Here is a 72,089-nt window from a genome sequence, read left to right as displayed (position 1 = left end):
GTGTCAGTGCAGTGCAGTGGTCCACTGTGACAATGCTGAAGCTGATGAATAATGCAGAGTCAGTGATCCAATGCGGTTTCAGTTTGCAGGAACAACACTGACTTTCAAAAGTGATGCTTTGAGAGAGTTTAGAAAGAAAATGACTGCTTTGTGTTTTCATTTTCATTCATTCATTATCTGTAACCCTTATCCAGTTCAGGGTCGCGGTGGGTCCAGAGTCTACCTGGAATCATTGGGCGCACGAAAGGAATACACCCTGGAGGGGGCGCCAGTCCTTCACAGGGCAACACACACTCACTCACACATTCACTCACACACTCACACCTACGGACACTTTTGAGTCGCCAATCCACCTACCAACGTGTGTTTTTGGACTGTGGGAGGAAACCGGAGCACCCGGAGGAAACCCAGGCAGACACAGGGAGAACACATCACACTCCTCACAGACAGTCACCCGGAGGAAACCCACGCAGACACAGGGAGAACACACCACACTCCTCACAGACAGTCACCCGGAAGAAACCCACGCAGACACAGAGAGAACACACCACACTCCTCACAGACAGTTACCCGGAAGAAACCCACGCAGACACAGGGAAAATACACCACACTCCTCACAGACAGTCACCCGGAGCAGGACTCGAACCTACAACCTCCACGTCCCTGGAGCTGTGTGACTGCGACACCTACCTGCTGCACCACTATGCCGCCCTTGCTCTGTGTTTTCATGTGGCACATTTAAATGGCAGTCCAGAGCCAATCTCAATAAATAATGTTATTGGGTGGTGCTTCGGTAGGTGGGACACATGCAAATGAGTGGCATGTTCTTTCAGCACAAAAGAACATAAAAGAAAAACCCCATTCTTCTATACAAATAACCATATAAACAACAACAACAACATCTCGTAGCAGAGGGAGCTGTGTTTCAGTGTCTATAATAATATTTATGTGTATGATGCTTGACATTAGACAGAAGACTTATATTTTTTAGCTTTTCTAAGGGGTTCTCTGAAGGATTTGAGGAATTCATACCTTACCTAAAGCTCTTTAGCTCTTACTCTATTTTAGATTATGTATTCTTACAACCCTACAATATATATTCTTCCTCTTTCACTAAAATTAGTAAGTGAACATTTGCAGTCTTCAGATTCAGTGCATGACTCAGTACTGTGAGATGCTAACGGCGCCCTCTTCTGGTTCAAACTGGAACACACTGAAGATGTCAGCTTGAGCAGTAGTCAAAATCCCATTAGCAGTGATGGGTATTTGTGACAGTATTATTAAATAGCAGCCAGGGCTGGAGGCAAAGAGAGCTTGTATTCCTCAGAGTTATACTATGTATATCTTAGATACAGCACATGCCCACATCCCTTAAAATGTGTAAATCCACTCTGGATGTTCAGCTGCGCACACAACTTGTATAATCTTTAAAAAAATGGAATTAAAAAGGCGCAGCTGCTCAATGCTCAGTGCCAATTAACCAACCATGATGTGATTAAAATTTATGCTAAAGCTCAGTAAAATAGAATGTGGTGCTACAAAGGTGCATCATAAACAAGCATGCAAATCATAAACCAAATATAGCAAGTTGTATTCAATATCACAGCGTCCTGTGTCACTGATGAAGGACTAGAGGACGACCGACACACACTGTGCAGCGACAGATGAGCTACTGTCTCTGACTCTACATCTACAAGGTGGACCCACGAGGGAGGAGTGTCTCACAGTGGACAGAGAGTGGACACAGGGTTTAAAAACTCCAGCAGCTGCTGCTGTGTCTGATCCACTCTACACCAGCACAACACACACTAACACACCACCACCACGTCAGTGTCACTGCAGCGCTGAGAATTATCTACCTGTTCTCTTGGGGTCCTGTGGGGGTCCTGGCCATTGAAGTACAGGGTGAAAGAGGGGAAACAAAGTATGCAGAGCAACTGATGGACTAGGGGCTGTAATTTTAGAACTACAAAGTGCTCCTGAATGGTCAGTGGAGCTGAGGGAATGGACAGTGAGTGTAGTAACAAGGAGGTGGTCTTGGTGATGCCGTGATCATCATCACAAAGGCAGTCATTTGGTGTTATACCATTAATTAGACAAAGTAAACATGTCCATGAGATCACACAGCTTCAATAGGTGACCCCTGACTGAGTAAGGCCATTAGAGTCTCCCTTGGAGGTCTGGGATTTCAATGCCGATCCTCTCCACTATCTCCTGTGTCAAGGGCACAGGTCTGTAATATATCTGACTCTGACGTTCAGGCAACAGGTCGGTGTTTTCAAGATTCTTGTCTGGTGTCCCTGTCGTGAGAAGAAACTGAGAAGGTGAGGTCTGGAATGCTCTTAGAGAAACCTTGAATGGGGCTCACGGCAGGGAAGGTTGTTCTACTCCTGTCTTGTGTCTTACCTACTTCATTAAACATATTTGACTTGGAAATAAGGAGGTGGACAAGGAATGGCAAAACAGTCAGTGTCAGCCATGATGGACTGAAATACAGGGCAGAAAGGTTGTGCCTGTAAAAGGAAAAGAGTACAGACAGTCAAAGTGGATGTAAATATAGGACTCTCAAAGAAAAAGAACACAAAGAAAACCTAGGACAAAATGAAAGGAGACGTTGGAAAAAATCTCCCTGTGTTCATGAAGGGAGTCTTACTGAGCTCGTGGGAAATCAGATGATGTACGTCTATACACAGTACCCCTTTGCCCAAGTGCCACATAAGCTGGACAAATGCTGGAAAAGAAGAGGAACTCCTCAGCCACTAAACAGTGGATAGTCAGAAAATGTGGGATAATCCACGCCAGACATTGCTGCATTGTAATCGCAAACACCTTACACAAGCTGAGAATCACTATAACGGCATAGGTACTATGCCAAACGAGAGTTTATTGGTAATATAAGATGTGCAGAATGGGATAAAGAAGGAGAGAAAGAGGCCAGAGAGTTGAAGAGGAGGGGTCAGAGCCTTAACCTGACGTCAGTGGCTTGCTGGATTGAGGCGCGGTGTCCTGCTGAGCTTAATCCGTGCTGATTAGGGAACAGAAAGCAGGCACCTGTGCAAGTGCAGTGGGAGCTACCGAACTGTAACACGGTGAAGAGAGGATCCAGTTCTCCAATGAATATCAGGACCATAAGGAGACGTTACAGAAGACAAGAGGAACCCAGTCAGAGAAAGAACAAAAAGGAGAATACTGGGAGCAAAAGGATTCTTCAAAGGGACAACAACTGAAGAGGGACTATAACCTAGATACAAAGGACATCATATAAAGTCCCCCCCTCCTCCCTTTCTTTCATCCTAACCTTCCTAACCTGCCAAACTTTCAAAATGCCAACTAATGGAATAAACAAAGCATTGAAGCTGCAATTTGGACTCATCAACTATGAGAACCGGTACTTGACGGCTGAGGCATTCGGTTTCAAGGTAAACGCATCCGGTTCCAGTATGAAGAAGAAGCAGATCTGGACCCTGGAGCAGGATGACCAGGATGGTCAAGTAGTCTTCCTGCGCAGCCATCTTGGCCGTTACTTGTCCACCGATAAAGATGGCAAGGTGAGCTGTGCAGCTGAAGAAGCAGACCCTGAATGCCGTTTCCTCATCGTTGCCCAATCCGATGGCCGTTGGGCCTTGCAGTCAGAGCCTTACCTGCGCTATTTTGGAGGCTCCGCAGACTACCTGTCTTGCTTCGCCCAGGCCATTGGCGAGGCCGAGCTCTGGGCCGTCCATTTGGCCCTCCACCCTCAGGCTAACCTTTTGAGCGTGGCCCGAAAGCGCTATGCTCATTTGTCCGCCCCAGATAGTGAAATCTCCGTGGACAGCAATATTCCATGGGGCGTGGACTCACTGGTCACCCTGGTCTATGTGGACGGGAAGTACTGCTTGAAGACGTGTGACAACCGCTTTCTCAGTAACGACGGCAAGTTGGTAAAGGAATACGGGCCTCACACAGGCTTCACGTTGGAGCTCAGGTCCGGCAAGCTGGCTTTTAAAGATAATGAGGGCAAGTACCTTGCCCCTGTGGGTCCAACAGGCACCTTGAAATCTGGGAGATGTACAAAGCCAGGCAAAGATGAGCTTTTTGATCTGGAGGAGAGTCATCCACAAGTGGTCTTCCAGGCAGCCAACAAAAGATACGTATCTGTTCGTCAAGGTAACCAGCATTCCTTTCCTTAAAAGACACGTCTAATTTAGGTGTGCGATGGCTAAATTGCTAGTTAGCTATGTGCAGTGAGTACGGGTGCAGCATGACCGTTTCGGATTTGAGATTGTTTTTGTTCCTTTCTAAAACGTAAACCACAAAGCAGAACACTTTGGTGTAACCATTATGAACAACGAGTGCTATCAGACAATATTGTGAGCTTTTATGTGGGACTAAAGTACCTCAGGGCGCACAAGAGCGCAGGCATTTGCAACAGACCAAGAGCTTTTTTTAGAAACATCACCTAAACACCTTTCTCACAGAGGCCTGTTTTGTTCTGCTTTGTAGACTTTCATCCACTAAAATAAATCCACAGACCCACAATGCTGATGTCATTATTTTATATAACAGTAATGGCCCATCAGGAAATTGAAGTAGAACCCTGTAGCGCAGACTGAGTTTTGATGGATAGTTCACGCTGAGATGTAGGGGTGGAACTGAAAGTACTTTTTAAGCACTTACACAACTTTAATATCTGGTCTAAACATCAAATGCATTAGTTTGATAAACACAGCAAAAGAATGTTGAAAAATCTAAGACCACAAAGAAACAGCAAACCAACAAACTGCAACGGAATCCCATCAGCCATCAACTCATAACCATCTGTCCAGACATTTACAGCTTTTGTGGGAAGCATTCAGAGTTAATGGGCTTTGTCGAGTGCAGATTAAAGGAGCTGCAGATGACTTCACTCAGACACGTCCTGGTGCCCTGGCGTAATTCCTATCAATGAGCCAAAGGACTGTTGCTATTGTTAGAATGAACCTTTGCCTTGCTAAATAACCCTACTATCACTCACTGAGTGAGTGTGAGGAGCATGGGGCTGAGGAGGAGCATCCTGGCTGGAGAGATAGCCTGATTGCTTCTGGTGGGGGTGGGTTTTTATTGACTTTGTGTGGCTGGAAGGGGAGGTTGATAGAACTGAAATGAATATGAAAACCATAGATTGCAGACTCTCAGAGAACATATAGCATAAAGCTTGTCAATGCTAACCTGTTTTCCTCTAAATATACATGTAGCAATGATACCATTATGTCTTTATCTACTGTAGGGTAAATATCACCCCAGCAGCAAAATATCATGAATTCTAAATGGGTATCACACTGGATATTACCATTCAATAGCGGTGATAACTAAAATCTCTTTAAAAAGAATGTACGATTTCCAACAACTTATATTAGAGCCTCTACTATACACATGGACTGTGGCAATACAGAGGAGAATCACAATAGCATATTTAATTAGCATTATTCTGCAGCAGTGAAAGTTCTGTTCAGCAGTGTAAGGTAGTATATGCCCCCCACAATATGCTGCTCAGAGAAAGGCACATAAAGCTTCTTAGTGGGCCCTTCATCACAGATTTGCATTGTACCACAGAGGGAATTACTGTAGCAGGCAAATTAACAAGCTGGGTGGAAGGGTGTGTGAGCAGGATTACGCTAGTAACAGGCTTATGAGGAAGGTTGACGGATATTTCAGAGGTATCTCGTTTGAACCTCATCCTTCACAATCTGGCCCGCGTTGAAAGGGAGCATGGGTTTAATTCTGCTGCTGGTGTTATTTAAACAACAAGCTCAGAGAGAGTGAAAGAAACACAGAGAGTGATTAGCCGTGTTGCGCAATGCTAGTTAGCCATATTGTGACCGGGTTAAGGGCATGGTGAAGCGAGGTTTAGAGCAGAGTTTTGTCAGTTTGGTCATAGTTTAAGTTCCACAGGGATGAAATAAACAAATCACCTGGTAGAATTTATCTCAGCTGGGCCAACAAAAATTAATCTGGGATCTGTATTTACATTAATTGAGTAATTTAGTTGAATAATGCAGTCGTTTTAAACAATGTTTTATTAGGTAAAAATGTCAGATGAAAGGGATTCAGAGATAGAGATTACCCCTTTGTGTGAGCTGACGTTAGAGAGCCATTTGTCGTCAATTTAGCTGCTGAGGAAGATACAATACATTGCCACAAGGTCTTTTATCCAATGTCCTTCATAGTGGAAAAAAGGACAGCATGCAGCCAGACAGGAGCTATTAGGCTTTGTACTCATACTGTTGAATGAAAATATGCTTTGTGGTGATGAAATTAAACACAGCTTTCTTTTTTATATCTGTCTTTGTGTCATAGAGTAAAGCAAAGCATGTGGGAAAAGGGAGGAAAGTCATTGCTTATTCTACAAGATAGATTCTCTACAAAGATCTGGACTGATTTGTTGTTAAAAATATAAATTAAATGGTTTTAGTAGAATTTTAAAACAAACTTTTATTATTAGAATTCTGATCCCGGAGGTCTGTGGGGGCTTCCTCCGGGTGACTGTCTGTGAGGAGTGTGGTGTGTTCTCCCTGTGTCTGCGTGGGTTTCCTCCGGGTGACTGTCTGTGAGGAGTGTGGTGTGTTCTCCCTGTGTCTGCGTGGGTTTCCTCCGGGTGACTGTCTGTGAGGAGTGTGGTGTGTTCTCCCTGTGTTTGCGTGGGTTTCCTCCGGGTGACTGTCTGTGAGGAGTTGGTGTGTTCTCCCTGTGTCTGCATGGGTTTCCTCTGGGTGACTGTCTGTGAGGAGTGTGGTGTGTTCTCTCTGTGTCTGCGTGGGTTTCCTCCAGGTGACTGTCTGTGAGGAGTGTGGTGTGTTCTCCCTGTGTCTGCATGGGTTTCCTCCAGGTGACTGTCTGTGAGGAGTGTGGTGTGTTCTCCCTGTGTCTGCGTGGGTTTCCTCCAGGTGACTGTCTGTGAGGAGTGTGGTGTGTTCTCCCTGTGTCTGCATGAGTTTCCTCCAGGTGCTCCGGTTTCCTCCCATGCTCCAAAAACACACATTGTTTTTGTTTACAAAGTGCCTGTAGGTGTGAATGTGTGTGTGTCAGTTTTGCCCTGTGAAGGACTGGTGCCCCCTCCAGGGTATGTTCCTGCCTTGCGGCCAGTGATTCTGGGTAGAATTCCAGAAAGTGAAACACCAGCCTTCAATTTGCTAAAATGCATAATGACAAGGCAAAATGCTTCTGGGAGAATGTTATTTGCACAGATGAGACAAAATTGAAGCTTGTTTGCAAGTCTCATCAGCTTTGTGTCCACAGATGACAAAAACAAAGCTTTCTAAACAAAAATACAGTAACTGTTGGAAAACATTGAGGATTCTTGGTTATGTTTGGGGCTGCTTTGCTGTATCTGGTATGGGGTCATTTGAATCTGTGCGGGGCACAATGAAATCCTAAGATTATTTTCAGTGAGTGCCTCTAAAGATTGTTCAACAAAGTATTGAATGGCTTGGGGTCTCATACGGACAATTTAGTTCCCAGACAATTTTTCTAAGGAGCCATGTTGTTGTAATTCATGCAGAATGGCTTTGTCTTACTTAAATAAATAAGGCCTTCCCAGAAAAAGACGTTGTCTCGATGGATGTTGCTCCATAACCTGTCTATATTGTTCAGCATTAACGGTGCCTTTACAGATGTGTACTAATGCACTTATGCCCCCTCATACCATCACAAATGCTGACTTATGAACTGTACACTTAAAACATACCGGATTTTCCTCTCCTCTTTATCCCAGAGAATTCCAAAAGGAATATTACATTTTAATTTGTCAGACCACAGGACTTTTTTCCACTTTGCCTCGGTCCATCTTAAATGAGCTTGGGTCCAGAGAAGGCGGTGGCATCTCTGGATCCTGTTTATATTGTTTCTTTGCAGGTTTTAGTTATAACTTGCATTTGTGGATGCATTAATGAGCGGTGTTCACAAGTGTTTGAGCTCATGCGGTGATTGACATTTTTAATTTAGTGCCATCCTAGTGCCCAAAGCTGGTTTTGGGCCTTTGTCCCATATATAGAGATTTCTCCAGGTTCTCTGAAACTTTAATTGATAGGTACCTTTACAATTTTAAGATAAGAAGTGGTCCTTGAGTTATACAAATTATTTCACTGTCTGCCAAAGCACCAGGGAATGGAAACTAAACAGAGACACAAAAACACGCAGTCTATTTTAAGGAGTAAATTGACTGGCTAGCATCTGTGCTAGTGTGCATCTAATGCTGTAATCAATTTCAATCCACTGCTCAACATAAACACTGCACAAATCAAGTCAAGCTTTACGGGCAGTCTGGATCACTTGACAGCCCCAGTAATCCGACAAATGTGTACTTCTTTCCAGGTGTCAGCATCTCAGCCAATCAGGATGTAGAAACAGACATGGAGACCTTTCAGATGGAAATTGACAAAGAGACAAAGAAATGCATGTTCAGAACTAATGCAGGGAATTACTGGACGCTGGTCACACATGGAGGCATCCAGTCCACTGCCACAGAAATGTAAGTCAAAGTCCTTCTAATATAATTCATTCATTCATTCATTCATTCATTGTCTGTAACCCTTATCCAGTTCAGGGTGGCGGTGGGTCCGGAGCCTACCCGGAATCACTGATCGCAAGGCAGGAACACACCCTGGAGGGGGCGCCAGTCCTTCACAGGGCGACACACACATTCACTCACCGGAGCACCTAGAGGAAACCAATGCGGACAAGGAAAGAACACACCGAACCCCTCACAGTCACCCGGAGTGGGACTCGAACCCACAACGTCCCGGTCCCTGGAGCTGTGTGACTGTGACACTACCTGTAGACACCTGCTCATGCAAAATTTCTTATGAAATTAAGTGCATTAACATGTAGTCCTCTTTCAAATTTCATTCATTGCCTCACTTTGGGAAAGCCCTCTTTATACTAACCATGGAAGCACCAAAGGCACTATGTCTAGGAGGCCACTGATAAACCAAACATGGAGGTGATCTGTATAAACTCAGGGCTGCAACACTGCCAGTCATTCCTCTGACCATTAACATTCCTGGCAAAATGGTCAAAAACCCACTAGCTCCATGTAACCATGCACAGACAAGAAGCACTTGCCACAAAATGTGGCCATTGCAGAGAGCAAACTGCCTTGAGCTAGCACAGCACAGGGAGCTAATTCCAGCTAGCCATTGTGTTGTGGGGAGCTACCTATTACTAGCTAACATGTTATTGTCAGCTACCCCCTTCTAGGTAAAGTGTTCGGGCAAGCTAACACATTCAGTTATAGCATTACACCAAACTAACACCCGCTCAGCTGTTAAATTATGGTGAGCTCTTCAAAGCTAATTTCCACCCCATTGTGGGTAATCAACAGATTCAAGCGTGAGCATAAAGCCTCCATCCTCTCATTCCGTTTACTTATGCAGACAGCATGATGGCATCTTTCCTCCTGAGCGAGTGTTCAGGCCTGCTGGCTTTCATAATGCTTCCTCGCCCAGTGACTTCAGCCTTCCTGAGGTATGCAAATGAGTGGCAGAGAGACTTCTTATTTGCTGGCCCAGCCATGGCGGTCATGTGCTCTCAGGACCTGTGCACCAGCCTTCAGTGAGACGGCACATTCAGGAATTAGATAGATAGATCTTTATTGTCACATACAAAGTTATACAAGTACAACATTGTAGCGAAATTAGCTTCCGTCTGTACACTCGTGTGTGCAACAGACGCGACCGCAGCAGGTTACCCGCGCCATCGTAAAGGCGACATTCACTATTTTATTATTTATAAAATGCATAAATATTATAAAAGGATGTTTCCTCACCATTTGCAAGCTCTCCACTGGGTGTGGGTCCTCAAACCAGGTCTAATGTGTTTGGCAAGTCCCAGTGTCAGTAAATAGTTAAAAGAAAATGGCGAATAGGCCTCCAATCGCTGAAAAGTACAAATTGATTGCTGACTTTTTTTTTTTTTTTGCTGTAGATGGAACTGACTCTAAATTCAGGAGAGTGCTAACTGCATGAAAGTGCTACAAAACTCAACATCTCGAGTTATAAATATGTTTCTGTGGGAATTCAAACAGTGAATAAAAATGTACACTTCAGCCGCGTAGAAACAACAGGTGTTTTTCCGTAAACATACCGTTTCACCTTAAAAGACGTGGCGCTTCTGGATGTAAACAAACCAGAGGACAGCTTTTCCCCACAATCACAGACATTGCCTTTAAGGGCTGGCTCCATCAGATGACTCAGCTCTCAAGCCCAAGGGCAGGATGACCTGTGGTTTCACAACTGCAAGTCACCGGTCACTTAACTCCCCAAACGCCAGGAAGAGACAAAGGAACCTAGAGGTCAGACGTCCTGTAACAATTTATTAGATCATAGCCATAATGAAATATGCCCCAGCACACAGTGTAAGCCCCATCCACATGGAACTTACCCCACTCTGCAGCTCTTGGAACCTGGCTAGAGGAAGGAAATTTGGGGACAATCCCCATACCAAGCCAAACACTTCATAGCAATTTAAATCAATTAAACGCTTGAGACAGAACACATTCAGAATGTTGACACTGCAGACTCCATTTCTCATACACAGTAAATTCACCAGGGTTAAATCAACACTATTAGTGTTAACTTAGACTGAGAGTTATCTAACTCTGAGAGTGTGACATTGTTACACTATCAGAGTTAATTTAACACTAATAGTGTTGATTTAGCACTGGTGAATTTACTGTGTAGGGATGGTTCACTACAGTCGATTCATTCATTCATTCATTCATTCATTATCTGTAACCCTTATCCAATTCAGGGTTGCGGTGGGTCCAGAGCCTACCTGGAATCATTGGGTGCAAGGCGGGAATACACCCTGGAGGGGGCCCCAGTCCTTCCACAGTCGATTTATAGGATGCATATTTTTACACAGGCATCCACTTATTTCACAGAAAGCAGCTGAACTAGTTACTAGTTAGTTGGGGAGTGGCTTGCATGTGGACTCAGCCTTGCCCTGTGGAGTTTCACCAAGTATCTGGCATGTCTGCAGGGAGTGGACATCAGAATTTAAGTCTATGGAAATAGATTAACTTCACCCAAATAATAGCTATAAACGTCCTTTCCCCTGTTCAGAGATACTAGACAGGGCTGCCCCCTTTCTCCATTGCTGTTTACTATTGCCATCAAACCACTTGCTCTTACCCTATGTTTTACTAATTTGTACATCTTGTATCTTCAGGGCCAGGGTGGAACATAAGGTCCTCTTATATGTGGATGATATATTACTTTGTATGTCCAGCCCGCTACTGTTTTTACCCCTGTCCTTGCCATCTTTAATAACTTCACAGGAATATCTGGTTACAGTCTGAACTTTATAAAAGTGTCTGTTTCCCATTGTATCGTCCACTATATTTCTATTAGCCTGAGTTGCCCTTTGTGGCTGGGAGTGGGGCTGATCTGGGAGTATGTGTTACAGCTAGGTTTAATGATCTATTTCAACAAAGTTTTCTCCGCTGACTGCTCTGCCACCCGTCTGTGAGGCCTTCGGAGCAGGAAGCAGGGATCCTGGTGTCTCCACAAATACAAGGATCTGTTTATTCCCCAGCCACAATGTAACTTCTTTGGGACTAAAGATGAACTTTTATTCTGTGCCATGATTATAGAGCACTGTAAACACTGGTTTTTGGGACACTGCCTGTCTGACGGTGGGCATCAAAACAAGATGGTGGCTTATATGTGCCAAGCCAAATGAATGTTGTGGCAGATCTCCTCTCCAGATCTGGGAGCGACACGGGCGATAGGACCTGGGCCTTTTCCTTCTTCTCGGTAATTCATAGCTGAACTGCGGCTGACTGTTCCCACGCATTCCAACTCAATAAAACTCATTACAGCTACTCTTGCCAGAGTAAGAGAAATTGGTTCGTCTCTCCTGCTGGTCGTTCCACGCTGGGCAAGTAGACTGTCGCAAAATCAGCTTCTGCCAGGGGAGCTTTAGCCATCCAGTGTTTCAGGGCCTCATTCATACGTGTGATATAATATGAAGTGAGCTGCATGTTAGAACATTTCTGTGATGATTTGATGGCATTCAGGTACAAGAACATTAGGTAGGTACAGATATATGATCATTTCTTCTGAATGGCAAATGCTACCACTAATTCTACTACTATCGTTACACTTATATAGCACCTTTCTAGACACCCAAGGACGTTTTACTCAATCCGCACTGCTCAGAACACTCAATCCACACACACACACACACACACACACACACACACACACACACACTGGCGAGACAGCGGCAGCCAAACGCACACAGCGTACTCTCGACCAGGAACAACCATCCACCTGGAGGACTGCATCGGGCAATAGGATTTCACCCAGGACAGAGCGCCAATCCATATCTGGGCACACACACATTCACGTCTTCATTTCAGCGGCCTGTGCATGAGCGACTAGTTAACGAACCTAGAATAAACGTAGGAAAATGATCAAAATTAACGTGATCAAAAAATATTTTTAAAAAATCCCACAAGTGAATAAAAACATAATAATAATCACATAATAATCACACTGTAATTACCGTGCAAAATCAGCACAAGAGAAAACAGCTAAATGATCAATAAGAAAGCAACAAACTCATTGTAAATATTGGAACTGTGTTTTAATGTGCTGCAGAAATGGCGGAGCCGTTGGGACCATCAGGCTGCCTCTCATATATGTGTGTGTGTGTGTGTGTGTGTGTGTGTGTGTGTGTTCGTATGCCTGCATCTCTGTGTAGCAATTACAAGGGAATGCTTTTTCCCCACTATGACTGGAGTGGGACGAACACATTTCCAATATTTTTAGGCTTTTTACACCTCAGGTCCACACTTATAAGGGACACATTAAATGACTTTACGCTGCTGCACAGCATCATATTTCATTTAATGCCTTTCTGTAGAAGCTACATAAGCTGAGTGTGTACAATGAAATGGTTGGGTCCTCCAGGGGTGCATTTTTAAGAAGCTGAATGCACAAATTTTTGGGGGCGTCTACAAATGTTTTTAAAAATATATAGGACAAAGTGTAACTCTTATCTCTTACGTAATAGAGATACCTCAGTGCTGATACCACATCTGTTCACTACCCAACAGAGAAGCTAACACTGTGTTTGAAATCGAATGGCTTGGGCGCAGAGTGGCTTTGAAGGCGAGTAATGGAAAGTATGTCTGCACCAAGAAAAATGGACAACTAGCTGCTGTCAGTGATACAGTGGGTGAGTGTGGCCTTGTTTTTACCCCATTTCTCATTCAAATGCTGCTCCTGCTTCCACAGCTGAAAAAGGGCTCCAGGCCAAAAGATGTTCTTTGTTTTTATTATGGCTTTGGTCTCCTTTAGGTGAAGATGAGCTGTTTTTGCTGAAACTGATCAATCGTCCGATTCTGATCCTGCGAGGGGAAAATGGCTTCGTTTGTCATCACAAGAGCTCCACCGCGCTGGACGCCAACCGCTCGGTTTACGACATCTTCTCATTGCTCTTCAGTGATGGTGCATACCACATAAAAAGTAAGCTGTGCCTGACGTTTGTGGTTTTACAGTTAGTTTACATTGTTAGCAGCTTCCTGTGGAAGTTCTTAAAATACTTTAAAGAGCACCTCATACTCGCATTTAATTTGCATTAATTGTTATCTCTGTGGCGGCATGGTTGTGCAGCAGGTAGTGTCACAGTCACACAGCTCCAGGGGCCTGGAGGTTGTGGGTTCAGGTTTCCGGATGACTGTCTGTGAGGAGTGTGGTGTGTTCTCCCTGTGTCTGCGTGGGTTTCCTCCGGGTGACTGTCTGTGAGGAGTTTGGTGTGTTCTGAATATTTTAATAACTGAGATGTAGAATGAGGATATATATATATATATATATATATATATCAATCCGTCCATTATCTGTAACCCTTATCCAGTTCAGGGTCGCGGTGGGTCTAGAGCCTACTTGGAATCATTGAGCGCAAGGTGGAAATACACCCTGGAGGGGGCGCCAGTCCTTCACAGGGCGACACAGACACACACACATTCACTCACACACTCACACCTACGGACACTTTTGAGCCACCAATCCACCTACCAACGTGTGTTTTTGGACTGTGGGAGGAAACCGGAGCACCTGGAGGAAACCCATGCGGACACAGGGAGAACACACCACACTCCTCACAGACAGTCACCCGGAGGAAACCCACGCAGACACAGGGAGAACACACCACACTCCTCACAGACAGTCACCCAGAGGAAACCCACGCAGACACAGGGAGAACACACCACACTCCTCACATACAGTCACCCGGAGAAACCCACGCAGACACAGGGAGAACACACCACACTCCTCACAGACAGTCACCCGGAGGAAACCCACGCAGACACAGGGAGAACACACCACACTCCTCACAGAGAGTCACCCGGAGGAACTCCACGCAGACACAGGGAGAACACACCACACTCCTCACAGACAGTCACCCGGAGGAAACACATGCAGACACAGAGAACACACCACACTCCTCACAGACAGTCACCCGGAGGAAACCCACACAGACACAGGGAGAACACACCACACTTCTCACAGACAGTCACCCGGAGGAAACCCACGCAGACACAGGGAGAACACACCACACTCCTCACAGACAGTCACCTGGAGGAAACCCACGCAGACCAGGGAGAACACACCACACTCCTCACAGACAGTCACCAGGAGGAAACTCACGCAGACACAGGGAGAACACACCACACTCCTCACAGACAGTCACCCGGAGGAAACCCACGCAGACACAGGGAGAACACACCACACTCCTCACAGACATTCACCCGGAGGAAACCCACGCAGACACAGGGAGAACACAACACACTCCTCACAGACATTCACCCGGAGGAAACCCACGCAGACACAGGGAGAACACACCACACTCCTCACAGACAGTCACTCGGAGCGGTCACAGGACCCTGGAGCTGTGACACAGTGCCGCCCTATATATATATATAAAGTAAAATTCCACTTTAGGAGAAGCACCAATGGCTACCATGCCATTGCATTTCTACAAGCTGTTTTGCTTCTTCATTATGTTGCTGGACAATGCTAGGATTAGGAGTGACACTCTGACTGGTTTTTCCACAGGCGGAAATGGAAAGTTCTGGTATATCTCTGGCAGCAGCCTGGTTTGCTCAGATGGGGACAAGCCTGAGGATTTCTTCCTAGAGTTCCCAGAGCATGGACGAGTAGGCATTAAGGGCATTGATGGCAAGTACCTACGTGGAGACCAGGGTGGCACCCTCAAGTGTGACGCTGCTAGTCTGGACATCTCCTCGCTCTGGGAATACTGATGCTCATAAGGTGCATCAGTGGAGCCTCAAGGAGCCTGACGGAAAAACGAAAGCCTTCAGTAGCTGCTCATGGCTGATTTTTATTATTAATATTATTATTATTATTATTGATACCTAATTGATGAACTATTAGAACCAATATATTTGTTCATGCACTGCTTTCATATTCAACAATTGTTTGGAAGTTCTATGTTGCTATTTGCATGACTCACATTTGTAGATTAGATAGGCTACTGATATCGTTAACATTAAATGTATGTTATTGCTGTCTGAATATATTATATTTGCAAAATTGTCAGTTTAAAAGAGAAGGGAAATGAAGATTTATGATTTTAAGTTTGCATCAACAGGCTTTTGACACATTGTTCATAAAATGATTAATAGTTTTATGAATATTAAGTAAGAAATAAACAGGAGACAAATGTATGAGGGATGTGTATTGGACCAAAAATGTTTGCCTGGGATCATTTGACCGTTAGATTTAGAATTAAAATCACTTTATTAGCCACTGCGCTTGCACAGTTCTCGGCATTTAACCCAATCCCTGCAGTGAAATGCATTTACACACACACTAGTGAACACTAGGGGGCAGTGAGCACACCTGCCGTGAGCAATGGGCAGCCCTAGCCGTGACGAAAACCCTCCCTCTAAATATGGATTAATAATTAATTATGTTATTTGTGATTGTAGAATTTTCAGTGACCTTTGCTTCCTGCTCCATTCCTCAAAGGTTCCTTTGCCTTGTCATGGAACATATGTGTGCTTCACTATGTATGCTTACACCCAACTTGTCGAAGGTTGTTTTATTTATTTATTTATTTTTTTAACATCAATTCAATAGGGTTACATCAACACAAGTTGGACTCATGGTGTATTTTTATCTTTCTTAATTCTCTTTGATTAAAAAGCTGATCACAGTGAAATATGAAATGTTTCTCATTTTTTTAACCATGGAAACGAACTGGGCGGGTTTAGGTTGTTTTCCTCGTTAAATGTCTGGCCACCAATTTACTGAATCACAAACAAACAATCAAGACTGGGTGAGTGTGTGATGGTCTGCAAAGGACTGGGACCCTGTGTGGGCTCCAGACCCACTGTGACCCTGGCCAGGATGAAGCAGTAACAAAATTATGAATTAAATAACCAATATTTATGATATGGGCGGCACGGTGGCGCAGCAGGTAGTGTCGCAGTCACACAGCTCCAGGGGCCTGGAGGTTGTGGGTTCGGGTTTTCGGGTGACTGTCTGTGAGGAGTGTGGTGTGTTCTCCTTGTGTCTGCGTGGGTTTCCTCCGGGTGACTGTCTGTGAGGAGTGTGGTGTGTTCTCCCTGTGTCTGCGTGGGTTCCCTCCGGGTGACTGTCTGTGAGGAGTGTGGTGTGTTCTCCCTGTGTCTGCGTGGGTTTCCTCCGGGTGACTGTCTGTGAGGAGTGTGGTGTGTTCTCCCAGTGTCTGCGTGGGTTTCCTCCGGGTGACTGTCTGTGAGGAGTGTGGTGTGTTCTCCCTGTGTCTGCGTGGGTTTCCTCCGGGTGACTGTCTGTGAGGAGTGTGGTGTGTTCTCCCTGTGTCTGCGTGGGTTTCCTCCGGGTGACTGTCTGTGAGGAGTGTGGTGTGTTCTCCCTGTGTCTGCGTGGGTTTCCTCCGGGTGACTGTCTGTGAGGAGTGTGGTGTGTTCTCCCTGTTTCTGCGTGGGTTTCCTCCGGGTGACTGTCTGTGAGGAGTGTGGTGTGTTCTCCCTGTGTCTGCGTGGGTTTCCTCCGGGTGACTGTCTGTGAGGAGTGTGGTGTGTTCTCTCTGTGTCTGCGTGGGCTTCCTCTGGGTGACTGTCTGTGAGGAGTGTGGTGTGTTCTCCCTGTGTCTGCGTGGGTTTCCTCCGGTTACGCCGGTTTCCTCCCACAATCCAAAGACATGCACGTTAGGTTGATTGGTCTCTCTAAATTGCCCGTAGCTGTGAGTGTGCGTCTGCTGAGGACAGATGGGGATGCTCAGTCAGTTTATTTTCTCCCATGCCTGACTCTTTCGCTGTATGTATGAATATAACGTACAACATCTGTCCAAAAGGTTGTATATATTTGCCATGTAGCATTTCTTATTAAACCAGGGGTAATAATAATATAAATAAGACGTACACCAGAACACTGTATTGATTTCACTTCTCTGAGCCACATGGACATTAGTGAAATCAGGTACAGATGTGGAATGTTCAGTTCAGGATCACAATGCTCAGTGCCAAGCATCATTTAGAGGAATTAAAGCCCCCTGGGCTGCAGAGCAGTGCAGCTGCATTCTCTGGACTGATCAAGTACCATTCAATACATTTGAGATGAGGTGGAGAGGCATTCGTGATCCAGAACTGATCTAACATTTGGCTGAATGCTGTAAACCCTTAAATAAATGTGTGTAAATCCTTACTTAATGTATTTACTGAATGTGGGATGAGCAGGTGTCTACCAACATTTGGCCATGTTTTCGATTTCCTGACACCTCCACCATTGTGGGATTCATCACCCATTGTGTACATACATCAACTCTCACCAATATTCTTGCCCTTACTGACCTTTAAATGCATAAATCAGTTGATGTTCACGCACATACATGAAAACAGAGGGAACACAATGTTCTTCCACCTCATACAAACATGCAGTGAATATTGAGCTGCAATAATAGTCTTGTATCAGCTGGCCACGGTGATTGAACTTCTTGAATCCTGCCTTATTTCGTTCCTTGTAGGACATAAGATGCAGTCATTGCTGTATGGTTCATCTTTGGGTTTCTCCATTGTATTCCTGTGAAAATGAATGTAATATTATAGGCAACAGTGATGTGATGCAGTACCACATGCAGTATGTCGTATTTCTGTATCCATTATTAGATCTACTTTATAAGATAGATTTTATGCAAAAATCAACTCTGTTTATGTCATGCCCTTGCCCTGTGCTGTCATGTCTCTTCCCCCACCATGTGCTTCTTTAGCCCATGGCTCTGTTTTTGTTATGTCTCCGTCCTAGCCCCACCTCTGTCTCATTAGTGTTTCCAGGTGTTCCTCATTTGTTTCTTTGTTTGCAGCACTCTTGTCTCGTCTTGTCTGTGGGGATGTGTTTGTTGTCTGTGTCTCTCAGTTTCCCCCATGTCTACCCTGGTTCATGACTGTTTCCCGTCTGTCCTACTTGTTTTGTTAAATACATTCTTCGCGTGACCGTCCGCCTCCTCGTCTTCCCTGCCCAGCCGTGACGTTTTAATACAACTGTCGATATCTGCACATGACTGTGGTCTTATGACAATAGATGAGGAGGGAATGCAGAAAAGTGACACAGGAATAAGGCTCAGAACTTCAAGGAAAAGACCAGCAAAGTTTAGTGTGAGTATTGATGCATACACACAATTAAATAAAGGAATAGTTCCATAACAAAATGATGAAATGGAAAAAAAGGAGGCTACTTTCGCCTTGTGCTCAATGCAGTTCTCTGAGAGTTTGGCTGCGGCTTCTCGCCAGTGTGTGTTGACTGAGAGCTAATTGTAAAGCAGTTTGGGTATCTAGAAAGGTGCTATATAAGTGTAAATATACATGTTCTCATAGCATGTCTTCGTGTGAGCTAGCATAGTAGCTAAATCAACTATGGCTAAAATGAATGTGCTTTGTTACATACCAAATGTTCAGTTATTTCATTCATTATCTGTAACCCTTATCCAGCTCAGGGTCGCGGTGGGTCCAGAGCCTACCTGGAATCATTGGGCGCAAGGCGAGAATACACCCTGGAGGGGGCGCCAGTCCTTCACAGGGCAACACAGACACACTTACACCTACGGACACTTTTGAGTCACCAATCCATCTACCAACGTGTGTTTTTGGACTGTGGGAGGAAACTGGAGCACCCGGAGGAAACCCACGCAGACACGGGGAGAACACACCAACTCCTCACAGACAGTCACCCGGAGGAAACCCACGCGGACACAGGGAGAACACACCACACTCCTCACAGACAGTCACCCGGAGGAAGCCCACGCAGACACAGGGAGAACACACCACACACCTCACAGACAGTCACCCGGAGGAAGCCCACGCGGACACAGGGAGAACACACCACACTCTTCACAGACAGTCACCCGGAGGAAGCCCACGCAGACACAGGGAGAACACACCACACTCCAAACAAAACAGTCACCCGGAAACCCGAACCCACAACCTCCAGGTCCCTGGAGCTGTGTGACTGCGACACTTCCTGCTGTGCCACCGTGCCGCCCTGTTCAGTTACTTTAGCTGACAAAATCAGATCTGAAACATTTTGCCTTAGCTAGCATACCTATTATCCAATCTATGTACTAGCCAATCACTGTTATACCTCTTTCTTTATATATCATTTTCAGTCTGAATGAAAAGGTTGGACCTATCATCCAGAGATTGACTATTAAACCCATGGCCCTCAGCGGCTGGTAGACCAAGTAAGCACAATTTGCCATGTCTCTGGGTGGTTATCGGGGGTGATGGTGCGCCATCATAAACAAGCACAGTGCTAGTCAATCCAGGTGTCTGCTAGCTTACATGACATATCTGCAGATAAACTGCTCAATGATTTTGCAGAAATGTGTTGGGTTCACATGTCATGGAGGAAGCATGTGCTTGCTCTCACCCTCCCAGGTTAGAGTCATTGTGTGTGAGATTGGAGATTTACTACTTTATTAAAGAATCAATCATTTTTAAAAAATGGTGTTTGAGAAACTTGTCCACACTTTGGCTGTTGCTTGTAACTGGAAACATGAAACGGAGTGAGAGATCAATACAGACCTTGATGTTGATGCCTGGGTGGGCTTTTAGCTCCTATAGCTAACGCTCTACAACTCCCTGGGTAAGAATTGCTCATTTACGTTTGAAATGTGTGAAACATACTGCTTAAATGCCCTGTATTTTTTGAATGCACGTTTGAAGAGGCTCCAACATAGTGCACATTAGACAGGGCCTAGTATATCCTCCATTTGCTTCACTCTCCTTTATCTACACTAATGCGACATAGAAGAGCTCTATTTTGGGAATTGGAGTGTAATGCATTAGATGGATGGAGAGATTCTACTGAAATTAAGAGGATTATTTGAGAAATGTTCCCCAGGTAAGATTCCATTGCGAGCCCAAAGCGGATAAAGCGATTACAGCAAATTAATAAATGAAGGAATTATAAAATTAAATGTTATTTAAACATGTTATTTAGTTCACATATTCTCATTAATCTTCCATAACTGCATCGTCCTGATCTGGGTCCCAGTGGGTCTGGGCTGAAATCATTGTGTGTAAGGCAGGAACACACCATGGAGAGACCATCAGTCCATCAGAGGGCACCACACTCACATCTGTGGGCAAGTTTGTACACTTGGGTTTTGCAAACTTGAGAGGGAACCGGATCACCCAGAATAAACCCACACAGACGCTGATAACACAGAGCGTGAACCGAGGGGGAGATTGAACCCAAGATCGCAGAACCTTCGAGCTGTGAGGCAAGGATATCACCTACAGCCCCTTGGCATTCTGCAAAGCCCTCAAGTGAAATGTAATGACTTGTAATGTAACTGTTACTTGCGATCATTGGTGGGTGCCCCATGATGGAAAAATGCCTATTGGCTGCCCTTCATACTGTAAATAAACGAGTGCCCTCTTTGGTGCCGTTTCTTGCTATAAATTATGGGCAAGAACATTTGATAATGTGCCTTAAAACATGCCCTTATCATTACATCATAGGTTGTGGTGCACTAGTGGGTGCCCCGTGTCATACACTAGGTGCTTCTTTTTTTTGTCCCTTCCCTTCAAACAGTCTGAGTCCGCCACTGCTTATGATTATGATTTCAGAAACACCCAAAAATAAAATCTTAAACATCATGAAATGTGAACATGGCATTTTGCCCAATGCATGCCAAACACCACTGCCCCTGAGGTCACCAACAACACACAGATACAAAGAGATGGTGGCAGGGCCACTTCACACAAAAAACATTTAATAAAAAATACTCTTACATAAACAAAAACAACTACAACAATGGGAGCCACTCCCCTCTTAGAAAGGAGACGGTGGACCACAGAATTTTAGGCAAAATGCTACATTTTAGCACTTTTCTATTCACAGTCCAATTTACTAATGTTTCATTCATTAGGTTCTTTTGTTATTCTTTAGAAATGATATTAGTAAATAATTTTATTCCAGCACAGTGTCAACATTTTTAACATTTAATTATTTTATATGAGGCTTTTACTCATTATTATGTCTCTCATAGTTGTTGGTAATATTTGTATTAGTTTGTTTTCCAGAATAAAAGTCTTTGTGAAATTAAAAATGAGTTATATCCGGTACAGGACAGTAATCTGAGTGGTTCGATGGTGGACAAGCAGTGGTCTACAGTCAGTGGTGTGACAGGTTTTTTACACAAGTGGGCCGATATATGCTCGCTGTCTGGGATTATTATTATTATTATTATTATTCCTTTATTCAAATACTTTTATTGAACTATAGTTTATTCACAAAAAAACAGACCTCTATGCGAAAGAGCGGTTGTGCGTGATGATGTCACGGGTCTCCACCAATGAGAGGACGTGTGGGCGGGGCTGGGTGAATTCAAACTGAAGGCAGTCTGTTGCTGAAAATAAGGCGAACGGTGAAGAGTTTTTTTTCCTTCGGTGTATTTACTTTCTTTCTCCAGTTACTGAGTGGCTACATTATTTTAAACACAAATTTTCCCCTCAATGGAGCTCTCAAAAGAAGATTGTTTAAGAATGTACTTTTACCAGAGCAGACTGGCCACTTTTTCAGGCTGGCCGTTTGATGAGGACTGCGCCTGTACATCTGAGAATGTGAGAAATATTAACGTTATATTTGAACTTCACTAACGTTAGAAGAGGGGCGGTAGACGGTTGGATGTGTAATTTTTGTTTTATTACTAGTTTAATGTCTTTGCGCAGTAATATATAAGGCAGTATGTGGCTTTTAGCCAGAGGGTTGCGTTCATATTTTTCCGTTAATACAGTTGTAACTGACGTCAACGCTAATAGGGATCATACTGAAACCCCTAGCGTCCTGTGTTCACCTCTCGTCAATAGGGCGTTCCCGCCCAAAGGTTCGCCAAACGATTCATTACCCGATTCCTCATTGAATCGTTCTCACTAGTGACACCTGCTGTGCATAGGGATATATGACAGAATAAATGAATCCTGAGCCACAGTATCCTGGAATGTCTATGTATAAAATAAACTATTTTTACCACTCTGTCTCAACGAATATAAAAGTGTGTGTTTGCATGGAAATATTATTAGTTGAATGTTGTTATGGTGAACATTCATTTGCTATGTCCCTCAGTTCTGTCCCATGTTCTGAGACCCCACCCCCCAAATTAATACACGTTAAATTAAAGTGTATGAAGCTTAATCAATGAAGTATGTCATTTATAAATCTGCTTACCATTGTATGTCCACTGCATACGATAAATGACTGAGTGTAGCCTCATGGTATGTCTTCCTAAAAATGGCCTGTCTATGATTGAAAGTGTGTGTGAGGAGTGGGGGATGTACACCGAGTCAAACTGCTGAATACCATATTCTTTGTTTGTTAATTGTAGATGGCCAAAGCTGGTTTTATCCACACTCCCAGTGACAACAGTCCAGATGTTGCCCAATGCTTCTTCTGCTTCAAAGAGCTGGAGGGCTGGGAACCTCAGGATGATCCAGAGTAAGTTAGTAAACAGGTTAAGCCTTCATAATGAGAAACGGTCATTCATGGATACTGAATGTGACGTTCTCTCCCGACAGGAAGGAACACCAGTCTCATTCTCCGACTTGCCACTTCATTATGCTCAAAAAGTCTGTGGAGGAGCTCACAACTGAAGAACTATTTAAACTGCAGAAAGAGAGGCAGAAGTTCCATATCGTGAGTAAACCTTTTTTTGGATAGTCACTGTTGTGTGCCTGTTTGGTTTGACTGTGCTGTGTATGTGTGCTATACTTGCTTAATCCATATCAAATTAATTACCATCTGTTAAGGGTAATTGATATTCTGTTGTCCTCATGGTTGTCATTCAGAATTACACAAGGTTGTCTCAAGAGGGACAGCTGTGCAGATGTTTGCTGGCAGTATGCAAATGGCCTATTAGTTTTGCTTGTAAGGGCTTATTGAGAACCCGTGAGTGTGGATTACAGTTCACACGATCCCTAAAAAGTGATAAACTGGTGAAGAGCTGTCACTGAAAAAACATTGGTGCACTTTTAAGTGAGAAACGCTAGAGCAAAGAATCAGAGCTGTTGAGCAGCTGAAATCCTCCGAAAAGCAAGAACAGGGGAACGTTTCATTTTCAAAATGACAGAAGTTGGTCTCCTTAGTTCACAATTATTTAGTTTTCCTCCGGGTGACTGTCTGTGAGGAGTGTGGTGTGTTCTCTCTGTGTCCGCATGGGTTTCCTCTGGGTGACTGTCTGTAAGGAGTGTGGTGTGTTCTCTCTGTGTCTGCGTGGGTTTCCTCCGGGTGACTGTCTGTGAGGAGTGTGGTGTGTTCTCTCTGTGTCTGCGTGGGTTTCCTCCGGGTGACTGTCTGTGAGGAGTGTGGTGTGTTCTCCCTGTGTCCGCATGGTTTTCCTCCGGGTGACTGTCTGTGAGGAGTGTGGTGTGTTCTCCCTGTGTCCGCATGGGTTTCCTCTGGGTGACTGTCTGTAAGGAGTGTGGTGTGTTCTCCCCATGTCTGCGTGGGTTTCCTCCGGGTGACTGTCTGTGAGGAGTGTGGTGTGTTCTCCCTGTGTCTGCGTGGTTTTCCTCCGGGTGACTGTCTGTGAGGAGTGTGGTGTGTTCTCTCTGTGTCTGCGTGGGTTTCCTCCAGGTGACTGTCTGTGAGGAGTGTGGTGTGTTCTCTCTGTGTCTGCGTGGGTTTCCTCCAGGTGACTGTCTGTGAGGAGTGTGGTGTGTTCTCCCTGTGTCAGCGTGTGTTTCCTCCAGGTGACTGTCTGTGAGGAGTGTGGTGTGTCCTCTCTGCGTGGGTTTCCTCCGGGTGCTCCTCCCACAGTCCAAAAACACACATTGGTAGGTGGATTGGTGACTCAAAAGTGTCCGTAGGTGTGAGTGAATGTGTCTGTGTTCCCCTGTGAAGGACTGGCGCCCCCTCCAGGGTGTGTTCCCGCCTTGCGCCCAGTGATTCCAGGTAGGCTCTGAACCCACTGCGACCCTGAGCTGGATAAGGGCTTACAGATAATGAATGAATGTTTGGTTCTGGGTCCACATCACTGTTACTGTTACATATTTCAAATATACACAGCCTTACAATTATTTCGTTTCTAACAGATCTATAATGTGCAATATAACAATTCTAAAGCATGATTGATCCAGCCCTGTAATGACAACATTTACTCTGATTAAACCTTTACAAAACTGTTTACTGTTAAAAAAAAAAGAAAGTAATGGGGTTATCTTTTAAAATAAGTTTATAATAAATAAATAAAATAAGTGGATATCAGTCACTCCAGGATTCTGCAGCAAAATTTGTGTTCGACTCCACACTCGAGACCGCGGGAACTGACCATCGCAGGCACATGCAGGGTGCAGTTTTTATGGGGAAAGTGACGACAAGTTAATCATCAGCGTCTATTGTTGCCTTCATTAAATTTTTACAGGAAGAACACCTGCGATTCCATCAGGTTTTAACTGGGATTTTCAGTTCACTCCTTCCGGATATTTTATCCCTCCTCTGGAAGTCAGAATGAGGCGAAATTAGGATTCGTAACATGTTTTGCAGCCATTTGAAATACGGCTCGTGAAAAATACACTGTGAGCTGAAATTGAATTTGAATGTCCACCTATCCTTATTTTTTTATAGAGTTTAACAGAATTCTCTGGCAGTTTTGTGATGTTTCCTTCTGATCTTGTTTTCTTTTACAGAAAAAGATCTGCAACCAAGGTATTGAGAAATTTAAGGAGGCTGCAAAATCAAGACGAGGTGACATTATCAAAAAGGCTATGGAAGGATAGAGGGTCTCTTTTTTTTCCCTGTTGTTTTACCATTTCTCCTGTCATTCAGGCTGGGATTTGTTGTCAAGGAAATATGATTTTACATATTTTATTAATTTCATTGCCACTCCTTCCAGAGTGATTGCTCTAAACGGTTTTCCTCTTTTGACAGTGTTTCTTTAGAGCTCTATATCCACATCTCTAATGTCTCTAATGGTGCTTTTCCACTGCAGGGTGCCTTCTCGACTCTGCTGTTACCTGGAACCGGTCGTTATTTCTTAGTACTTGCCTGCGTGTGGTTCCAAGCGTGCCAGGTAGGGACTAAATGTGATGTGTAAACCCTGCCGAGCGCTGATTGGCCAGAGAGGCTCGTGGTTTAAACGCTCCTTTGAACAGTGGCGGGGCAGGGGGGGATTACAACAAGTAAATACAGAGTATGAAGAGCTGGGTAGGTACCATGCATTGGAAAAGCGCTGTAATACCTGATGCTTCTATTCGTCACCATGGAGCTCCTTATGAATGAGGACTGAACCCTCTGTGATAAATTGTACCGAGGCTCTTGTCAGGCACCTAGAGAACTTTCTGCATCAACCAGTAATTTTCCTTGGCCTTCAGTTCACAGAAGAGCATCACAGACATCACACTGTTCATTTCTCCAAACGTCCTTTTTCATTGCTCTTATTTCATCCCAGTTGCTGCAAAAGTAGTTAATGTGTTTTCAGGCAGCGTTTAATGGGATCTCCTTCAAAGCAGTTTAATGAGCACATGCTCCCACTTGAATTGATTTGCACTTCTTATATGTCCACTTTCTTTTGGGGGGTCCTTGATTTACAGGGATCCTTTGCCTTTTGGTCATCGTCTGTTATTTGAATGTTGTGATAATATTAAAGCTTTGATTATGGGCCCGGTGTGTTTTATGGTCATTGTGTGAGTGCTGTCAGTTTAATGAAGTACATCATTTCAGAAAATGAGTAATCTGACCATTGAGATTGGGGAAGGGGTTTTTGAGCTTATTTAATAGTATTCCGCGACATGTTACTTTGATTAACCGCAGGAATTCGCTAAAACTGGCCAAATCTTTATATACACACTAACTACTCCAGCTACCCGTGTTAAAACACTGAGTACTGTCCAATTACAACATATTCTTTGCCTTTAAAAAGTGGTAGGCTTTAAAATATTCATTCATTCACTATCTGTAACCCTTCTCCAGTTCAGGGTTGCGGTGGGTCCAGAGCCTACCTGGAATCATTGGGCGCAAGGCGGGAATACACCCTGGAGGGGGCGCCAGTCCTTCACAGGGCAACACACACACACATACACTCACACAGTCACTCACACCTATTGACACTTTTGAGTCGCCAATCCACCTACCAACATGTGTTTTTGGACTGTGGGAGGACACCAGAGCACCCGGAGGAAACCCACGCAGACACAGAGAGAACACACCACACTCCTCACAGACAGTCACCCGGAGGAAACCCACGCAGACACAGAGAGAACACACCACACTCCTCACAGACAGTCACCCGGAGGAAACCCACGCAGACACAGAGAGAACACACCACACTCCTCACAGACAGTCACCCGGAGAAAACCCACGCAGACACAGAGAGAACACACCACACTCCTCACAGACAGTCAACCGGAGGAAACCCACGCAGACACAGAGAGAACACACCACACTCCTCACAGTCACCCAGAGGAAACCCACACAGACACAGGGAGAACACACCACACTCCTCACAGACAGTCACCCAGAGGAAACCCACGCAGACACAGAGAGAACACACCACACACCTCTGAAGTTCATTCTTAGAATTTGGTTGCACTTTCTATACTTGTTTCACACAATCCATGCAATTATAGATATTCAATAATAAGATTTTGGTTATTTTTAGTCGGCAGTATCTTTTTTTGTGTTACTTTTACTTTCTCTGCAATTTAGTTTTTGACAACTGTCCATTCTTTTACACCCACGGTGTTCAGCTGTCTTTGTTTTTGCATCTGAAACGAGAGTATTATGTCTTGCCACAAGGGAAGCTTTAATTACTGTTCATCTGTTAATGTTTGTATCATTAAGAGACCCACTTTTTCCGTGCATTTGAATCTGTTTTGAACTCTGATTTTGGAATTTACATTGTTTGTCCGTTGACTCCTCAATTTAATATGGAAGTGGACATTATATCTCGTCTCTGGAAATAATTTCTCACTGAAAATCAATCATGCTGTGGAGCTTGTGTAGTGGGTATAGTGAGATTTAAAGGAACACTCGGTAAGATTTGTGTTTTTTGCTCCTGGGGCTCCCCCTAGAGCAGTCCATTTTTACAGCACTATCCAGAATTACTTGGCGTAAGGTGAGAACACACCCTGGAGGGGGCGCCAGTCCTTCAAAGGGCGACACACACACCTACAGACACTTTTGAGTTTCCAATCCACCTACCGTTTGTTTTTGGAGTGGGGAGGAAACCCACGCAGACACAGAGAGAACACACCACACTCCTCACGGACAGTCACCCGGAGGAAACCCACGCAGACACAGAGAGAACACACCACACTCCTCACAGACAGTCACCCGGAGGAAACCCACGCAGACACTGAGAACACACCACACTCCTCACGGACAGTCACCCGGAGGAAACCCACGCAGACACAGAGAACACACCACACTCCTCACAGACACAGAGAACACACCACACTCCTCACGGACAGTCACCCGGAGGAAACCCACGCAGACACAGAGAGAACACACCGCACTCCTCACGGACAGTCACCCGGAGGAAACCCACACAGACACAGAGAGAACACACCGCACTCCTCACGGACAGTCACCCGGAGGAAACCCACACAGACACAGGGAGAACACACCGCACTCCTCACGGACAGTCACCCGGAGGAAACCCACGCAGACACAGAGAGAACACACCGCAATCCTCCCGGACAGTCACCCGGAGGAAACCCACACAGACACAGAACACACCACACTCCTCACGGACAGTCACCCGGAGGAAACCCACGCAGACACAGAGAGAACACACCGCACTCCTCACGGACAGTCACCCGGAGGAAACCCACGCAGACACAGAGAGAACACACTGCACTCCTCACAGACAGTCACCCGGAGGAAACCCACACAGACACAGGGAGAACACACCGCACTCCTCACGGACAGTCACCCGGAGGAAACCCACGCAGACACAGAGAGAACACACCGCAATCCTCCCGGACAGTCACCCGGAGGAAACCCACACAGACACAGAACACACCACACTCCTCACGGACAGTCACCCGGAGGAAACCCACGCAGACACAGAGAGAACACACCGCACTCCTCACGGACAGTCACCCGGAGGAAACCCACGCAGACACAGAGAGAACACACTGCACTCCTCACAGACAGTCACCCGGAGGAAACCCACACAGACACAGGGAGAACACACCGCACTCCTCACGGACAGTCACCCGGAGGAAACCCACGCAGACACAGAGAGAACACACCGCACTCCTCACGGACAGTCACCCGGAGGAAACCCACACAGACACAGAGAACACACCACACTCCTCACGGACAGTCACCCGGAGGAAACCCACACAGACACAGGGAGAACACACCAAACCACATTGTGCTGCCCACAGTTAAAGGAACAGGTACATTTTTTTTAATTAGTTTTTTCTTCTTTGGACCCTAATATTTTTACCACACTGCACTGGAATCAATGAGGAGTGGGAGGTTGGTTTATGTTCCTACCCTCCTCCAAAACCTACATAGTGCGGTGTCTGCAGTGCCTGATGTAGAACTGACAAGATTTTGAAGCTGTAATATGAGGTAAAAAAATATCACGTAGTGTTCCTTTAAAGAACTATAAAGTGGCTTAGGGATAAATGTGCGAATGCTTTCCGCTCTTTGGTTTGAAAATGGAAAAACATTTATTCACCCTGGACGTATAATTTCCTCGGGTGGAGCTATAAAACGTTTAGACTGCTTTTAATCCTAGGGTTATTACATTTGTTGTGAGGGGGATAGCGGGAGAGTGCGAATTCAGCGCTTCTGAGGTGCTCTCTCTTTCTCTGTCTCTCTCTATCTCTTTCTCTCCCTCTCTCTATCTCTCTGTGTGTGTGTGTGTGTGTCTCTTTCTCTTTCTCTCTCTCTCTCTCTCTCTCTCTCTCTCTCTCTCTCTCTCTATTTCTCTCTCCCCCCCCCCTCTATTTCTCTCTCTCTCTCTCTCTCTCTCTCTCTCTCTCTCCCTCTATTTCTCTCTCCCCCCCCCTCTATTTCTCTCTCTCTCTCTCTCTCTCTCTCTCTCCCCCTCTATTTCTCTCTCTCTCTCTCTCTCTCCCTCTCTCTCTCTCTCTCTCTCTCTCGCTGTGGAGTTACTGCCCAGTGCTCTCTCAGAGAGATGCTCGCTCGTATCTCAGTTGTAAAGTCCTCCGCCACAGAAAGCTGAGGCTAGACGCTGGACCCCCGCTGGGAAAAATGACCTTCGGCTCCGTGGTCATCGCCGCTGGACTGTCCGGTTTACTGAGCTTCGCTTTTCTAGCTGTTGCTATCGGCACCGAATACTGGTACATTATAGAAGTGAATCCAGTTCACAACTCCACCGGGAAATACCAGAGTTCCCACTCAGGGCTGTGGATCATCTATGAAGGTACACGCAGCTTTATTAACAGTAACATTCCTTTTCTTTTCTTTTTACTGGTGATAATCAGTGCTGGAAGACGTGTTGTTCTGGGCACTAAGTTAATGCCAGTGATTTATTAACCCTTAAAGGCTTCAATAGAACTGTTTTCCTAAGGTACACACCACTCTCTTCATTATCCGTAAGACTCATTCACACTTGGAGGTTTGTTTATTTTATGGCACTGAGGCTTAATCTGTGACCTCCCTTTGTTTATTGAGCTGAGGGATGAATACATGCAGCTGCCAAAATAAGGTCTCTTTTGGAGCTTAAATGCTAGAAAATATTAGGGATTTGTTTAATCACTTCTACACTCTCAGAAAAACCCACAGTAGTGGTATCTTTTACTGTCGCTGCGGTGGTACCCTCACAGACTCATATTCAGTTCTTCTAGTTAGGGAACATGCATTGGTTTCATGTCTAGGACTTTTATTTTATTATTATTACACAGTGCTATAATGAAAATGCACAAATATCCCCCTCTCCTTCTGGAGAAGAGAATGTAACGTACCTCTAAGGAACACAACTGGACTCTAACACCACTGCTGTACCTTTTTAAAGGTGCGTTTACTCTGTTTTGCATCACAGCAATGTTCCTGTGGTTCCTCTTCTCTCTGTCTGTCCTCTGAAGAATAACTGAATGGTTATCTCCCTCACGTAGGTTGCGTAAAAGACACAGATCCACCCCTGCTGTGTTTGTCCTGTGTGAGTCTACATTCACACAGCATGTAAAAAGTGGCCCAAATTTCTGGCTCCTTTTATTATGCCCTGTATCCGACCTCAATCTGAATAGACCACGTTCCTAGAGTGACCCGCAGGTGCAGAAGAACAACGCTTTATATGACACAGTCATCCAGAGGTCAAGGTGTGTGTACCATCTCTCCACAGTCTTTACACGGTTCTAGAATCAAAGACTGCGAACGTCCCCATCTTCTTTTGGAAAAGAGAATGTAATGAACGTTTAGGAAACAAAACTGTTCATGAAAACCACTGCTGTACCTTTTAAAGGTGCATTAACACTGTTTGTGCCTTTAGTGACGATAGTATACTTCTACTGTGCCTTTATTTATGTCTGAAAGTGAATATCGATAAACCTTTTTTCCCCCTATATTCATTTCTATGTGAACAAAGGGGGGGGGCGGCACGATGGCGCGGCAGGTAGGTGTCGCAGTCACACAGCTCCAGGGACCTGGAGGTTGTGGGTTCGATTCCTGCTCCGGGTGACTGTCTGTGAGGAGTGTGGTGTGTTCTCTCTGTGTCTGCGTGGGTTTCCTCCGGGTGACTGTCTGTGAGGAGTGTGGTGTGTTCTCCCTGTGTCTGCGTGGGTTTCCTCCGGGTGACTGTCTGTGAGGAGTGTGGTGTGTTCTCCCTGTGTCTGTGTGGGTTTCCTCCGGGTGACTGTTTGTGAGGAGTGTGGTGTGTTCTCCCTGTGTCTGCGTGGGTTTCCTCCGGGTGACTGTCTGTGAGGAGTGTGGTGTGTTCTCCCTGTGTCTGCGTGGGTTTCCTCCGGGTGCTCCGGTTTCCTCCCACAGTCCAAAAACACACGTTGGTAGGTGGATTGGCGACTCAAAAGTGTCCGTAGGTGTGAGTGTGTGAGTGAATGTGTGTGTGTGTGTGTTGCCCTGTGAAGCACTGGCGCCCCCTCCAGGGTGTATTCCCGCCTTGTGCCCAATGATTCCAGGTAGGCTTTGGACCCACCGCGACCCTGAATTGGATAAGCGGTTAATGAATGAACATTCTCAGTGTAAAACAGATCCAGTAACTTGCCCAGTATACTTACAAAGCAGTGGTGAGATCATGTGTGTCCAAACATATGCACTAATCCATGGTGGAATGAAGAAACATGAAAAGTGTCCACTTGCCTTAGTTCATCAAAAGTAATGTCACTGAGTCCAAATGTGGCATTTAACATGGGACAGAGTCTTACACAGAAGTGTTCAAGACGTGTTCAAGAAACTGGAAATAAAAGCGTGTATTGCCACCAGTTCTGCTTGAAGACTCACATCTCAGGCATTTGCTGCAGACTGACATGATCCTCTCTGCAGCCCAAAAGAAAAACAAAACAAGCAAAAACAACATTAATAATATTAGAATTAATAATTCATTCATTCATTGTCTGTAACCCTTATCCAGTTCAGGGTCGCGGTGGGTCCAGAGCCTACCTGGAATCATTGGGCGCAAGGCGGGAATACACCCTGGAGGGGGCGCCAGTCCTTCACAGGGCAACACAGACACATTCACACCTACGGACACTTTTGAGTCACCAATCCACCTACCAACGTGTGTTTTTGGACTGTGGGAGGAAACCCACGCAGACACAGGGAGAACACACCACACTCCTCACAGACAGTCACCCGGAGGAAACCCACGCAGACACAGGGAGAACACACCACACTCCTCACAGACAGTCACCCGGAGCGGGAATCAAACCCACAACCTCCAGGTCCCTGGAGCTGTGTGACTGCGACACTAACCTGCTGCACCACCGTGCCGCCCAGAATTAATAATAATTAATTGCAGAGTTGCAGAGTGCTTCTCAAAACAAAAATAAAAATGAAAATACAAAACATTAAATAAATGAAACAAGAAAACATTAAATTGTTAACAAACTATGTTAAAATGAATTGTAAATAATAAACAAACAAGAGAGCAAGCCACGTTACAATAAAGACTTCATGAGCCACCTAAAACAATGAATAGACTGAGAAAATGAAGGAGACTGAAGGAGCTCAGTCTGTGCTGTCTCCAGCCCATAAACAAACTCCATTGTATCTTCTGAACCAGATTAACGGACCAATAGAACATACATAAATCAAGCACAGCTGCACAAGTTTGTCACTATGACAAAATCACCCGACCTGTCTCCAGTCTGCTGTGACAGCAATCACTCTCCATAAGGAATAAAATACCTAAATCCTCATAGTTAATAAAATCACTAATAATAAAAGATTTATTAAACAGTTATCAAAACATCTGAAGAAAGGGACTAGAATGGGTGAAATTGAAGTCACATTAGGTTATATAACTGTGACAGTGTTTAGCATCAGCAAATGCATACACTGTTTGAACATGAAATGGCTACACAGTCTACAAAAAGAGATTAACCCAAAGCCTTCTGTCATTAAATTAATGTACACTGAACTGCACAAGGGCGGCACGGTGGCGCATCAGGTAGGGTCGCAGTCACATAGCTCCAGGGACCTGGAAGTTGTGGGTTCGATTCCGGGTGATTGTCTGTGTCTGGTGTGTTCTCCCCGTGTCTGCGTGGGTTTCCTCCGGGTGACTGTGAGGAGTGTGGTGTGTTCTCCCTGTTTCTGCGTGGGTTTCCTCCGGGTGACTGTCTGTGAGGAGTGTGGTGTGTTCTCCCTGTGTCTGCGTGGGTTTCCTCCGGGTGACTGTCTGTGAGGAGTGTGGTGTGTTCTCCCTGTGTCTGCGTGGGTTTCCTCCGGGTGACTGTCTGTGAGGAGTTGGTGTGTTCTCCCTGTGTCTGCGTGGGTTTCCTCCAGGTGACTGTCTGTGAGGAGTTGGTGTGTTCTCCCTGTGTCTGCGTGGGTTTCCTCTGGTTGACTGTCTGTGAGGAGTTGGTGTGTTCTTTCTGTGTCTGCATGGGTTTCCTCTGGGTGACTGTCTGTGAGGAGTGTGGTGTGTTCTCTCTGTGTCTGCGTGGGTTTCCTCCGGTTGACTGTCTGTGAGGAGTTGGTGTGTTCTCTCTGTGTCTGCGTGGGTTTCCTCTGGGTGACTGTCTGTGAGGAGTTGGTGTGTTCTCCCTGTGTCTGCGTGGGTTTCCTCTGGGTGCTCTGGTTTCCTCCCTCAGTCCAAAAACACACGTTGGTAGGTGAATTTGCGACTCAAAGGTGTGAGTGAATGTGTGTGTTGCCCTGTGAAGGACTGGCGCCCCCTCCAGGGTGTATTCCCGCCTTGCGCCCAATGATTCCAGGTAGGCTCTGGACCCACCACGACCCTGAACTGGATAAGCGCTTACAGATAATGAATGAATGAATGAATAACTGTGAACAAAACATTTCCTTCATTTTAATCACAAACACGAGACACGAGAGTCAGCAAAACGAGCTTCATATTTCAGGCGGTTCACAGTCATGCAGCCGTCATAGATATGAGAAATGGGGAGTTTATAATGAATTACTGAGAATCTTTTTTATTATTATTGTGGCTGCAGGCAGGAAGAGAGTGGGGTGGAAATTTTAAATCTTATCCTGTGTAAGATTACAATATTTCAGTTGCTTAATACCAGTTGCTGTGACTTTTACATAAACGAGAGGCATGTGATACCAGTTGCTGTATATTTTAACACATATATTTGAAGAGAATGATCCACTTTGGGCCACTTTTCCCGTTGTGTTAGCGCAGACATAACGATGGTCGTGGAGGTTATAGGCAACACTGTTATACCTGAGATTTATAAACATGAGCCAGTGTGTTGGTGTTCTTAGAGAGAACTGAAACAGTGCTTCAATCCTGAAAAAAAGATGAAATTAAAAGCAGTGTCACATATAAGTGTTTGCCTTTATGTCGTTGATTAAAGAAAGGAAAGTGAAAAGGGATCAGTTCTTGTTTGTTTATCCTACATCTAGGCGTCATGGTGGAGCAGCAGGTAGTGTCTCTGTCACAGCTCCAGGGTCCTGGAGGTTGTGGGTTTGAGTCCCACTCCGGGTGACTGTCTGTGAGGAGTGTGGTGTGTTCTCCCTGTGTCTGCGTGGGTTTCCTCCGGGTGACTGTCTGTGAGGAGTGTGGTGTGTTCTCTCTGTGTCTGCGTGGGTTTCCTCCGGGTGACTGTCTGTGAGGAGTGTGGTGTGTTCTCCCTGTGCCTGCGTGGGTTTCCTCCGGGTGACTGTCTGTGAGGAGTGTGGTGTGTTCTCTCTGTGTCTGCGTGGGTTTCCTCCGGGTGACTGTCTGTGAGGAGTGTGGTGTGTTCTCCCTGTGTTTGCGTGGGTTTCTTCTGGGTGACTGTCTGTGAGAAGTGTGGTGTGTTCTCTCTGTGTCTGCGTGGGTTTCCTCCGGGTGACTGTCTGTGAGGAGTGTGGTGTGTTCTCCCTGTGTCTGCGTGGGTTTCCTCCGGGTGACTGTCTGTGAGGAGTGTGGTGTGTTCTCCCTGTGTCTGCGTGGGTTTCCTCCGGGTGACTGTCTGTGAGGAGTGTGGTGTGTTCTCCCTGTGTCTGCGTGGGTTTCCTCCGGGTGACTGTCTGTGAGGAGTGTGGTGTGTTCTCTCTGTGTCTGCGAGGGTTTCCTCCGGGTGACTGTCTGTGAGGAGTGTGGTGTGTTCTCTCTGTGTCTGCGTGGGTTTCCTCCGGGTGACTGTCTGTGAGGAGTGTGGTGTGTTCTCTCTGTGTCTGCGTGGGTTTCCTCCGGGTGACTGTCTGTGAGGAGTGTGGTGTGTTCTCCCTGTGTCTGCGTGGGTTTCCTCCGGGTGACTGTCTGTGAGGAGTGTGGTGTGTTCTCTCTGTGTCTGCGTGGGTTTCCTCCGGGTGACTGTCTGTGAGGAGTGTGGTGTGTTCTCCCTGTGTTTGCGTGGGTTTCCTCCGGGTGCTCCGGTTTCCTCTCACGCTCCAAAAACACACGTTGGTAGGTGGATTGGAGACTCAAAAGTGTCCATAGGTGTGAGTGAATGTGTGAGTGTGTGTAATTTATTAAAGTCATAACACATGAACACCACAGCTCAGTAAAGTCACAACAGGTTAGAGTCTGGTTTATAAGCGCTTGTTAGTGAGGAGATGAGGTCCAGGTGTGTGACGGGGAGGAGTCAGTTCTGCAGAAGCCGATCTTTGATTGGAGGAATGGCGTGACAGCATGGGGCTCTTTGAACCTGTGCAGGGCACAACAAAATCTAAAGACTATCCAGTTGTTTTGAAGTGAAACCTGTTGCTCAGTATCAGAAAGCTTTGTCTCGGTCTCAGGTCATCGGGCCTCTTACAGGATACTGACCCAAAAAAAACACAGCTCAAAGCACTCGAGTGGATAAGAAGAAAACAGTCTTTCCTGAAGTGGCCTGATCTGAATTCTGTCGAACGTCTGAGGAAAGACTTGAAGCCTGCAGTCTGTAGAGGACACGCTTTAAACCTGAGACAGCTGGAGCAGTTTGCTCAGGAAGAGTGGTGCAGTGCAGAACACTCACTGTGAGCTACAGTAACCTGCTTGTTTGCATTTATTGCTCCTAAATGTTGCACAGCCAAATATCAGATTAATTAGACCATTAATTATGCCATTTTATTAATTTAAATAATCTGCTGAATCAAAATTAAAAAGCCATTATTCCATTAAATGTGGAATTAAAAAATGCCAAGTATTTTCTCACTTTTAGATTGTTTCCAAGATGTATTTATTTATTTATTACTTTTTTAGTTTCATGGAAAGGTATCAACAAATTTGTCCTCTGTATCTGTGATTATCTTCCATCGCTTGCAGAGCTGGAAAGAGCAGGTTTAATTATATAAAGTACATTAAATTGCCTCTGTGTATGAAATGCGCAGTAGAAATAAACTTGTCTCGCCTCACGTGGCGGTGCTGAATGATGGGGTTTGCACTGATGGATGTCTTGGATGGTGCTAACAAAACACTCAGCATTTAGTGTTTAGCTGCTTTCTTATTACAGCTCACTCATGTTCCTGTAATTTCTCGTGTACCTCGTGCTGATTTCAGTTCCTTTGGTCCTGGTGCACCCCGGGGGCCGCTGTGGCCTGGAGCCATTGTTATTGAGTTTACCACAAATGCAGATCTCTGTACTTTTATGAACCTGTTCACTGTGTTTAGAAGGAATATGGTTTTAAGGAAAATGTCTCATCCACTATGAAACAAAATAAGGGTTTTTCAATTTACTATTAGCTCTGATCCCCTATGATATGGGGTTATGTTTATCTATTCCACACAGCCCCAGGGTGCTTGCAGTAACACAGGCATAATCTAAAATGGAAAAAAAGCGTGCTTCCACTGGGGTTGTAGTCTTCTTTTTCCTTAACCATGAATCTCAGTGATGCATTTGTACCGTTTTAGCCCCCGGTCCGAGGGATAACGAATCACACAGCTTTGTTTTTGTGCTCATGGTTGTCCTACACGGCAATGCAATTAGGCCAAATGGTTAAACAGAATGCAGTCTTGACCTATAACTACCCCCCCCCCATTTACAATAATAGAACAGCTGCTGTAATTGGTGAGCTATTCCGGACAGAGCAAATGTAATTTGCTGTCCACTGCAGCTGAGATTTTCTCTTCCGGGTTTATCACAAAGCTTCTTTACATTTCATATGTTCTAATTCATGTTTTTCCAGTGTGTATGAGCGTGTGTGTGTCCTATCCAGACATTCCTTGTCAAAGAAGAACATGTGAGGACTCATGAATTGTGCTAGCCTGTGTAACTGCTGTTTGTTTTCCCCATTGCATGCAGAAAGGAATGGGAGCTATCATGACATCTCCATCGATCTGAATATGACGGAGGCCTCTGAGCAGTACAAGCACCTTTCAAGTGAGTTTCTGAAAAGTCTCTGCATTCCATTTAACGAGAAAAATGAAGCCAAATTAAATCTTGTGAATGAGAGGCCGAAAGCTAGTTTCCTACTAGAGATGCTCCCGCTATTGTACACAGCCGAAAGGGTCATTAATATGACCGCAGTGGTCACTGCACTCTCTGCGATAAGCCCATTAGCGTAGGATAGGGATCCTCTTCAATATCTCAATGTCTTTCAAATCATAAGATCTAAGATGCGTGTATTACCTCGCAGCACGGTTGGGAGTGTTGGGTTTGGTACTGTAGGTAGCATTAAAACAATCCACAAAATGGGAGAAAGCCAAAAACAATGAGGGCTGCTGTTCTCTTAGATTTACTCAGTGTTTGTTGGATTTCACATAATAATTACATGGATATATGTCGATACATGCATTAATACTCTTCATTTCTGAAGGCATGAGTATGTGTTCTTATGCAGAAGGTACATTATGTTCACAGAATCCTTTCCTGAAAAAGTAATCACCAATAACCGTCAGCATGCACTGATTCTGTTTGGGGCAACAGATGAAGAGCCCCAATGCGTCCAATTCAAAAACACTGATTGGCTAAGGTTATGTTGCTATGTGCATACATTCTCTCAGCAACTGTTTTTAATTGGCTGTGCCCCTGTCATTGACCCTGCCCAGAGTGGCAAAAAAAAACTGCCTCAAAAAACAGCCAATGGAAACATCACCCAATTGCAACGTTAAAGAAAAGGAAGCTCCGTTTTCTCAATATATTTTAGAAATATTACACATTGTTTCATATCTGTAACATACTCATATCTCAGATAATTAGTTAATGCTTATACAAAAAGGTTTATTTTAAAGACATTATTTCAGGGCATATACTTTGTATACTTGTAATTAATAGCTGATTATCATTGGAAAGTGTGATCTCCAGGGGCAGGCGGTCAATAGAGCGCTCTAGTGTGCCACCCCTGAAGATCACACTTTCAAATGATAATCAGCTATTAATTACAAGGTATACAAAGTATATGCCCTGAAATAATGTCTTTAAAATAAACCTTTTTGTATAAGCATTAACTAATTATCTGAGATATGAGTATGTTACAGATATGAAACAATGTGTAATATTTCTAAAATATATTGAGAAAACGGAGCTTCCTTTTCTTTAACGTTGCAATTGGGTGATGTTTCCATTGGCTGTTTTTTGAGGCAGTTTTTTTTGCCACTCTGGGCAGGGTCAATGACAGGAGCACAGCCAATTAAAAGCAGTTGCTGAGAGAATGTATGCACATAGCAACATAACCTTAGCCAATCAGTGTTTTTGAATTGGACGCATTGGGGCGCTTCATCTGTTGCCCCAAACAGAATCAGTGCATGCTGACGGTTATTGGTGATTACTCAGGGCACAGGTTTCCAGCAGCTTCCAGATTCCAAAATGCATCTGAGAGGAAGACTTTGATGAAGAAATTACAGGTCAAAGAGATCAGTTCAGATACACACTCACACACTCACAGAGAGAGAGAGAGCCCAGTTTTTTTCTATGAATATAGATACAGTATGATCCAGCAATATACGCCACTCTAAAAATTCCTAACATTATCTAATATTATTAGTGTTTTTGCAAATATATCTGTATCTTTTTCTGAACTAATCAGTGATGCAGGAGTCATCCACACATCAGCCACAACATTCCCTGAGTTCCACCGACCATACAGGAGCACTTTGTAGTTCTACAATTATAGACTGTACTCTTTTTGTTGCTCTGTATACTTTACTTTCCCCCGTTTTCACCTGCTTTGTCTGATCCACTCGCAGCAGCACAGCACCACCCTGCAGCACTGGGAATGATCCACCATGTGCTGGCCATTGAAGAACAGGGTGAAAGGAGGCAAACTGTGTATAGAGAGCAGCAGATGGACTCCACTGTGTAACTGTAGAGTTGCAAAGTGCTCCTGTGCACAGTGAAGCTGAGAGAATGGAGTGAGTGCAGAAACAAGGAGGTGATCTGTGTATAATGTAATGTACCTTTATATGTGAGGACATTAGAAATGCAATTTATGATTATTTTAATAACAATTAATCTGCTGATTAAACATGACAGATATTCACAGAGCTTTTCTGTCCTGCAGTATGTGTAAAATTGTCTTGAGATGGTTGTTGAAAATGACGAATTGGCTCCCAACAGGTGCAGCTAGAGTATTGTTCAGCAGCCGCCACTGGTGATTTCTGACGTTTTCTACACAGAACTATTCTTATAATTCTATAATGACAGGTATTAAATACTCCTACCTTTGTGCCTTTCTCTCTAGACCTGCACAAAGTCATTGTGATTTTGCTTCCCGTCAGCCTGGTGGCGCTGGTGTTTGGAGGGATCTTTGGGCTAGTGGCTTCCTTGGCTCGCAGTTATGCTCTCCTCACTGGCGAGGCTGTGTATTTCTTCATCTGCAGTAAGTGGGCCTGGGAATGGAAATGCTCAGCAAACCGTAGTTTCTTTTTGGGAAAGCCTCTAGGATAAATGTTCTGGGTTAGAAAAAGATGCTGAAAAATGGCTCAGAATTCAAGGCATGCTTTTCTACTCACTGGAAGGGCTGTGTATTTCCTTGTCTGCTGTAATTGTGTCTGGGCGTAGACACGCGTTTTGAGAGAAGATGCAGAGCAATGCATAGATTTAAGGCACACTTTTAGGTTAACATTAAGAAAGTACTTGCACATTTAAGCTTTTTGTCTGTCTGCATGTCTATGTTACACATACACTGAATCTGTATTAGTGAGTGCACACACATACAGGACATGTGACTTACTAAACAAGCCCTAGAGTACACTTTTCATTTATTCATTCATTCATTGTCTGTAACCCTTATCCAGTTCAATGCAGCGGTGGGACCGGAGCCTACCCAGAATCACTGGGCGCAAGGCGGGAAAACACCCTGCAGGGGGCGCCAGTCCTTCACAGGGCGACACACACTCACATTCACTCACACAATCACACCTACGGACACTTTTGAGTCTCCAATCCACTTACCAACGTGTGTTTTCGGACTGTGGGAGGAAACCGGAGCACCCGGAGGAAACCCACGCAGACACGGGGAGAACACACCACACTCCTCACAGACAGTCACCCGGAGGAAACCCACGCAGACACAGGGAGAACACACCACACTCCTCACAGACAGTCACCCGGAGGAAACCCACGCAGACACAGGGAGAACACACCACACTCCTCACAGACAGTCACCCGGAGGAAACCCATGCAGACACAGGGAGAACACACCACACTCCTCACAGACAGTCACCCGGAGGAAACCCACGCAGACACAGGGAGAACACACCACACTCCTCATAGACAGTCACCCAGAGGAAACCCACGCAGACACAGGGAGAACACACCACACTCCTCACAGACAATCACCCGGAGGAAACCCACGCAGACACAGAGAGAACACACCACACTCCTCACAGACAGTCACCCGGAGGAAACCCACGCAGACACAGGGAGAACACACCACACTCCTCACAGACAATCACCCGGAGGAAACCCACGCAGACACAGAGAGAACACACCACACTCCTCACAGACAGTCACCCGGAGGAAACCCACGCAGACACAGGGAGAACACACCACACTCCTCACAGACAATCACCCGGAGGAAACCCACGCAGACACAGAGAGAACACACCACACTCCTCACAGACAATCACCCGGAGGAAACCCACGCAGACACAGGGAGAACAGACCACACTCATCACAGACAGTCACCCGGAGGAAACCCTAAATATTTATAATGTGGTGTACATTAACATGTGAAACGGCTAAATTCACACTCTCAGGTCTTTGTTTACTCTTCGCCCTGACACTTTCAGTGTTTGACAACAAAAAGAGGTCACTGTTGCCATTTCTCTCTGTGTTACAAATGATTATTAATGACCTTTAGGGTGTTTACAACCTAATTAATAATCAAAGATTTCTAAATCTTTAAAAGTTTAGTCTCATTTTAAAGACGTACCAAACAAACAAACAATTAAAGAAAATTAAAACAATAAACATTAAAGTATACCATTAAACAAATATATTCAAGAGATGCAGATGAAAGTGGTCAAAGGAGAAGAATGAATGTGTGACTAAGGGCAGGGTCTGAACAGAATAAAAATGCAGAATGAGCTCAGACCTCAAGCGTTTCAGAGAAAGCATTAATGTAGTAATCATCATATAATTCACTTGTAAAAGGAAAATATTCAGTTTGACTTCGACATGTTTATGTGAAATAATACATTATTTAGTGATGGTTTTACGGATGGAAAAATGTTATGAAATTGTGTTGATTTATTTAAAACAGAAGGGCCTCTGTATAATTTCATAAATGAGTTCTGCTGTTTGCACATCATCATCATAATCATCGTCATCATCGTCATCTTCTTTTCCGCTTTTCCATTTCAGGGTCGTGGTGGTCGCAATAATTAATAAATTATTTTTAATGACTACATGACTGTAATTAATAATTGATCATCCAATCACACACAAATATGGAAATGTACTTTTTCTTTTTGATTAATAATTAATAATGTATACCATATGATTTAGGAGTTTAGCACATGATCATTTTCCTCATACTGTGCTCATTCCAACCTGCGAGCTTAATTTTATTCTGTCTGAGGAAAATAGGTTTGCTGTTTTCATTCATTTATTGTCTGTAACCCTTATCCACTTCAGGGTCGCGGTGGGTCCAGAGCCTACCTGGAATCATTGGGCGCAAGGCGGGAACACACCCTGGAGGGGGTGCCAGTCCTTCACAGGGCAACACACACTCACACAATCACTCACACACTCACACCTACGGTCACTTTTTGAGTCGCCAATCCATCTACCAACGTGTGTTTTTTGGACTGTGGGAGGTAACCGGAGCACCCGGAGGAAACCCACGCAGACACAGAGAGAACACACCACACTCCTCACAGACAGTCACCCGGAGGAAACCCACGCAGACACAGAGAGAACACACCACACTCCTCACAGACAGTCACCCGGAGGAAACCCACGCAGACACAGAGAGAACACACCACACTCCTCACAGACAGTCACCCGGAGGAAACCCACGCAGACACAGGGAGAACACACCACACTCCTCACAGACAGTCACCTGGAGGAAACCCACGCAGACACAGGGAGAACACACCACACTCCTCACAGACAGTCACCCAGAGCGGGAATCGAACCCACAACCTCCAGGCTCCTGGAGCTGTGTGACTGCGACACTACCTGCTAGGTTTGCTGTTTGTTCATGTCGATTTTTTCAATGCAGAGAACCTCTTGGAACTGGTTTTAACTCCTTCACGTCCTCCCTCATGATTAGGACATGCTCGAAATGGACATGGGTGAAAGACACGAAGAATTCTGTCCCCTCCTCAGCACTTATCTCAGACACAAGTGTCCGGTGTACGTTTGTCAAGAGATTTTCCAGTTGGTTCAGTTTGCTTGCATTTTCAGAAAGCAGAAAATGCTAAACACTTCCGAGACTGAACTTTAGAGGGAACGGAAAAATGTCTTTGAATAACAAAACTAAAGTATCGAATTTGGTGCGCAGTCATCCCCCAAGGAGGCTGTTAAATGGGGCTCTTTAATGCTAAGAAGTATCCTTGGACATATAAGGGACAATTAGTGTCTGTGGTAGTCAGATCTCCTGGGAAATCAGAGCAAGGGCTGGTGAAATGTTGCAGTTTGTTTGGATTTATTGTGTGTTGAGCCTATGGGCAAGAACTAGGCTTTCTCTAAATCCCTCTCATGGATCCATCCTATATGTTGGGAGCAAGAGTGTGTGAAGATTGTGAACCCAAAGGTTTCCCATGCCCCGGGGGAATGCTGTGGCATTGTGTTATTAGTTTCCCGCTCTAAAGTATGAGATCCCCACACTTTTTAGAGTGAAGTGTCCCTTCAGGTGAAGTTCATGTTGTAATTTGACCGCTTGCATGACTTGTTTTATTACATAAAGTCTATTTTGAATAGCCACAATTTAAAGCTGCCCTGTGGTTTGGTTTAGCTTCTGCGTGCCTGAAGACTATTAGCACTCTGACTTCATGGTAAACCATTTTATTTATGCCATAAAAATGACCAAAATATAAGGACACGTGTTCATCCAGAATTTCTTATGCTAATAGGGTTAATAGCTTAGGAAGTCTTTGCCCAAGCTGCAAAGGAACATTGCTGTGAGTTGAGGAATGATAGCATAAGTGCTACTTCATTCATTCATTCATTCATTTATTATCTGTAACCCTTTTCCAGTTCAGGGTCGCGGTGGGTCCAGAGCCTACCTGGAATCATTGGGTGCAAGGCGGGAACACACCCTGCAGGGGGCGCCAGTCCTTCACAGGGCAACACACACACACACAATCACTCCCACACTCCCACCTACGGACAGTCGCCAATCCACCTGCAAAATGTGTTTTTGGACTGTGGGAGGAAACCGGAGCACCCGGAGGAAACCCACGCGGACACAGGGAGAACACATAAGTGCTACTTAAGTCAGCTAATTATCACAACCAGTCCAACTCAACACAAATAGATTGGACAATGCTTCGTCTCCCTAGAGAACACAGTTCCGCTGCTTTGCCGTTGTTGTGAAGTGTTACTTGGCCTTAGACGCTGGGACCGTTTGCGCGTGTAATTTAATTACATGCTTTTTTTTTTTTACATTCCCACTGTTGAAATGCCAGAATGCACCTCTCTGAGAAACGCTAGTCAGCTGAGGCTTTTCTAATGACAGCGTATTAATCCCACCATCACTGGTCATTTATGTACAGCTTCATAACCAGCTCCTCCTGACTTCACTTCACATATACCACCTAGATGATGTCTGTCTGTTGTTAACCGTTACATTAACATGGGCTTGTGCTGTTATTTTCTAAAGAGCTGTTGTTGAGCGCAGACTCAGACTCTGAGTCAGTCTGGAAATCTTACACTGCTGTATCACAAAAGGGCCCATTGTGTTTTACTCGCTGAAAGAGCTGAAGGATGGCGTGATTGTGATTGTTAGAGAGAGTGAGAGAGAGAGACTGCATGGCATCTGAAGGCCAGAGCGTTGTGATGAGTTGTGTTAGGTCATTTATCGCGTTTCCCGTCTGGAGAAGCCATTTTGAGTGGTCAAATAACCCTGGCTGGAGCATTTCTTTCTTCATTCTTTATGAAGGCTAGCTTCTTGCAGACGTTATTTGACACAAAGTCTCCATTGTAAAACACAAATGTCAGATGGCGTTGTTGTACCTGCTGTTGTTGAAATGTCGTTGATGCAAAAAAAAAAAAGAAAAATAAAAACCCAGGAGTGGGAATAAAGACACTACATTTCTTTAAAAGTCTAAAAACAGCCCCCAGACTATGGCCTGCTCAAACTTAAAAGCAATCTTAGAAGAATATGTGGAGCTACCTCTCACAGCAAAACAAATTCTTCCCTGTTTTGTGTTCATCTAGAAGCTCTGTGTCTTTTAACGTGGCATGGAGCCCTTCAGTATGGAGTCAAATGTAATGTGTACGCGGTTGAAGTGTCACTTGTCTGTACGTTTTTATTCACTGTTGGGGTTACCACAAAAACCCATTTATAAATTGATTTGTTTAGTTTTGCAGCATTTTTGGTTTGTGTTTACTTTCATGGAGTTCAGTTCCACCTTAAGTAATCTGTAGCAGTAAATGTAAGTCAACATCACCCACCTATGGCGCATAAAAGGAGCAAAATCATCAACTCTTTTCATGCTTTTCAATGTTCTTCTCTGCCGTTCAAACGCCTCCAGATGCCCGCAACGCACAGATGAAAAGCTTTAGACATTTTGATCCAAGACCCTTAGTATTCTTTCCCCATTTAAAGAGCTAGGCCTGTGTATAAATACCACTATAGCTTTTTCAGAGATTTATATAAAAAAGGTGATTAACATCATGAACACATCCTTTAAATGGAGACTTCAACAAGGTTCAAAAATGTCTCTATTAATGCATCTTTCACTAAATTTGCTATGTCACATTTTACAGTAGTGCCACAATAGTTTTAGTGTGATTAGCAAGAAAAATGTGTTCTGAGTACATCTAGGAGAAATAATAAAATCGTAAAATAACTAAATTAAGGTGGTAATTTAACTAATTTAAAGAAGTAAAAAAATAACTAATCTAAGGTGGATTTTTTATTGATATATTTATTATTTAGTGTATGCTGTTTACATTTCTGGGCGGCACGGTGGTGCAGCAGGTAGTGTCGCAGTCACACAGCTCCAGGGGCCTGGAGGTTGTGGGTTCCCACTCCGGGTGACTGTCTGTGAGGAGTGTGGTGTGTTCTCTCTGTGTCTGTGTGGGTTTCCTCCGGGTGACTGTCTGTGAGGAGTGTGGTGTGTTCTCTCTGTGTCTGTGTGGGTTTCCTCCGGGTGACTGTCTGTGATTAGTGTGGTGTGTTCTCTCTGTGTCTGTGTGGGTTTCCTCCGGGTGACTGTCTGTGAGGAGTGTGGTGTGTTCTCTCTGTGTCTGTGTGGGTTTCCTCCGGGTGACTGTCTGTGAGGAGTGTGGTGTGTTCTCTCTGTGTCTGTGTGGGTTTCCTCCGGGTGACTGTCTGTGATTAGTGTGGTGTGTTCTCTCTGTGTCTGCGTGGGTTTCCTCCGGGTGACTGTCTGTGATTAGTGTGGTGTGTTCTCTCTGTGTCTGCGTGGGTTTCCTCCGGGTGACTGTCTGTGAGGAGTGTGGTGTGTTCTCCCTGTGTCTGCGTGGGTTTACTCCGGGTGCTCCGGTTTCCTTCCATGCTCCGAAAACACACGTTGGTAGGTGGATTGGCGAATCAAAAAAAAAAAAGGTGTGTCCGTAGGTGTGAGAGTGTGAATGTGTGTGTTGCCCTGTGAAGGACTGGCGCCCCCTCCAGGGTGTATTCCCGCTTTGCGCCCAATGATTCCAGGTAGGCTCTGGACCCACCGTGACCCTGAACTGGATAAGGGTTACAGATAATGAATGAATGAATGGATAATTCATTATTTGCTAAAATATCGAAGCAAATAATGGATAGAGAAATGTCATTTTCAGTATTAACCTATTGAAAGTTAGTCATAATAACGTTAAGTGAAAGAAATGTTCTCGTTAGAGTTAAAGCTAAAGTAGGACACCAATAATATGCATTGCTTTGGAGAAATATTATAATAAAATGTATTTAGAACCTATGTTATGTAATTCGCATTATGCCTTTTTCTATGTTATATGAGTAATGACGCTAATGAGGAAGAGTTTTCGTGTTACTGTTGTATAGTGATTGTGTGGTAATTACCCATTCACTTATGATTGTGATATTGTCGCATAAAATGTCAAAAATATGCGACTATGTCATGAATTGCAGTCTCCTATATATGTGACTATATCACGAGTGAGTGTGAGGCGGGGTTGTCTGAGAATACGTCATAACACGGTGAGCATCATAACTGCAGTTGTAGGCCAGAATGCCCATTTAAGGTAGAAGTTACAACCAAGGTGCCCATTTTTTAGCTATTTTTAGCAACTATAGCTGGCAGAAATGAAAGCCTCAAATAATAAGCCAGCCATTACGGGTTGAAGCTGTGTGTATGAGGTGTGAATGAGCTGGTTTTCCTCTCAGACTTCCTTAATCAAACCAAACTCCCCTGATAACCAACACATTCTGGTGCTAATTAGTTGTAAATGTAGAATGAATGTGAACGGAGCAGATCTTTAATCAGCATCTGTTCTCGAATCTGTGACTGGTTTCTAACGTGTAATATTCTGCATGAGGCCTGTCATGAGCTTGTTGTGTGGCTTTAGATGCTTCTTTAATCAACCTTCTCTGTTTCCCGCAAGAACGAGAAAACGCCGCATGAAAGCGTACTATCACGGTGTCCAACAGCACGGCATGGATTTTCTTCAGGCCTTAATTTGACCACAAAACAACCTCGCTCGATGCATATAGACCCCCCACATTCAGCTTGTTGTGTCTCAAGGTCCTTTGCAGGAGCGTTCTGTTATGTCTAAAGGAGGTTTTGACTAGCTGCTGTTTACAGTGACTCAGAACAGCTTCGCAGTTGTTTACTGTTGATGGAGAAGTACACAGTGTTAAGTACGGACTGATTAACTGCTCAGCACACAGCTCTACAATCCTTTTTTATGTAAATAGCAGCATGTGAGGGATGGTGATAAACCAGTCTGATTCACTTCATCGGCTCAACTTTTTCTGGCCTTAAGCCAATTGGATATTCACGTTCAATACAGTCTCTTAGCGGTGGATGCTCTTCACTGGAAGCATGTTATTTCCAAAATGTGAGGAACATCAAAAACGCTTTGTGTTTTTATTAATGGTGGATAATAAAAAGCCCTATATGAAATACAATTTTTTTTAAAGCCATGGTTGTTTCACTGTAGAGTACTGCATTAGAATAAAAGCTATTTTTCTGCATCAGCATCAAATCATTACTTGTCTTTACCATCAACTTCATGTCAGTTAAAATGTACAATTAAATAAGATTAGACTAATTTGGTTCAATATGAAATGTATAATAAGCACAGCACAGCAAATGTAAGATATCGAGAGGTGGAACTATTACAGCTTCATCAGGTTTCATCAAGCACCTTTAAAAACATCACACGACAGAGATTTAGTGGAAGGCAAAGAAACACAGGATGAGTCAAACCTGCAAACACTGACAGATGTGTTTCACAAACACAAAAACCTCCCAAGGATGAACTGGGCGTGTAACCTGAAGGTTGCTAGTTCAATCCCCAGAGCCGGCAGGTCATGACTGAAGTGCCCTTGAGCAAGGCTCCTAACCCCCAACTGCTCCCCGGGCGCCGTGGCTAGGGCCCCCTAGTGTTCACTAGTGTAAATATGTGTTTCACTGCACGGATTGGGTTAGATGCAGAGAACAATAAAGTGATTCTAATTCTAATTCAACAAAAATAAGAGGACGTGTATTAATTCTGATCTAACTCCTGGAACAAAGGGGCAATTTGCGAAACTAAAAAAATATATTTCTAAAATTGTTTTGCCTGAGGGCGGCACGGTGGTGCAGTAGGTTGTGTCGCAGTCACACAGCTCCAGGGGCCTAGAGGTTGTGGGTTCGATTTCCACTCCGGGTGACTGTCTGTGAGGACTGTGGTGTGTTCTCCCTGTGTCTGTGTGGGTTTCCTCCGGGTGACTGTCTGTGAGGAGTGTGGTGTGTTCTCCCTGTGTCTGTGTGGGTTTCCTCCGGGTGACTGTCTGTGAGGAGTGTGGTGTGTTCTCCCTGTGTCCGCGTGGGTTTCCTCTGGGTGCTCCGGTTTCCTCCCACAGTCCAAAAAACACACGTTGGTAGGTGGATTGGCGACTCAAAAGTGTCTGTAGGTGTGAATGTGTATGTGTGTTGCCCTGTGAAGGACTGGCGCCCCCTCCAGGGTGTATTCCCGCCCTGCACCCAATGATTCAAGGTAGGCTCTGGACCCACTGCGACCCTGAACTGGATAAGGGTTACAGATAATGAATGAATGAATGAATGAACATTGTGTACTAAGCAATATATTTATAGTAATGAAATCACCAAATACATGAACCATATATGTGTTTCCACAGCTTACTTAAGCAGCAATTGCATATTCTTTTTCATGAAAATGAACCTTTCTGCTCTGCAGTTACTGTGACGTTTAAAAGTGCAGTGACTTTAAAAGTGGTGGCAGCAAGGGTAGGAAACCGAAGCTGAATGACTTCCCAGAACTGGAGTGGGCTGTAAGAGTGAGGGATGGTTCGCCCTGTCAGTTATGCTTGCTTTCCAGCCAGAGCTCTTATGCTGCTAGCTCCTGGTTTATCATACTCTTCCAGAATGTCATGAAACAGACTCATCAAGCCTCTCCTGCTTGTGCCTCTGTCATCACTCTACGTCTGAAATAGCTGGCAGTTCAGAAAAGTGATGAACCAACATCATTTCCTCCAGTTCTGCCCACTGTGGTGCTGTAGGGTTGAGGGCATATCATGCTCAGCAACACAGGTGTAAACTGTTTGCTTCTCTGGTGGTAAAGGCTCTCAGCAAGTGCTTATCTGAACGTCTTGATGGAGGCATTTGAGACTTGTCCTGAATAACAATGAAATGAGAAATGTTTAAAGTGCAGCTGGATTTCTCCCACTCGAAATGGAATTAGTCTAAGTTGTGACAGTAGTCCTTCATGTATCACAGGCTGGAGGTTTCTGTGTTGTCCAGAGGTGTCCACGAGTTACTGCCATTGTCAGGAACAATTGGTGAGATTTTCCACTCATCTAACAGCGACCAGATTCGTGCTGCTAGTGTACGATTTAAAATGTGCCTTTAAAATATGTCACTGATTTCCGAAAAGTATAGTTAACCACAATCACCCAGTGCACTGTTAAACCTAAGAGTTATGAGCGCACATCCAAGCTCTTAAATATTCAACAGCTCAGGCAAAACATTCTCTCATTCATTCATTATCTGTAACCCTTATCCAGTTCAGGGTCACGGTGGGTCCAGAGCCTACCTGGAATAATTGAGCACAAGGCGGGAATACACCCTGGAGGGGGCGCCAGTCCTTCACAGGGCAACACAGACACACACACATTCACTCACACACTCACACCTACGGACACTTTTAAGTTGCCAATCCACCTACCAACGTGTGTTTTTGGACTGTGGGAGGAAACCGGAGCACCCGGAGGAAACCCACGCATACACAGAGAGAACACACCACACTCCTCACAGACAGTCACCCGGAGGAAACCCACGCATACACAGAGAGAACACACCACACTCCTCACAGACAGTCACCCGGAGGAAACCCACGCATACACAGAGAGAACACACCACACTCCTCACAGACAGTCACCCGGAGGAAACCCACGCATACACAGAGAGAACACACCACACTCCTCACAGTCACCCGGAGGAAACCCACGCAGACACAGGGAGAACACACCACACTCCTCACAGACAGTCACCCGGAGGAAACCCACGCAGACACAGGGAGAACACACCACACTCCTCACAGACAGTCACCCGGAGGAAACCCACGCAGACACAGGGAGAACACACCACACTCCTCACAGACAGTCACCCGGAGGAAACCCACGCAGACACAGGGAGAACACACCACACTCCTCACAGACAGTCACCCGGAGGAAACCCACGCAGACACAGGGAGAACACACCACACTCCTCACAGACAGTCACCCGGAGGAAACCCACGCAGACACAGGGAGAACACACCACACTCCTCACAGACAGTCACCCGGAGGAAACCCACGCAGACACAGGGAGAACACACCACACTCCTCACAGACAGTCACCCGGAGGAAACCCACGCAGACACAGGGAGAACACACCACACTCCTCACAGACAATCACCCGGAGCAAACCCACGCAGACACAGGGAGAACAAATCAGTCAACTCCAAGAGTTTCAATTACAGACGCTCAAAGAATCAAACATTTGGGAGTCGACTCCTTTTCACTAGCTCTGTTTACATTGAGTGCTCTTGCTCTGACCTGAGACTCTGCACATAGACTCTGAAAATAACTGGATATTTCAGAGCGATATGTCGCAGTGCTGTGAGGAAGAAGGATGGCTTATTAAAGTAGAAACAGAGTGTCGACTCAGCCCACTTTAGACCAGAATCACCCTGAAGGAAAACCTTCGTTTTTCCATAAATCTCTGACACATTTTGCAGAGTGTAAAATGATTTCAGAGTGGGGTTTTAGAGATGGAATTATTATTTTGCTTTAGACACAGTGTGTTTTACAGAATTCAAGGAACTAAAGCTGGAATATCATTGTGAATATAGTGTCATTTTATTGTTCTTTGAAGACCCATTTTGTAACGCTTTGGCTGTAAACACTGTGAACTTTATAATACGTTTCTGTTGTGTTTACATGCGCCTATTTTTAAACAGGTAAAAGACGTTTCCATAGTGAAAGTCAGATGGAGGTTTGTTTTGTAGCTCAGGGAAAGAGAGGGGGGTCTTTCTCTCTTATTTGATGTATGGATTAAAGGAGATGTGTGCACATACACAACAATCTGGCTCTTATGTTTGATCTTTAATATTTGATCTTCTCTTAATGAAATCAAACAACTGGGCCATTAGGGAGGATCTCATGTCATGTCTCTCTCATTGTCTCTCACTCCCTGAATATCTCTCTCTCTCTCTCTCTCTCTCTCTCTCTCTCTCTGTGTGTGTCTCTCTGTCTCTCTCTCTCTCTGTGTCTGTCTCTCTCTCTCTGTCTCTGTCTCTGTCTCTCTCTCTCTCTGTGTGTGTCTGTCTCTGTCTCTCTCTCTCTCTCTCTCTCTCTCTGCCTCTCTCTCTCTCTCTCTCTCTCTGCCTCTCTCTCTCTCTCTCTGTGTCTGTCTCTGTCTCTCTCTGTCTCTCTCTCTCTCTCTCTCTCTGTGTGTCTGTCTCTGTCTCTCTCTCTCTCTCTCTGCCTCTCTCTCTCTCTCTCTCTCTGCCTCTCTCTGTCTCTGTCTCTCTCTCTCTCTCTCTGCCTCTCTCTCTCTCTCTCTCTCTCTCTCTCTCTCTCTCTCTCTCATTCATGAAGGTGACTACAATAAAATATCCCCATCAACCCTTGACTTGTTACTGATGTCTGCTGTGTCATAAATCCACGTAAAAGCACCTGTTTGTGGTTTGACAGAAGTATTTAAGAGCTAAAGAATGAGAGGACGTTGAGCTAAAAGAATTGAAAACCTTTTATCGCTGTGCCATATTACGTCCAACAGAGGCTTAAACGCCTCCCCGTTCCTTTAAAAGCTCACATCAGCTGGAGAAGTGTGCTTTATATTCAGGCCCTTTAATCACCCTTTAGTGTGAACATATGCCTACCACTAAGTTATTAGAATTTCTTTTGTGTATGGAAGTGAAAACCTGTTTTATTTGACTCTTAAATTACTAGTATTAGATATAATTCACTCATTCATTCTCTGTAACCCTTATCCAGTTCAGGGTCGTGGTGGGTCCGGAGCCTACCTGGTATCACTGGGTGCAAGGCAGGAACACAACCTGGAGGGGGCGTCAGTTCTTCACAGGGTGACACACACTCACACCTACAGACACTTTTGAGTCTCCAATCCACCTACTAACGTGTGTTTTTGAAGCGTGGGAGGAAACTGGAGCACCCAGAGGAAACCCACGCAGACACAGGGAGAACACACCACACTCCTCACAGACAGTCACCCGGCGGAAACCCACGCAGACACAGGGAGAACACACTACACTCCTCACAGACAGTCACCCAGAGGAAACCCATGCAGACACAGGGAGAACACACCACACTCCTCACAGACAGTCACCCGGAGGAAACCCACGCAGACACAGGGAGAACACACCACACTCCTCACAGACAGTCACCCAGAGGAAACCCACGCAGACACAGGGAGAACACACCACACTCCTCACAGACAGTCACCCAGAGGAAACCCACGCAGACACAGGGAGAACACACCACACTTTTGTTTCTGAAGCATGCAGTAAACACATCTCAACAGCACCATGTCCTTTCAGACCCATAGTTTGTGTAATTCTTCTTACTGTGGAAGGAGCATTTTATGAAGCTCCAGCTGTAACACTATGGAAACTATAATCATTTCTGGAAATATGTAGGTACTGGTGTGTTGTCAAAGCAAGGTTCTGAAGCCTTTACATTCTCTCCGCAGGCTTCTTCACGCTCTCTGGCATGTGCATCTACGTCAGCTACTCGGAGCATGCTATGGATTTGCTGCAGAGGGAGATGGGCACTGAGCTGCCCGCCCATGTGCATGTGTCCTACGGCTGGTCCCTGGCCATGGCTTGTCTCTCCTACTGCCTGGAACTGGCCACCAGTTTTCTGCTCATGCTGGCCGCACGACTCGCCTACCGCAAGCGCCACCACGAGTCCACCGTGACTCTCTCCATGACATAGAGTCCTCAAAAGCATACGACCACTGGACCAAGGGCTTATGAGCACACATTTTGCATCATTTTCCAGCCTGACTTTTACGGTTGTTTTGAGCTCTTTGAAGAACCCGGGAAGCTGAGACGAAGCCGCTGAATTCATTTGCTGTGGATTCATTATTAAAGAGGACTGCCCAGTGGAAGACTGATGAAAATTTGTCCCATTACTCAAGCTCCAGGATGGATATCCTCAGGGCTACCTCCAACAGAATTTAATGATGTTGTTAGTTTATTTTTGAGGTCTGCTGCTGAAGGACTCTAGCTATGCCTTATGAGAGAGTCTTCTGAGTAGGAGGAAAACAATTGTATCTGAATCCAGATCAAGCGAAGCAATGAATTAATTGCTGGGATTAATCCCACATTATAACGGAACTAGGCACTTTGTTTTGTCATAAACAATGCTAGCTTGTCTGTTTCTGCTGATTAGCACTCATTTGTTCTTTCACTCTGAGCAATGAAGTCAAACGCTGTTCTGCTGCAACACCATCTCTTCACAGCTCATAATAATTCTAAAACCCTTATTAAGAACCCAAATTCTGATTAGCGAGGCTTGCGGATGTATTGTTCCACCCCTGTTAATAGGATGATGTCACTAATTAGGGTGTAATTATGCAGGCAGCCAATTAACAGTGGAGCATACGAAGAGCCAGCGTAGCCGTGTGCTTTGTCAGGGCTGTTGCTACAAGGGTGGTGTTGGTGCTCCATCATCGTGACTCATGCTATGTTCTTGAAATAAATTCTTGTGCTTTTTTTCCAGGCTTTTTCCAACAGCTGCTCATAAGAACTGGAGGCTTTAGTGTACATCTGCAGCTGTTGTTGTGAGTACCTTGCATCACTGTATCACATAGGGTTCTTGTCATGAGGGAATTATCTCTTATGCCTTCAGAAATATTCTTTTGTTATCTGTATCTGTCTGTGCCACACTTGTGTGTTAATTTAAATTCTGTGTAGAAGGAGGCAACTCGAGTGCGATCAACCTTTTAGCATGAACATGAAAAACCGTACTGAAGATGTGTAAAATAGTTCTCGAGATGTTTGTATTGTATACGTCCCATTACGTTCAGTACTTGAGTGGAACGTAGTTTGCTTCCCTCAGCTGTTTACAGTGTTTGCACATCCATCGACTGTCATTAAACATCATTTTCAGCATCGCAGACCTGTAGTCAAAGGGTTAATCCCATTTGTGTTATGAGTGTTATCTTGCCCCTGGAACTGACCCAATAAACATTTAGCTGTTGATTCAACGTTGAAATAACGTAATGACTGCCGTCTAATCAACGTTCTCTTAAGGTTGAAAATGAAAGTTGAAAAGACGTCCAAACACAGACATTGAAAAGACGACTATTAGATGTCCATTGACGTTATTAATTGGTCCTGAAATAAAATAATTGTATAAAGCACATTTTGGACGTCCACTGACGTTATCAATTGGTCACCACTTAACTAACTTATTAAGATAGATTTTTGATGTCCACTGACGTTATCGATTGGTCACCACTTAACTAACTTATTAAGATGGAATTTGGACGTCCACTGACGTTATCGATTGGTCACCACTTAACTAACTTATTAAGATAGATTTTTGATGTCCACTGACGTTATCGATTGGTCACCACTTAACTAACTTATTAAGATGGAATTTGGACGTCCACTGACGTTATCGATTGGTCACCACTTAACTAACTTATTAAGATAGATTTTTGATGTCCACTGACGTTATCGATTGGTCACCACTTAACTAACTTATTAAGATGGATTATGGACGTCCACTGACGATATCGATTGGTCACCACTTAATTAACTTATTAAGATGGATTATGGACGTCCACTAACGTTATCGATTGGTCACCACTTAACTAACTTATTAAGATGGATTATGGACGTCCACTGACGTTATCGATTGGTCACCACTTAACTAACTTATTAAGATGGATTATGGACGTCCACTGACGTTATCGATTGGTCACCACTTAACTAACTTATTAAGATGGACTTCCATTGACGTTTAAAATATGTCCTTGACGGACAGACTACTTTTAGACCTGTTTTGAACGTCCAGGGACGTTCCTTGTTTACTGGAGAGAAGTGGTTAAAATCACCCTCCGCAACATTTCAAGAGCCTGATACGTCAAAAGATCAGAGCAGCACTTCAGTGGTGCTCCACAACCAGTCTGCAGTGATATCAGATCTTCTAGACTTAAATTTAGGGCCTTCAAATGTGTTCCACAATCATATCATTATCCACCCCTAACTCTCTGTGATATTAAGCTGAAATCAGCTTCTTGTTTAGTGGCTTTTTGTTTGAAATTTCCACTTGTGCTGTGGTAACTACAGGCGCTAAAACGTAATCGCTTTAACATTTAATGTGGAACTGGAAAATCAAAGACATCTGCAAACTACTAGTGATGTTTTCTGCTTGTTCTGAAGGAAAGGGACTTAATGCATTGAAACTACATTAAACTAAGAAAATACACTGGCTACTATAGATTTAAATGTGAAAATACTGACATTTGTGGCTTTTCTCTCTTTTCTTTTTTTTTGGTCACTTGTGCCGCCATCTTGCTGGAGATTCACAAGGCGTTTATAACCCTTTGTTTGAAGTGTGCCCTTGAAAAATCTCGCTCCCCTTTGCCCTACCCCTCTTTCCCAACAGGAATTGAGACACCCTACCCCTAGGCATAATGGAGGGGTAGGGCAAATGGCAATCACCCAAAGTATATCTTTGCTCTCTGAGAAAAAACCTGTATTTCTGTTTTTGTCGATTTTCGTTCCCCTCATTATTTGCTGTTCTTCACATTGTGTAAATATCTAATGATGAATGAACCAATAGAAATGCTCCAAAATGACCTGGAATTAAACCTGTTTACATTGACATCCATTGAACGTTAAGAATTTTTTTTTTCCCTAATCTTATTACATAATCATTTTGGAGATGCATGTGTTTTTCCATGAAAAGGCAAGGCAAGGCAAGTTTATTTATAGAGCACCTTTCATACAAGAGCAATTCAAAGTGCTTTACAGAAAAAACAGTTAAATTAAAAGCAAGAATAAAAAGCATGAAAGTCCAATAAAACATTAAAATAGTGCAATGAAAGGAAATAAATAAAGAAGAAAAAAATAATAAAACAGCCGTGTAGCAATGTTTCATTTTGGTTTGCCGTGTTAAATTTATACTTTCATAAATCCTCATTAAAGACCATGACATGTACAAAGTAGCTCACACTGCAGCTGTAATTAAAGTGTCATTCCTGGTGTCTCCCTCGAAGCATCACGATGAAGTGTAAATACTCTGATATAACGGAAATGACAACCTGCTTTTTCTAAGCCACACTGACTCTGGCTCACTGTCTGCCAGATGGCTTACGGAGTCTGGGTGGAAATGACATGGTGTGATTTAATTAACTCTGTCTGACTTTGGTCCTGCTTTTTCCGATCTAATACTGAAGAAACTCTCGCTTTGGACGTCCAGGGGACACTTATGGAACGTTAAATAAGTAGAGCTTGACTGATACACTGCATCATGCCAATGGTTTGAGAGCACCTTATCTTCTGTGATTAAAAATATTAATTAGTGGTTAATAGTTAAAAAAGAAGGCTTCTGTCCTGGGATTCTTGAGACCAGATGTTAAAACATTTACGAGAGGTTTGATTATATTCAGTCTCATGGACATTAATGAAGTCAGAAACTGAAGTTCAGGGGAGCGTCATTCTCCTTATATATATGCTAGAAAACGACAAATAAGGAATACAGTTAAACACAGGTTTTAGCTGCAAGATTCTGCAACATATTGCTGTATCTTTAAAATGGATAAACCTCTGTGCCATTTTGGAGGCATGAAATACTCTGGAATCACGTCGTGTGCCAGGCCCATTGTGCTCCAGTGTGGTAAAGCTATACCTCAGTTCAGATTATCTACAGCAATTCAAGAAGGCCAGCAGTGAGAGAACAGATATTTGAATTTATGAATCGGCGCTTATACCTTCTGATGTGTGCTGAGCAGGTAATAATACTTTGTATCTGAACACCAAGGGTGTGAAATGATTTGCGCATAGTTCGCCTCAGTGGGTCTGGGTGGAGCATTTATATTAATATGAGTGCAGTCTAGGGCACGTATTACTTTTGGAAAGCCTGCCAAATAGAGTGTAATTTAACTCCTGCAAGTCACTGATCAAAGCAACATTAATGGCTCATAAAACACCTACCAGCGAATCCACAAAAAGTCTGTTTACAGTGAGCAAGCCTCTGTGACCAGGGAAAATGATGAATATACTAAGGTAGGACTGGAGTGCAAGGCAAACGTCTACTTTTACATCGTACTGTTGCCTTGCCGAGGCGTTTTTCATCTCCAACTGTGTAAAGAAATGTGCCGCTGGCGAAGAAACACAAAGCTTCTAAGATGGTGAAGAAGAGTGAAATAAATACTCTCAACTTTATATTTGATGGCGATCTATGAATTGCGCAGCATGTTAGTGTATATAATTCATTCATTCATTCATTATCTGTAACCCTTATCCAGTTCAGGGTCGCGGTGGGTCCAGAGCCTACCTGGAATCATTGGGCGCAAGGCAGGAATACACCCTGGAGGGGGTGCCAGTCCTTCACAGGGCAACACACACACACACACACACACACACACATTCACTCACACACTCAAACCTACGGACAATTTTTGAGTCGCCAATCCACCAACTAACGTGTGTTTTTGGACCATGGGAGGAAACCGGAGCACCCGGAGGAAACCCATGTGGACACAGGGAGAACACACCACACTCCTCACAGACAGTCACCCGGAGGAAACCCATGCGGACACAGGGAGAACACACCACACTCCTCACAGACAGGCACCCGGTATAAGATTGTTTGAATTTTTATTCAGATAAAAGCTGACACATGGAGCCCAAATATATCTATGTTTACTCAGGTATAAATAATGCTAAAGTATTTAAATAGTTGGTGCTATTTTGTGTCTTTTTTGGAAGTTGTCAGCAATTTCATTTCACACCGATCTGAATTTGTAATCATAAACTTAAATGTCCCTAATTCGTACTCACTTGCGATCGTGGGGAGCTGCAGTTCTCTCTGGTTTGTTCATGTTCAGAAGCTCTGCATCTTTTAAGGTGGAATGGTATGTTGGAGGAGAAAATGTTGGTGTTTAAATTACCACAGAAACTCACTTTTAACTCGAGATGTTTAGTTTTGTAATTGTCTTTCATGCAGTTAGCACTTTCAGCTCCATTTCCTCATCTGTTTTCATGGTTTTCAATGTTTGGATGTCTCTGCCGTTCAGACAGAGAAAGCCTATCACACTGATTTATTTGACACCAGGGCTTTGGAAACAAGTAAGAACAGTTTCCAGTGCAAACAGATTCAAGAGCGAGCAAATGGTGAGGAAACATCATCTGAATTTTGTCATTTATTTTCTCCTTTAACGGCTAATTGGCCAGTTAGCTTGCTAACACTTTTTTAAGCACATAAATATACATATAGGCCAGATACTTGAAGCCTGTGCTAGCATTTCTCCTGCGGTGTTGCTATCAGTGTGTGAAGAGTGGGAGAAGAGGGTTGCATTGACAATCCAACACAATGAGTACCACTTTGAACACATTTTATAAGTGGTCGGAAACTTGTAAATAACTCATGAACGAATAAAGTTACGTTAAAACCAAGCACACCATTGTTTTTCTTGTGAAATTCCCAATAAGTTTGATGGGTCACATGACCCTCTTCCCATTGAAAAAACAAAAGTTGGATCCAAAATGGCCAACTTCAAAATGGCCGCCATGATCACCACCCATCTTGAAACGTTTCCCCCCTCCCATATACTAATGTGCCACAAACAGGAAGTTAATTTCATATATACTTGACCTAGGCACAATACTGTATCTTCTCTCAGCTGAAATGTTATTTGCCAGTTGTAGGCAATGTTTTGTGTTTCATCTGTTGCTAATTTAACACAATGGTATATTTCCTTCACCTCACTTCACCTCCACACTGTTTGAGCCTAGTTTATCTTTATATTTGAGACAATATAAAAGAACAAAACCTTATGCTAAAAAACATTTAATACAATTTCACGTGGTAATTTATTAACATGTGCCTACATTAATAATGTTTTTATTATCAGCTAAACAGTAACTCTTCTGGAAATGCATCGTTTTTTTCTGTAGATGGTGACAATGGTTTACATTTTAAATGGTTTAAAACCTCAAGATATTTATTGTGCTTACAAAAAATAACATTGGCTAAATATCATATCTCCCTCCACCCTGTGTAATGCAAATTGTAGCTAATAAAATATTTTCTGTACTAAAATAGTGCCCTGTATGTTGAAAAATGAATGTAGGAGGCTGTAAAACCATACGGCACGGTTCCATTCAGTCTGGCCAACCATTCAAAGTGTGACTCGGCCCTAACAACTTTGGGTATTAGGTGTTATATACATGCAATATTATTATTATTATTATTATTATTATTATTATTATTATAAACTGGAGCAAACCCACTCAGAAACAGGGATAACACAAACTCCTCACACACAACCCCAAAAGCCTGGGGTTCTTTTGTGCCACTACACCGCCAGACTTTTCAATTTGTGGTAGTTAGGACACTTTACAATCAACACACACACAACTGCATCTGAACTTGAGGTGATCTATTGGATTTAAATCTATATGCAGCAACGCAATAAGAGTTTCTGCTCAATGCCTTAAATGTAAATGTAAGTACATTACTCAAGGACATGTAATCAACTGTTTTCCACACCTACAAAATGCATTATATTAAAATAAATGGGATATGCTCCATCCACAGCAATCTATCGCCTAGCACAGAGTGGAATGTTTTTTTCCTGAACAGTGTTTTAAGCCTGTGATTACAGAGGTCATGCCAAGGCTGAGCTTGATCCTTAGCTTCAACATGATCCTGGCACAGACCAGGTTAAATTTAAAATTTTAAATCTTAAATTTAGCCTCTTTATTGACAGTCTAACCCCACCATACTCTAGGTTATATGTAGACAAGCCTTTACATAGCAATGAAAACATTAACTCCCAAATTGAGCCAGGGATAGTGCGCGATCTAATAATCTGCCAAGGATCAGAGAGTTCATCCAATCATTTCTAATCAGTTTTTTAATGAAGCACATTAGGATTATGCTTTGCATCTGTGAGTGAAATGTTATTTCTGGGCTCCCCAAGGCCTTTTTCTGATTAGCCACGAGGATGCCCTGTGCCCTTTAGCACGAGCTTGCTTTAGAATAATCGGTTCAGTGAAAGTGGGGGAAACTGAGGGAAAGAGAAATATCTCGGTTCCAACACGTCCTCACAATAGTGTCATTTTTCTTGTGAGTTCTACCTAATGAGCAAAACAGGGGGCTGTTTAGATTAGCTGCTGTGGACAGCAGGGGACGCCCTGACAGCATTTAGGTTAATACCATACATTATTGACAAATTTGCAAACTGTAAAATGAAAATGTGTGAAAACAATGGTAAAACCAAATGTTTATATTAGCATTCTTTGTACACCACAATGTATTTCAAAGTATTTAGCATCATCATCACAAGCCCTTCTGCTACGACAAGGCTCCAGTCCCAGAGGGGCATTAAGAATTCATTTGCCAAAAATATTTAGTATTTGGTTTTATGCTTGTAGTTAATCAGCTATCAAACATGGAGGATAGCTAGTAATGTTAACTAACGGTAATGCTAGTAAAAGGAAAACATTTAATTGTTTTATAACTGTAACTGATTCAGAGATCCAGCATTTAGCCTCAATGAACTTAGCACAGTTTTTATACAGTTTTGTTTTTGTTTTTTTATATTTGGGAGTTCTGCAGATGTTTAATCCACACAAACGACTCTGCTTTTGCCATTTAAAGACTAAAATCTGCCTTAAATATGTTGATATGGTGTGAGGAAAATGCTTAGACCATTAAAGTCTGTCTAGTGCCAAATTATATGCCGCCCGCAGAAGGACAAACCTGGGTAATTCTAAATTGCTCCGTCAGTAATGACAAAGGGAAGATGGCGCCAGTGACGTCATTGACCTCCCGAAGACAGAAATTGGTGCAATCACAGCTGCATTAAAAATGCAACTCACTTTCACAGCTCAAACTGGGCGCTAATCTGTGGGGAGGAGGGAGCTGTGGCCTAAGGTGAAATTACCTAATGGAGTCTTGAGTACACCAGCCATTTTGCCACCATTAAGCTTTGACTTTTTTTTCCACTTGAAGTTGTATGTCGTGCTCTTTAGTTTGGCTCCTTCCTGAAATGGTTCAACAATTACCAACCAATTGACCTGGAAATCCTGCTGGAGAGGGGTATGGTTTGGCTTTAAAATGAGGTTGTTGGGGCTGTGGGCTCCTTTTGTCTGCTTGTGCTCGATTGTGGGACAGTTTAAATGGAAACTACTTAAAAGGGACCCTTATCCGACGTCCGTCTTGAATTCATTGTAGCCCATTTCCTTGAATAAGAATCTGAGTCATTTACAACCCTCCTTTTCCGTTAGATTACAGCAGGTCGCTGCGTTAGGCATCTTTGGTGCTTTTATGGACTAATGTATGAAAAAAGCATGTATCATGCATCTGTGTGAAGGGGTGGAGCTAAACTCCTGTAGGTTGTTGCTAAACAACAAAAACAGTTGCTAGCTTTGCTAGCTGGTAGCTTTGCTAGCTGTGACTTTTTATTTAACTGTAACTTCATTTTTTTAGTACTCTCTCTCTCTCTCTCTGCCTCTGTCTCTCTCTCTCTCACACACACACACACACACACACACAATGTACAAAATTTTTTATTTTCTAGACCTTGACAATGACACGTTCTGCACTGCCACACTCCAGCACAACTACACAATATTTCAGTGTTTGGACACATAGCTTAAAGATATTACTCAGGTTTTTCTGCGGCTTATATCTCATTAGAAATCTTTCTTTTAATCAGCAGCTTATAGGTAGTTAATTTACCACAGTAAACAATTCGGCAAGTAAATATTTGAAGAGCCATTAGCTCTACCATGTGGCTCTCTCTCGATGTGGTTGAAGGCACTGGGTTGGGCCAGGGCCACGGTTATAGATTTGGCAGAGTCTGAAAGTCGTTAAACTTTTATGGAGAGTAATATTTCAAGCCCTTTCTGTCTCACTGCATATTGGGGCTGAGCTGAGGGGCCAGAGCTCATTCCTCTTGTCTCATATTGCTTTGACCTGGACTGTGACAGAGCTCTGTAATTTTGGCCATCTCCTGCTCGCCTCCATTTTCTTTTCCATCAGTTTGGCCATTATTTACAGTTTGTGTTTCTCAAGGTCAAGCGGCAAACTGATGGAACTTCCATCGTCCCATAACACAGAGTACAAGCAGTGTCCATCGCCTATCGAGCCGAGAGAAATATTCACAGGACTCCTCTTCTGGAGTGTTTCTAAATCGCTTTCCTCAGTTCCTGTGGGCTTTCGTGGGTCGGAGAAGAGCAGTAGGAAGAGAAGAGGAGGACAGGAGCAGTTGCAAACGTTTTAAGAAGCACCCATTTTCCGTTTTCTTAAACAAGCGCTCCCCGTGAGCACAGTCACATCACTCCAGTCTTCAATTTGTAAGCCCTGTGTTTGTTTTCCCAGATTGTTGTTCATTTGTTTGTGGTGTCATTCATTTGCGATTCATTCAAACCCCAGGGAACTGTGTCCATTTCAGAATGGATTTTTAAAGGATTTTTTAGGCAGCTGCCAAGTCAAATATCGAAAAGCAACATGGAGATGAAAGAACTTGTAGACTTTAGAGATATGAAGGTTCCGGATATGGGATATGTACAATATTCTTATTTATTTATTTTAAATGTGAGATGTATTCCTTTGACATTCGCTTGTCACACCGGAGCCCAATGGCAGAAGCCTAGTAATTGGAAAAGGAGTTTCTAGTTCACGTCATGAACCTGGGCTCAGTATCGTCTGATCCTGGACCAGCTACAAATAGAGGCTTTACAAAAATTGACCTCAGTTATTCAAAAGGAGTCATGCTGCCAAAAAAGAGATAGAGGGGATTAAAAAAACAGTCCTTCCCTGGAACGTTTATTACCTCATTTACCTGACTCTCCATGGACTCAGCGATATTTGCCGTGAGAGCAAGCTAGTGCTAAACCGTAATTGACTGGCTGCTTGATTAATGGAAGTTCAATTGATTTGCCAGGCCCCGTGTAATTGATGGCGACATCAGATTGTGGGTCTTTGGCTCTTGGCGCCTGATATGCAACACATTGATATAAAACGCAGGTGTAGGTGCCAGCAGTTGGGGGAAGAGCAGGTTTTTAAGTGCAGTGAAGGACTGCAGTAGCTTTGACTCCCTCATATAAGCGAGGTTGTGGATTATGTACCCTCCAGGCTCTGTTTTGAAAGATAGAGCCTCCCAGAAGTACCATATAATTCTGTGTTCTTCCAGTGCAGGTGGCCCAGTGCTTTAAAATGCACTTAAATTCTGCACTCTCATGCATTCTTAAAAACATAATGATGCCCAAAATAATAGCATAGAAAAAATCATTTTATTATAAAATTAATTTTTCATTCATTCATTCATTATCTGTAACCCTTATCCAATTCAGGGTTGCGGTGGGTTCAGAGCCTACCTGGAATCATTGAGTGGAAGGAAACCCACGCAGACACAGAGAGAACACACCACACTCCTCACAGACAGTCACCCGGAGGAAACCCACGCAGACACAGGGAGAACACACCACACTCCTCACAGACAGTCACCCGGAGGAAACCCACGCAGACAGAGGGAGAACACACCACACTCCTCACAGACAGTCGCCAGGAGGAAACCCACGCAGACAGAGGGAGAACACACCACACTCCTCACAGACAGTCGCCAGGAGGAAACCCACGCAGACACAGGGAGAACACACCACACTCCTCACAGACAGTCACCCGGAGGAAACCCACACAGACACAGGGAGAACACACCACACTCCTCACAGACAGTCACCCGGAGGAAACCCCAGCAGCCGCACCGGCCCTTTGCGGATAAGACTGCACAGCCCTGGCGTAGGCAATTAAAAAAATGGGTGAGTTTCCTCTTTAAAGAACTACAAATTAAGAAAAGTTTCCAAGTTTAAAAAGCAGTTTAGATTCACTGACACTGTAGACACTGTATTTCTTTATTTTCAGGTCATAACAGGTGTAAAGAATAAGCCCTGCACTCAGAAACCCTGAAATCATGTAGAGGCACAAACCAAAGCACCATGTTCATAGCCTTATGTAAACCCACACATTTTTGGGCTGCTGTGATCAGCTCCTGCAGTCTGAGCACACCTACACGTCCACTTAATGAATCACTGCTGCTGAAATCAAGGGCACAATTCAAGACTGGGCTGAAATTACCGTGTAGCGGAGAGAATGTGTCCCTGTGGCATCATTCAGACTGTCTGCAGCTCGGGTGATGTGTGGAAATTAACTAGCCAAAGGCATTCTGTTTTTTTTTTATTATCATTATTTATGTTTTTGTTTGTTTGTTAATAAATAAATAAAGCAAATGAACTCTTTTCTGCTTCTGCAGGTCAGCTGAGATTTAAAAAGGCAGCTCCCTGAAGAGCCTTGCCATAAGAGTAGAAGCTCTTAGTGCAGCAATTAAACCCCTTCACTTCGGAAGCCATTTTGGATGTGTAGCTTCCGGCCATGTTTTATTTACATTGTTGTCCATCGGTTGCTCTGCATACTTTGATATCCCCTCTCCACTCTCCTTCACTGGTCAGGACCCCACAGGGCTGATATTAATTTCATTCATTCATTATCTGTAAGCGCTTATCCAGTTCAGGGTCGCGGTGGGTCCAGAGCCTACCTGGAATCATTGGGCGCAAGGCAGGAATACACCCTGGAGGGGGCACCAGTCCTTCACAGGGCAACACAGAAACACTCACACATTCACTCACACCTACAGACACTTTTGAGTCGCCAATCCACCTACCAACGTGTGTTTTTGGACTGTGGGAGGAAACCGAAGCACCCGGAGCAAACCCACGCAGACACGGGGAGAACACACCACACTCCTCACAGACAGTCACCCGGAGGAAACCCACGCAGACACAGAGAGAACACACCACACTCCTCACAGACAGTCACCCGGAGGAAATCCACGCAGACACAGGGAGAACACACCACACTCCTCACAGACAGTCACCCGGAGGAAACCCACGCAGACACTGGGAGAACACACCACACTCCTCACAGACAGTCACCCGGAGCGGGAATCGAACCCACAACCTCCAGGCCCCTGCTGCGCCACCGTGCTGCCCTGGTATTAATTTGCTGGTGGATTATCCTTTGTGCTGCAGTGACGCTGACGTGGCATGTTGCTGTGTAAAGTTCTGGTAGAGGTGGATCAGACACACCAGTGCTGCCAGAAATATTAAACACATCAGTGTCACCGCTGGACCGAGAATAGTCCATCAACCAAAAACATCCAACCTAAAGGGTCCTACAGTTAGCGCCCTGTGTCCACTGATGAAGGAGTAAACATTGACTCACTCACTCACTCACTCACTCACTGTTAAGGATTGTACCAAGAGGGGGTGCTATTTCTCACATACAAACACATTTAGGTGCTCCTCCGCAGAAATGAGCTATTGTTCTTTGCCTCAAAGACCCTGTGTCCTCATTAGAAATCTAAAATAAAAGTTTTCCCCAATGTTATTTCCCATGTTTCTTTAAAATGCCCTGCTGGCCAGTTCAGAGCAGACTCCGGGTGAAAAAAACAAGCCTTAAAAGTCATTCCATGGAAGACGTTTGAGCAGATTCAGTGTCAAAGCTTCATCAAACATGCCACCTCATGTCTCGAATGGGACGAGCCAGGGCGGATTTGGGTTGTGTGCTCTAATCCGAGCACTGTGTGCATTTATACACAGTCCTTTTGTTGGAGCGAATTGCCTTTTCTCAGAAGGGTGTTTCCCTTTGAAATGTTTTTCCTCTCCTCTGTGTAAATTACAGGCCGCACTGATTGAAGAGCAGACTAATGGATACGCGTTTATTTTGACAGAAAAGAAAAACTCTCAAGCTACACTTGCTTGATTGATATTACAGATTTACACATGCACCAATCAGCCACATTATGCCATCTCCATGTTTTCTACACTCATTGTCCATTCTCTCAGCTCCACTGACCACACAGGAGCACTTTGTCGTTCTACAATTACAGACTGTAATCCATATTTCGCTCTGCATACTTTGGTTATGTTGGTTCACGTTTGACTTGTGAAATCAGAGACAGTAGCTCATCCTCTAGTCCTTTAATGGTCACATGACACTGGCCATGGTCGGTGGACAATGCTCAGTCCAGCAGTGACACTGAGAGGTTCAAAACTCCAGCAGCACTGCTGTGTCTGATCCACTCGCACACTAATAAATCATCACCACTGTGACAGTGTTACTACAGCGCTGGGAATGACCTGCCGGCCAAATCGTACCTGCCCTGTGGTGGTCCTGACCAATGAAGGGCAGGGTGAAGTGGGTATGCACTTACAGACGGACTACAGCCTGTGAAAGTACAGTCTACACCTATGTGGTCAGTGGCACTGAGAGCACGGACAACGTGTTAGAAACAAGGAGGGGGTTTTAATGTTTTGGCTGATTGTTGTATTAGTAATGCGTGCATTTCCTCTCTAGTGAGCTTTAATGCAGAGAGCACAGAAAGAAAGACAGGCGGGGAACTGAAATAAATGGTAGCCACTAGGTGTCGCTGTGATATAAGAGAATCGTTGTACCCTAGTGTCTTTGCAGTGTGTTAAATGCCCTGTATTGCACACACTGGCAGCAACAATGGAGACATAGTATGTTGGAGGATATGATCTTTTTTTTTTAATTAGAACTAGTACATAGATCAGTTTCAGTAACAGAAACAGAGGGTTATATCCTTTACAGAGAGACAAATAAACATGATTATATTGTCAGCAGGCGTATATGTTTAATTCTGTTTCTCTTTGTCCATTGTCTGTTTTTATCACATCCACAGACCACACAGTAGCACTTTGTAGTTCTACAATTACAGACTGTAGTCCATCTGTTTTTGTGCATACTCTACCCCCATTTCACCTTGCTCTTCAATGGTAAGGACTTACTGGTGGTGTGTTAGTGTGTGTTGTGCTGGTGTAGAGTGGATCAGACACAGCAGTGCTGCTGGAGTTTTTAAACCCTGTGTCCACTCTCTGTCCACTCTGTGAGACACTCCTCCCTCGTTGGTCCACCTTGTAGATGTAAAGTCAGAGACAGTAGCTCATCTGTCGTTGCACAGTGTGTCGGTCATCCTCTAGTCCTTCATCATTTAAAATCTCCAGCAGCACTGCTGTGTCTGATCCACTCTACACCAGCGCAACACACACTAACACACCACCTGTAAGTCCTTACCATTGAAGAGCAGGGTGAAATGAGGATAGAGTATGCATAAAAACAGATGGACTACAGTCTGTAATTGAGTCCTGAGTGTTGAAGAGCAGGGTGAAATGGGGATTAGAAAAATATGCAGAGAAACAGCCTGTAAATGTGGAAATACAAAGTGCTCTTGTGTGAGCAGTGGCACTGATAAAATGGACAGTGAGTGTAGATACGAGGTAAGTGTTCCTAATCCAGTGATCGTTCTGTTTATGGATTATCATCGCTGGAATCTTTATATGTATTGTATGACAATACAACCCTCTCTCTCTCTCTCTCTCTCTCTCTCTCTCTCTCTCTCTCTCTCTCCCTCTGTGTGTGTGTGTGTGTGTGTGTGTGAGAGAGAGAGAGAGAGAGAGAGAGAGAGAGAGAGAGCGAGTGATATTTCCCAAAAACCTGGACATATATTTAGATCCCATCCCTAATTGTGGTCAGTGCCCTAGGCGCTTTATTCAAATAAGGCCTTGTTTGTTTTACTTGTGAATTGCAGTCAGCAGATGGTATTTTCGGGACGATTTATCGCTCATCACGCTGCAGACATGGATTTATTTCTGTTTGAAGGCCTTCCCTTTCTTCCCCCCTTTGTCTACTCATGATCTGAACCTGATGACATCCTGGTAGAGTTTTCGCCGCAGTGTGGTCTTACCTGAGACAAGTCGAGGCTACTTCGGAGCTGCAGCTGCCAACCCCTATCATCTCACCTTCACTTGGCTTCTCCATCCTGTTTGGTCTGATCTGAATGAGCTCGGTGACCTCATCTCTGAGGTCATACAGGGATCTGTGGATATGTGACACAATGAGATGATAAATATAGGTCAAAGCTGACGCAGCTCTTCCAAGAATGAGCTCACGACTACAGCGGTTAGCATCTTTTCCTGAACGACAAAGCTGTGAGTGGTGGATGGGTGGCAGGAACCAGACTTTGCTTTGGCTCTGTCTCCATGGCTGGCTGCCAGGTGTTACCGTACAGAGCAGCTGTGGGTTGGCAAGCTTTTCTCTTCCTCCAAATCCTCAGGCACCCGTATGTGGGCTCCTGGTGCAAATGACAATAGTCTGACCTCCCTAGCTGAGAGCCCTGTAAAAGGTTTCAGAAAGAAATGTGTAATGCAAAAAAAAAGTATATAAAATACTTTACTACACCTCTGTCAGATTATTGCACACCCAGTACAGTCGCTATTTTACGACCACCTCCTTGATTCTACACTCACTGTCCATTCTCTCACCTCCACGTCAGCGTCACTGCAGCTCTGAGAAGGATCCACTACCCAAATCATAGCTGCCCTGTGGGGGTCCTGAGCGCTGAAGAACAAGGGGGTAACGGTGTTTACACAGTAACAGATGTACTGCAGTCTGTAATTGTAGACCTACAAAGTGCTACAAAGTGGACAATGAGTGTAGAAATAGGTCATTTTGCTGGATATTCCTAGCAGTAAGTCTCGGGTTATTTGCTGTAGTTTACATTCATCTGTAGTAGTTAGCATATTCATAGCTAGCTAGCCTAACGTATTTCACAACGAGGATCACATTTCAAATCCTTACTCTCATAACTACACATACGACTAAAGTTAGCTTTCTACGTAGCACAAGAACAAAAGTAACAAAGCCTGTTTGAAAATATGGATCGAATTGAGTTGTTCACAGCTAGCTAAATGTGGCTAGTCTTGTTAACAACGGGATACATGTAGCTGTCCATTCTTGTACATACTTTTTGGACTCTGTGTCAAGGGTAAGCAAGTGTGTGGTGGAAAGCTACGTCAGGATCTCTTCTCTGGAAGAGTATCATTACAACTAGAAGATGGGTCACTCCTGCTATAGCTCCTCCCTGGCTCTGTGTCTAACACTCTTTCTTCCATGATTGTTGTTTAACATGTTCTGGGAATAGCTAGCTGTCTTATAAATAGTTAACTGTACATTGGCGCAACATTTCCTATGTTAGCATAGCTTATGTACTGTTAGCATGAATTCCAAACAAAGAATGGGCTTATTTTAAGCGTGTCAAACATTTTCCAGCTCTAATTTTTAACACGTTTTTGTTAGGTTTGTCCCCTGTATTAGCCAAAAAAGTCCACTGTATCTTTAAGAAGTGCCCACAATCTGTACCTGTGTGGCTCTATTTGCAAGCGATTGCATTGTAACTCTGACCTGTTCTTTTATTTATTCCTGTTTGTAAGTAACGCAGCCATGGTGCTTTGGTTCTAATTTGTGTATGAAAACATTATTGGCAGCCAGCAGGCCTGGATTATATGGTTACTTTAACTAGTGTCCAGATCACTATTTGGCAACTATGCCTTGTGCTTTGTTTTGAACCATCCATAGTTCTAGGCCAGTGGCCCTCAAACCAAACATTATCCATCATTACACAAGCATAACCTCAAAGTACACCCTATGAGGTTTATCACAGAAACACACACTTCCGTAGTTAGTAAATATTCCAGAACTATTACAAACAGAAAACAATAACTAGGTCTAAACTTAATGTTTTAAACACAGCCACATATTCATGAGAACATATGGGAAATGGTGTGAAGTGTTTTGAAAGAAATAAATGTGAGATAAAAGGTTCATTTATGAATTATGATTTTTATGACGTATGTTCACAGTGGCTCTCGGCGCTGGTATCATTGGGCCATGGAGACGTGGCGCTTCTAGTGTTAAACAGTGTTCTCTTCTACTTTGTTTTCATGTGTATAGAATTCTCGCTTTGTTTTTCTCTCTTCGCTTTGTTGATTTTGTCTTCTTCTATTCAGAAGTATTTGTCTGGTTCCTCGGGCTTGGGTTCTGCTTTTTTCTTGTTTCCACTTTTGCCTTTTGTAATAAAATCCAAATTGCTCACGTCTGCCTCTAGCCTTTGTTTGTCGTTCAGAAAGTAACGGATGGTGGACAACCGTGGCTGTCTTTACATGCATTTAGCAAAATACTGAGGGACTGTAACCTTCCCTGGAAAAGAGCGGGGAATGCCAGACGAAACTACGGTGTATGCCTAGTCCATGTCATTTCTTTAACACACACATTTTATCATTTTATAAAACACATACTGTAATTTACACATGGATATTTTTGATATTCAATTATTTTCTAAAAGTTGAGGGATTAATAAGTAAATTGTGAGGTAGTTTGCACCCCACCTCTTGCTGCTTCACGTATCACCAGTTTGAGAACCGCTGCTCTACACCGATGGTGCGCGTCCACGTGCACTTTTCTGATCACATTCCTCCACTCAGTGTCTCTTGTTTGTGAAAACGCACAAACCTGATCCAGACTAAGTGTAGGCTGCTCTCTATTCATTGGCTAAATACAAGTCACAGTGCATTTACTTTAAGGTGAACATGGTTTTCATAATAGAGTAATTCATCTCGTGTTCTCGGAATGTGATTCCTTTCCGTGTTTAAAACATCTGTCACGGCAAACTTTTCCCAAGAATACAGTTTGATATTGTCATGTGTTTTCTTGTTCCTAGTTAGAAAAAACCCGCCCACCCGTCTTCAACAGTAAATCTAAAAGAAAATAAAAAGGAACTGTGTTTCTAAGTGCTCTAAATGTGTTGCTCTTTAAGGGGAACTGGCCTTGAAGCTTTTCAGCTAAGATAATGTTCCTGAAATGTACAGATTACTGAAAGTGATAAATTCATTCTGATGAAGTTCAGCTTCTTATAAACATTTTTGAAATGTTAAATATATATTTTTAAGCATAAGAATGTAGACTTTAGACTGTGGGGACCAAGACATTTCCTGCAGCTCCCCACTTTTGTAGATGAGAATGAATACAGTTAGCGACACAGCGCTAACTGTGCTCAGCGCCTTCATTTGCCACCTGTAATAGCTCCACTGAATTAATGGCAATGATGTGATTAATCACAATTTAATTTTTTTAATCGTACAACACCCCTAATTATTATGGAGACAGCTGTTTTAAAAGATGATGAGGCATTACTGATGATAACATGCATTTCTGGTGCTGAACTGACTAACGATCTGGATCTAACTTGGAATATGTGATGAGAATCTACCAATACCTTAGTGTTAGGGCAGTTCAGCATTAATAACATCCCCTGCTCCGCAAACAAATGTGATCCACTGGAACTCTACTCACTATGTCATGAATATCTCCTCCAGTCATGTTCACCACACAGTGAGGGATAGATTTTGTCATTAGCATCAACGCCTCTGGCAGCGAGAAGTCAGACTCAGGGGATGAATTGGAGCCAGGAAGGATGTGAGGCAAGAAATGAATAAACTTTTTCAGGCCAGTGATGAATGACCACTCTTAATAGCAGTGCAACGGTCAGAGCACAGGAGGGCTTTGATGTGTCCACTGATTTTGATGAATGGACGGTGAATGGATAACCAGCCAGACAGTAGAACGCTCCACTGATCAAAGCTACACCTGGGCCAGCTGTCGAATAAG

The 72,089-nt window shown here is 44.1% G+C and overlaps 3 protein-coding genes across 4 annotated transcripts; all 3 read left to right on the top strand.

The window, feature by feature from the left end:
* Positions 1-3,323: 3,323 nt before the first annotated feature.
* fscn2a (fascin actin-bundling protein 2a, retinal) lies at positions 3,324-15,283 on the top strand. Of its 2 annotated transcripts, none has more exons than XM_066643023.1 (5): positions 3,324-4,146; positions 8,329-8,485; positions 13,079-13,200; positions 13,323-13,490; positions 15,078-15,283. In XM_066643023.1, exons 1-5 carry the CDS (start codon positions 3,324-3,326, stop codon positions 15,281-15,283), a joined length of 1,476 nt encoding a protein of 491 aa, XP_066499120.1. The 2 variants fall into 2 exon arrangements, with proteins under 2 accessions (XP_066499120.1, XP_066499119.1); XM_066643022.1 differs by having other exon boundaries at positions 13,079-13,209; positions 13,260-13,490.
* Positions 15,284-21,848: 6,565 nt separating this feature from the next.
* LOC136665131 (baculoviral IAP repeat-containing protein 5.2-like) lies at positions 21,849-26,151 on the top strand. Its single transcript, XM_066642713.1, has 4 exons — positions 21,849-22,111; positions 22,873-22,982; positions 23,063-23,180; positions 25,172-26,151. Exons 1-4 carry the CDS (start codon positions 22,004-22,006, stop codon positions 25,259-25,261), a joined length of 426 nt encoding a protein of 141 aa, XP_066498810.1. The 5' UTR covers positions 21,849-22,003; the 3' UTR covers positions 25,262-26,151.
* Positions 26,152-29,714: 3,563 nt separating this feature from the next.
* Positions 29,715-54,548, top strand: LOC136665403 (transmembrane protein 235). The gene is made up of 4 exons (XM_066643016.1): positions 29,715-29,886; positions 37,313-37,390; positions 39,690-39,827; positions 53,014-54,548. The coding sequence occupies exons 1-4, from the start codon at positions 29,715-29,717 to the stop codon at positions 53,256-53,258; spliced, it is 633 nt and encodes a 210-aa protein (XP_066499113.1). The 3' UTR covers positions 53,259-54,548.
* Positions 54,549-72,089: the final 17,541 nt, after the last annotated feature.

Source organism: Hoplias malabaricus, chromosome 13, assembly GCF_029633855.1.
Source record: "Hoplias malabaricus isolate fHopMal1 chromosome 13, fHopMal1.hap1, whole genome shotgun sequence".
NCBI lineage: Eukaryota > Metazoa > Chordata > Actinopteri > Characiformes > Erythrinidae > Hoplias > Hoplias malabaricus.
The sequence above is the reverse complement of the archived record's forward strand: the minus strand, read 5'-3'. Positions and strand labels throughout refer to the sequence as shown.

Excerpts from the sequence above, each read along its gene's own strand:
- LOC136665131 (XM_066642713.1), top strand. The coding sequence starts at position 22,004 with ATGGAGCTCTCAAAAGAAGATTGTTTAAGAATGTACTTTTACCAGAGC. Across the intron at positions 22,112-22,872 it reads GCGCCTGTACATCTGAGAAT|ATGGCCAAAGCTGGTTTTAT; the intron begins GTGAGAAATATT and ends TGTTAATTGTAG. Across the intron at positions 22,983-23,062 it reads GAACCTCAGGATGATCCAGA|GAAGGAACACCAGTCTCATT; the intron begins GTAAGTTAGTAA and ends CTCTCCCGACAG.
- fscn2a (XM_066643022.1), top strand. The coding sequence starts at position 3,324 with ATGCCAACTAATGGAATAAACAAAGCATTGAAGCTGCAATTTGGACTC. Across the intron at positions 4,147-8,328 it reads ATACGTATCTGTTCGTCAAG|GTGTCAGCATCTCAGCCAAT; the intron begins GTAACCAGCATT and ends ACTTCTTTCCAG. Across the intron at positions 8,486-13,078 it reads CAGTCCACTGCCACAGAAAT|AGAAGCTAACACTGTGTTTG; the intron begins GTAAGTCAAAGT and ends ACTACCCAACAG.
- LOC136665403 (XM_066643016.1), top strand. The coding sequence starts at position 29,715 with ATGACCTTCGGCTCCGTGGTCATCGCCGCTGGACTGTCCGGTTTACTG. Across the intron at positions 29,887-37,312 it reads GCTGTGGATCATCTATGAAG|AAAGGAATGGGAGCTATCAT; the intron begins GTACACGCAGCT and ends CATTGCATGCAG. Across the intron at positions 37,391-39,689 it reads GCAGTACAAGCACCTTTCAA|ACCTGCACAAAGTCATTGTG; the intron begins GTGAGTTTCTGA and ends CTTTCTCTCTAG.